The sequence below is a fragment of the Lontra canadensis genome, unplaced genomic scaffold, assembly GCF_010015895.1.
Source record: "Lontra canadensis isolate GAN:19392208 unplaced genomic scaffold, GSC_riverotter_1.0 scaffold3, whole genome shotgun sequence".
NCBI lineage: Eukaryota > Metazoa > Chordata > Mammalia > Carnivora > Mustelidae > Lontra > Lontra canadensis.
Window position 1 is genome coordinate 33,796,426 of NW_022630997.1, and position 69,723 is coordinate 33,866,148.

Below are 69,723 nucleotides of genomic sequence, written 5' to 3' on the forward strand. Positions count from 1 at the left end.
GCAGAGACAGCTGTCTTAATGCAGTATACGAATGAATCCATCACATGAGGTTTGGGGAGAAAACCAGGGATGACAGTGGTCCCATCTTTGTCACCCACCATCTGCATTCACTTCTAGAGAGTGGTTGAAAATTTGAGCTTTCAGGAGCCAATTGTGATAAATGAAGTATTAGATGGATTCTGGCTTGATAACCAGAACCACAGTGCTCAGGATAGTATTACCTGTTTGTTTCTGAGATCATTTTGTAAGAAACTGAGGGCAGGCAGTATCGGTGCTGAATAGGACAATTGGTTTAGAGTTTGCTTCGCAGACTGAAGAACCAGACAAAGGGTGAATTCTGTGATCTTAGTTAAGGGGCACAGCTTCCTCTTCATGGGTTCTTATTGAGCTTGGGATCTGGGCCATAACAGACCTATGAGCATCCAGGGGCTTTGCCACTGCTTTGCTGACCTACATCACCATGGATTACCAATAATAGGATCTGCCACTTGGAAGCTTGGGCTATACTTATTCAAAACTTGCAAGGTGATTTCTTACAGAAGAATATGGCTTCAGTTTCCCATTATTTCCTGCTAGTTCTGGTGTTTCTGGATTCACATGCAGCTCAGCCACCCTGTCTGCCAGGATGTACCTGCTCAGAGGACAGTTTCGGCAGGTGGGCTATGCTGACAAGATGCCAGGAGGTTGTAGGGGGTGGGCCTTCTTTAGAGATGAAGTGGAGTGGGAACAGACCTAGATTTGGCAGGAAATCAGCTAAATCTCTAGTTGGTGCTGAACTTTGGAGAACTGTGCACTTTTACCAAAATGGGTCTCTTTTATTTCAAGTGAATAACACCTATTTTTTCTTTAAATTCATATGCCTAATGCTAGAATAAACCTGATATCACTTGCCTGATGTTCTTCTTTCTTAAAGATATATGTACTCATTTTAGAGAGAGACAGAGAGTGAGAGAATGTGCGTGAGTTGGGGGAGGCGAAGGGGGGGAGAGAAAAAGAGAGGTAAAGTAGACTCCCCGCTGAGCTGGGAGCTCAATTCAGGGCTTGATCTCAGGACCCTGAGATCATGACCTGCATGTAACCAAGAGTCAGTCGCTTAACTGACTGAGCCACCCAGGAGACCCCCCCAATATTTACCTTAAAGCTTTTGTGGTTTCTTGTACAGGGCTCTGCAGTGCATATCTATCTCTTTAGGAAAGATCCCAAGGAACCATCCTGAACAGTTAAAGTTGTTGAGAATTGAAAATTCACCCTTATTTGAACTGCCTCGATGGTCCTTCATCAACATGAGCACGTTGGAATACCTTTGGCTTAATTTTAACAACATCTCTGTGATACACCTGGGAGCCCTAGAGCACCTGTCAGAACTGAAAGAGCTGAGACTGAAGGGGAACAAACTCCGTTCAGTACCATGGACAGCATTCCAAGCCACACCTCTCCTGAGGGTCTTGGATCTCAAACACAACAGGATTGATGTGCTCCCTGAGCTAGCCCTTCAGTTCTTGATCAACCTGACCTACCTTGACCTATCCTCCAATAGGCTTACAGTTGTATCTAAGAGTGTCTTCTTGAACTGGCTAGTCTATCAGAAACACCCGCAGCCTGGCTGTGGAGCCAAAGTTCTCTCCAGCATGGTGCTAGCACTGCACAACAACCCCTGGGTATGTGACTGTCGCTTGAGGGGACTTGTCCAGTTTGTAAAGTCCATCAGCATCCCAGTCATCCTGGTGAATTCCTACCTGATGTGCCAACACCCTCTCTCCAAGGCAGGGCAACTTTTTCATGAAACTGAGCTCAGTGCTTGCATGAAGCCACAGGTCTCAACCCCCAGTGCCAGTGTCACCATCCAGATGGGACAGAATGTGACCCTGAGATGCCAGGCACGGGCCAGCCCTTCACCAACCATTACGTGGACTTACCCCCTGAGCATGTGGAGGGAATTCAATGGTAAGCCACAGACACCCTCTCAATGTATCTGGGGGAATAGTGAGGTCTTACAGCAACCCAGGCCTCAGTAGGGATGTTCTATACTGGATCAATCGCAAAGTATGGGTGCCGGTAAGATTGGGGTGGGCCTGAATTATATCCACCACAACAGAAAGTTTCCAAGACAGTGTTCCACTACTGGCATGATTTCAAATGGTTGCATGCAGATCTCTATGGGATATATATATATATATATATGTATATATATATATATATATATAAAGTCAAATATATATATATATATATATGGACTTGACATATTGTATAAATATTATAAAATTATATATGAACAAATATGTCCTTTGAGAGTCTTCTAGATACAAAATACTATGCTGTGTATTTTTAAATCATAGAATTTCTGATTAGGACTGATTCTAGAGATTATCTATTAATTATTTCCTAAAATTTCTGGAGTAGAATCATCTGGGGTACTTGTTAGAAATAAGATTTCCAGGCCCTGCCCTGGGGATTCAGATTCCTTGTGTCTAGGGAAGGGTCTGAGGTTAATGTATATTGACTAGGGTTCCTCTTCCCCACTCCTCCTTTTCCAAGTAATTCTTACCATTGGGCAAGGTTGGGAATTCCTACATACTGGTTGAATTTTATACTTCCCACCACTGTGTTGTTCCAATCTTGTTGGTTTGAAGTTGTAATACTGGGACGCTGGGTAAGGAAATGACCCCCATGGGCCCCAACATAGGGATTCAAGCCTGCCTCTTGTGTCCTGAAACCCTATGCTCTCTTTTCATACCTCAGCTGCAATCACCTTATTGCTACCCTACAGGGTTGGGACACAGCACAAGGCCAAGGATGGCCTCTCTGATGACATCTTAATGCTGTCTAGACAACAACTAGAAATACATGAGTAAAACTTGAGAAATACAGTCAGTTACCCATATATTTGTTAAGCATAGTGACAAACTGCTGGAAGATTAAAAAATACCTAACAAAATGAACTGTTGACTTTTTCCTATCATTTTAATCACATCTTATTGGGTTAAGATTAAATACCAGTGGAGAAATGTAGGATTTAGTTTTGTAGCATCTTGAAGAACACTGAGATGCATGCACATGTCTTTTTTAGTATTCTGTAGTCAGTTTCTTTGGTACCATGTTATATGTATCCTCTCAGTAATAACACAGCTCACACTGAGCACTTACTATCAAACTTACTATCAAACTTACTATCATTTTACCAATGAGGAAATTGAGGCCAAAAGTATCTAAGCAACTGGTCCAAGACCATATACTTTGTAAGGGATAGAATCTAGGCATTTGGATCCAGACTCTAAGCCTCTCCATATCTGGGAAGTAAAAAGGCAATTCTTTTAAATATTTTTTTTAAGATTTATTTATTTATTTTTTTGGAAATAGAGAGAGCACAAGTGGGGGGGAGGGATAGAGGGAGATGGAGAGAAAGGGAGAAAAGCAGACTCCCTGATGAGCATGGAGACCAACACAGGACTCAATCTCATGACCCTGAGATCATGGCTTGAGCTGAAACTAAGAGTTGGATGCTTAACTGACAGAGCCACCCAGGTGCCCCAAAAAGGCAATTTTTGAAGCGCACAATACCACATCATTGTAAGAGATCTCCCCAAAACCATGCTGTTAGCTCAGCAACACTTCCGGTGGTTTGCTGCTGGGAACAGCTAGTGAGGTTGGAAGTGTGGTCTTTATAGGCAGAAGAACGAGGTTCCTGATCACTGCCTCTGAACATCTCTCCCTGTGGCAAGTTGCTTATTCACTCCTATCCTCAGCTTCTTATGTGTGAAACTGGGGTACTTACCTTACAGGGGGGCTGAGAGGCAAATACGCAGCACCAAACATTGCTTAATAAATGGTCACCTCCAGCTTAAAAAGAAATAACTGGCATTGCTGAACTGTCCAGCTTTTTGTCAGAGACGTGTCTATCAAGCTGCTTTGCTCTCTCTCTCCCAGTGTTGACTTCGTCTACTGCAGAAGACACTGCTCTGTCAGAACTGGTCATACCTGCTGCCCATCTGGTAGACAGAGGCAATTACACCTGTGTGGCCTCCAACTTCCTGGGTAGGAGCACCCTTGTCATCTCCCTCCACGTCCAGCCCGCCCAGGCCCTGCCTCCCTCTTTCCCTTCACAGGACAATGCCTATGTTGACCTGAGGGTCATCAAGCAGACGGTGCATGGGATTTTGCTGGAGTGGTTGGCAGTGGCAGATGCCCCCGACGAGAAATGGTTCACCCTCTACCTTACATCAGATGAAACGCTCAGGAAGGAAGTGGTGCACCTTGGCCCCGGAATCAACACGTACGCTGTGGAGGACCTCCTTCCTGGCACGAAATATGAGGCATGCCTCAGTCTGGAGGGCCAGCCCGCACACTGGGGCCGGTGTGTGGTCTTCGTGACGGGCAGAGACCACCACGAGCTGGAGGGCCGGGAGAGCCTGCTGCATGTCGCAGTGGTCCTGTGTGCTGTGCTGCTTGTGGTGCCCGTGGGTGCCTACGTCTGGGCAGCCCAGGCTCCCTGCAGCTGTGGGGAATGGACGCTGCACTGCTGTCTTCAGCGCAGGAAGGCCCCCAGGTGCCCGCGTGCGGCGCCACAGCAGTGGGACTCCTCCTGCAGAGAACCCATAGCAATCTGTGAGGATGGCCTGGGCCCTAGAGATGCTGAGGGGCATGAGGAGAAAGACAGAGAGGAAGACTGGGGCTGAACAGCTCAGGCTGGGCATGGCAGTCATGGGGGGTGGGCATTGTGGCAGGGAACGTGGGGCATTAGTCCCCAAACCCAACCTCTGTGGCAACTCAGCTTGCCTTGACCCATTTATTCAACACTATTTATTCAGCACTTACTCTGTTCCAGGCACTGAACTTGACACAATGATCAGGAAGACACAATTCTTCATGGAAGGGATGCTGGTCCAATTAATTATCTTACTATGCATGATGGCTAGAAGTCAACACATATTACTCTTTCCATAGATAGAGCCCTGTAACAATTACATAGGATATGCCGCATGTGCTATCCTGTTGGAGAAAGGTAGAATTCCACCCCTTTCTAGAGGTGAATGAACAGAAGCCCAGCAAGTTACGGTGGCTTGTGCAACCCATCTAACCAGCTGGCTGGGGCACCGCTCGAGAGGGGCTCTCATTCCATTGTTTCCCCTAAATGTCTGCTCTGCCACATTCTTGTGTCTCCTTCAGAAAGTATTCTTCTTCCTCTTACCACAAACTCCCAATGAGATCACATAAATTTGAGGCTCCAAAAAGCTCCCCTATGGGGCAATGAGAATCTGATGGGTGATGTGACTCTCTGTTTGTGGGTGTCTGTGTCCCCATGAGCAGTCCTTGGGGCTCTGGAGAGCCTGGAGCCATTAGGATGGAGGAACAGGAGACTGGTTGCAACCCAGGGCTCATGCTCCAGGGATTCTTAGAAAGTGGAGTTGAGGGGCACCTGGGTGGCTCAGTGGGTTAGGGCCTCTGCCTTTGGCTCGGGTCATGATCCCGGGGTCCTGGGATTGAGCCCCACATCAGGCTCTCTCCTTAGTGGGGAGCCTGCTTCCCCCTCTCTCTCTGTCTGCCTCTCTGTCTACTTGTGATCTCTCTCTGTCAAATAAATAAACAAAATCTAAAAAAAAAAGAAAGAAAGAAAGAAAGTAAGTAAGAAAAGAAAGTAGAGTTGAAAGGGCCATACCCAGAAGGAACAGAATCTATATAGAATCAAATGACCCTATAATCATTACAAATGGGAGGGGGGCTACAGAACCCTGATTGCCATCCAGTCTTATGCGATTCTGAGCTTCAGGCTTATTTTTCCAGCCCCATGTCCCTAGCGTCTCAGCTCTGAGGACAAGAGTTTATTACACGAATGAGGGTATAATCTCCATTCCCTTCCCCTATTAAATGTTTCAAGTTCTCCTATTAAACCCCTGAGAGGTAATTGTCTCCTCCTATCTGGGTGCACATGTAGTGTACCCGTGAACCCCAGAGAACCTCATTGTCCATCCAGGCATCCCTGCTGGTTGGTGATCTTTCGCAGGATTTAAACCCACATCTGCCTTTCTGCAGCTTCTCATGGGCCACAGGAAAATCCCCTGAAAACTGTTGATTATAAGCTGGTCTCCCTGTGACATTCCAAGAAATATTTTCTCCCTCTTTCCCGCCTTCTTCACCCATTCCTAGTCATCCTTCCAGGCCCATTTGGTGTATCATGGTCTCCCAGGCTTAAAAAAAAAACATAGCTACAGAAACATGATCACACCTAAGAACATATATTTTAAAGTCATATGTAGATATGTATAGTTATATGTATATAAACAACACATACATGCATGGAATGCGGTAGAGAATTTGTTCATGAGTAATTTCCCATGATACTGTTTGAAGAAACATGGTCAGAGCAAAGCAAGAGCTTGCATTTCTAGTGGCCTCTGTGTCTTTCCCTCCATAGAATCAGAGTCTGTCTACGGGTCACGCAGGGTACAGCAATTCTGAAGTGACCTGGGACTACCAGGAAGGCAAGAGTGGATGTTCTGGCCTCCACTTCCAGCAAAGAAAGCTTCATGGTGGGTGTGGGGCAGAAGGGACAGGATAGGGGGAAGGGCCATGGAGGACACATGTAACATAGCAGGGTCATCATCCAGGTGCTTCTACGGACATGGAAATTCAGGGAGAGGATTCAAGGTCTGGAGAAGATTCCTAATTATTTCAAGACCCTTGGATTGCCCTTAAAAAAAAAAAGTCCTTAAAAAAAAAATCTAGGGTAGAGACGCACATTCTCCAGCTCGATTAGCAATGTGATGACAGCAGGGTTAAGAACATAGGCTCTGGGTGCCTGGGTGGCTCAGTGGGCTAAGCCTCTGCCTTCAGTTCAGGTCATGATCTCAGGGTTCTGGGATTGAGCCCCACATTGGGCTCTCTGCTCAGCAGGGAGCCTGCTTCCCCGCTCTCTCTCTGCCTCCCTCTCTGCCTACTAGTGATCTCTCTCTGTGTCAAATAAATAAACAAAATCTTAAAAAAAAAAAAAAGAAAGAAAGAAAGGAAAGGAAGGAAGGAAGGAAGGAAGAAAGAAAGGAAGGAAGGAAAGAAAAAGAACATAGGCTCTGGGACCCAGGAACTCAGGAACTCCATTTCCTGGGCTTAAGTTCTAGCTTTGCTTCCTACTGACTTTGAGACTTTGGGCAAATTACTCTGTTGTTCTGTGCCTCAACTTCCTCATTCAAAAAAATGAGGATAATAATACTACCTGCTCGTAGGGTTTTCCTGACAATTAATGAGTTTTCACATGTAAAACTCTCAGAACAATATCTGGCACATAGTAAGCCTTCAATAAATGTCATCACAATACACGTTATCACCATTAAGAGTATCTCAATCTGTTGAATGGATAAAGAAGATGTGGTGTATATATACAATGGAATACTATGCAGCCATCAAAAGAAATGAAATCTTGCCATTTGCAACGACGTGGATGGAACTAGAGGGTATTATGCTTAGTAAAATAAGTCAATCGGAGAAGGACAACTGTCATATGATCTCCCTGATATGAGGAAGTGGAGATGCAATGTGGGGGGTTTGGGGGGGGTAGGAAAAGAATTAAATGAAACAAGATGGGATTGGGAGGGAGAAAAACCATAAGAAACTCTTAATGTCACAAAACAAACTGAGGGTTGCAGGGGGGAGGGGGGCTGGGGGGGTGGGGTTACGGACATTGGGGAGGGTATGTGCTACGGTGAGTGCTGTGAAGTGTGTAAACCTGGCGATTCACAGACCTGTACCCCTGGGGCTAATAATACATTATAAGTTTATAAAAAAATTAAAAAATTAAAAAAAAAAGAGTATCTCAATCTGTGTTTTCCTTGACTGTGAGTCAATATATAGATTAGGCCATTTGGAACATCAGATCTTATTAAGACTATGTGTTTGTGTATGTATAGATATATGTGTGATAATGTGGTAACTATGCCAATACCCTTCACATTCTGTTTAATTCATGTTTAAAAGCTGCTATAATTTCAGGGGCGCCTGGGTGGCTCAGTCACTTGATTTTGGCTCAGGTCGTGATCTCAGAGTCATGAGACCCAAACCTGCATCGGGTTCTGTGTTCAACAGGAAGTCTGCTTGTCTCCTTCTCCCTCTGCTCTGCCCTTTCCCCTACCCCACATAAATAAATAAATCTTATTTTTAAGAAAAGATGCTATAGTTTCAGATTCGGTTGTCATGCTCTTGGGAATCTTATCTCTTAAGAGCTTAGACCAAATGATTTTAAGGTGAGTGCCTTTGGTTCAGGAGACATTTGTAAGCAGTGCTACTTGCTTTTGGAATGAAGCCTTTGCTGGCCCCATGCGTCTGCTACTGTCAACCTGAGGGAATGATTTTGTCCTTTTTCTTTTTTCTTCCTTTCTTCTGGCTTGTTGGAGCCTGTAGACTTAACACCTGGAAGAGGGTCTGGCACAGCATGCTCAGAACATGTGTTATTAAAAAAATGACTGAGTATGTTATTTATTAATAAATAAATGACTGAACCTCATTCAGTTAAAAACATGCATTTGCACAATTTCCTAATGTCACATCCCAACATCACCAGCCTGTTGCTGCAAAATAAAGTCGCTTACTTTATGGATCAATTTATGGTGGGTTTACACCACCACCGCTTCATCCTGCAAGCTATACCAAACCTCACGATACCACCCCCCACCCCACCCACGTTATTTCTGTGACTCTTCTAAGGGACCCTCCCTGTGTCCACATGGACTGTGGCAGCCTCGGTCCTCAAATGGCATCCTCCCCATTCTCCCTGTCCTTCCCCCTGTGGCCAGGGCCCTCGAGGACCGTCAGAGGGCATCACTGCCTGCCAACAGATGACCACACCCATGCTAGATGGGCTGAGCCTGGCTTCTCTTGAAGCCACCAGTCCTCAGAGTAGCAGTGTTGCAGAAGGCCTCAGAGAAGCAAGAGGCTCCAGCTCTGCCCAGGTTTTGCCATGTTTTGCTTGTTGGCCTCTGAGGGCAGCTGCTCCGTACCGAGTCCCACAGGTTTTCTTAGGGAAAGTCTCCTCAGTTCTTAACTCCTGCAGGATGCAGGCTTCAGGGCTGCACAGGGCCAGAGCTGTGGCCTCTGCCCTGCTCTCCTCCACCTCCCTCCGAGGCCCCTTTCCTCTCCTCTCCTCTCCTCTCCTCTCCTCTCCTCTCCTCATACAGAGGAGAGGCTCCCAGGCCTCTCAGTGGGTGGCAACATCCTGGAGGTCAGCACGAGCAGAAGTCCTTGCCTCCAGGATATGGCGCTCCAGCCTGCAGACATCCTCAAACGTCCTCTCATCCACCTAAGAATAGCAACTGTCTCCTGAGTTTGTATCAGCAGATACAGAGCTGCTGCTAGGATCTTTACATAGAATAGCTCTCATCACCTTCATAGCAATGATTTTTTTTTTTTTTAACACCACGTATTAATGTGGGAAGTGAGGCCCAGGGAGACTTAGTCTCTTGCACAAAGTCACATGTAAGCAGCAGAACCAGGATTCAGACCCAGGGTTGTCAGACTGGAAAGTACCATGTTATTTCATACAATCAGAAAGTCTGACCTCAGCCGTAGGGAGAAACACACAATGCCCAGCAGGTTTCTTGGAGACACATCTGGAAACACATCTGTTAATTACCCATTCATTTTTTAGACCCCAGAAATGGGAGAGCACCCCTAAGCTGAAACCCTGTCTCCCAGCTCTTTAGTTAGAGGCTTAAAATTATGCCAGCTTAGAGGCCAGGCCCATCGCAGCATGGTTGGGCAGGCAGCCCCTGGACCCTCGCCATTCCTTCATGCAGTAGAACTTGGCCCAGCCTCACTCCCACTGGATGGGAGTCACTTGCAGCATCTCCACATTTGCCGGAACCCTAGGTTTGGCTGTACCTCTTTTTCTTTCTCAGTATGGCTCTTGCCAGCAAATGGGTACTTTCCCCATATTTCTCAGTGCAGGAAGTTGCCCCACAGGCCCAGTTTCTCAGATCACCTCTACCCTGGTTCAAGTTCTGGATTTGTCCCAGAGCTCATGCCCCTCCCAGGGCCTGGATGCTGGCCTGAGCCTCTATCCCAGAGGCTCTCATGACCACTGTCCCAGAGACTGCACAGCTGCCCAGGCTTTTGTGTCCATGTCAGGTCTCCCAATCCCTGCCTTCAATGGGCTGGGATGGGGGTTAATTAGCTCTAGTTCCAGAGTCCGTTCCCTCCCAAGCAACCCTGTTGGGGCTTGTCCTGCTCAGGAGAAAAGCCCAGTCCAGGCCCCTGAGGGGCACGACCGGATAGACAAGCCCTACAAATATTACCATTAGAGGCATATGCGTGGCCCTTTGGACAAAGGTTTGCAGCCTCCTGTGGAGTCAGATCTGGGGGCTGGGGGATGGATCCACCCGCTGAAGGAGCCAGGAGGCAGGCCGAGCCTGGCTGTCCAGGAGACTGATCCTGTGAGTCAGCTAACACACACACAAGGAGAGAGCAGGAGGTCATCTTGGCCCTTGCTTAACAGATTTTATTGACCATTTACAAAAGAGGTTCATCGCATGCAAATTGGAAGGATGTCGCATTTCCCGTGCGGGACAAACTTGGTCCAGCGCAGTCCCTTCCTGAAATACACGCTGCAAAATGCCTCCTTGTTCGGTCTGGGATCCCAGCTTGTTAGATTTCACTTCTTAATACACTCTGGGGTGGGGACTGCAGAAACCCCAGCCAGGAGCTTACACATCGATATATCTGAGTAACACCTTGAAACACAGACTTAGAGATCAAGAAAAGTGCATGTGCATATAATCGGTTTAAATAAAATCACCGACGATACTCCAGAGCAGTTATTAGTGAGGGGGGCAAGATGCAAAGAACCATTCTACTTCCCTCTTCCTGCACATGGCCAGACTCCTCATAAAGCAGGGTTCCTTGAAGTTGGGCAGAACTTCCTCTCACTAAGCATAGAGGCCTGCGTGTCTTCTCTCCTTCGGCAGGTTGTCACAAACTGACGAGGTGTGCTCAGTCAGGGGAAAACATCGAGAACACAGGACCCTCCAACCAGGTCTCTGCTACCAACCTGCTGTGAGGCCTCTAGCAATCACTCCTCCCTTGGAAACCCATTTGTCTTCTTGGCAAAACGGAGGCTTGGGCTTCATGTGCTGCTTGGATTTGGTCCTTTCTGACGGTGGCTGGCCAGGGCAGGGCAGCATGGGGGATGTGGTGGGGGAGAATGGAACTGGGGGAGCCTCAGTCAAGGCCAGTGACATCATCCAGCTCTGGCCACCATGGATCAGGGGCTGCACTCAAACCCAGCTTAGGCCCTCCTGGGGGTGCTTGGCAGAACAGCTTGAAAGGCTCCTAATACTTTCTGGAAGAGTTTACCCCAGAGAATTAGCCTGCAGAAAAATACTCTGCATTTGTGGTGCTTTGCACTTGGCTAAAGCCCTTGTTATCACATTTTCTTCAATCTTCACCTTGGCCCTGCGTGTGAGGCAGTGAGGACTGATTTACTTCATTTTACAGATGAGGAAGTGAATGTTCAGGGAATTTAAACGGCACTCCCAAGGTTACACGATGTGAGAAGGATAAAAACAGATCTCTCTAAAATTCAGCCCTGCCCTGTCTCTTTCAGGACTCGTGATGGAGCAGCGCCTTAGGAGGGGCTCCAGGCTCTTCTGGGTGTCTCTAGGACCACTGCAGGGCTCCAGCTTGGACATTTCTGGGCCCACCTGGAACAGCCCTGGCTGGGGTCATCTCATACCTCTGTCCTCTGGTCCCGTGTTGGTACAGCAGGGGCCCACAGACTCTGCCCAGACACCAACCCCCATCTTTCCAATAGCTCTGAGGATCAGCCCCATAGTCGGTGTGAGTTTTCAGTGCATCGTGGCCCTGCCCTGATGCACTCACTCTCCTACAGCCTGCAGGGGTCACTGACCACAACCTTAGCCAGGGCTGACTCTTTTTCCTGCTCCGGCTCTTAGCTGGAGGCTTCAGGATCCAGGTTCCCCTTGGCCTTGCTACATGTAGCCAGGGCCCTGGTCCTCAACTGAGGATGTTGAGGGTCCAGGAGGACTTGAGGGACTCTGTGAGGTCTGAGGTTGGTGAGCAGAAGACACTCAGAGCTGGCTCTTTGTGGATTCCCAGCCTCTGTGGAATGGGGAGCATCAGAGCTGTGCCAACAATCTGGGTGATGAGGAAGTATTTGCCAGTTGCATCCCCTAAACAGAGAAATCCCTCATCCAAGGCATATCCAGAGCCATGGATATGGGGCTTACATCATGGTCCAAAACAGAGGTGACCCTAAGGTGCAGATGGCAGGGAGCATGGTCCAAGTGTAGGACAAATGGGCTGGGGAAATGAGGGTCCACAGGACACATGCTAGAAGTAAGCCTTATTACCTACATTCTTCTTCTCAAACTTCTGCCTGAGCTCGGAGACCAGAGCTGATTGGACAGGGCTTCCCACCTTGGGTTTTGGTGACCGTTGGGGTTGCTGAGGGGTGAGTGAGCCAGAGACTGTAGGCACAGTCCAGGGGGCCACGCCCATCTTGGACGCCATTGTGGGTGGTGGAGGGGGAGCTGGGGCTTTGGGGGGCAGTGTGCTTCCTAGGCTGTTGTTGTTGCAGTTCTCATTGGAAGGATCCTCTTTGAGCACAAACTTGGCAGCAGCCTTGGTCTTTTGGAACTTGAGCCATTCGATGCGCATAGCCCGGGGCGCAGGGGTGGGCCGCTTACGGAGCACGCGCCGCACGGGAAGGACCTTGTTGGACTTCTTATTGCGCCAGAAGGTGGCAGTGGAGATGAGGACGGTTATGGCCACGATGATGGCCATGATGCCAGCCAGGACACCCACAGCCTTCATGGGGTTGTCTTTGGTCTGCATCAGGAAGGCGGCCATGGGGCTTCGGGACAGCATCTGGAAGAGAGAGCCATCCCGTTACCTTCTGTGACTCCTGCCCGGTCCCTGGAGGACAGAGCAGGGCTCATGAGCTCCCTGAAGCCTGATGGTTTAAAAAAACATCTTTCTGGGGTCAGGCATCCCTGGAAAATCTGATGAGCACCATGGGCTTTGGTCCAGAAAAAATGCACACAGAGAAAATGTGATGCATACAGCCCTCCAGAAAAACGCACAGCAAGAGAGCATAATGCAAACAACCTTTTTCAGATTAAGAACTCCCACATTAGCTGGACTCTCTTCTTGAGAGATTAGGGGATTGCTTACCTTTGATTATGGAGGGCCTCTTCTGTCCAAGTGAATCAGGACCCCTCTTAAGTGATGATTTTCTGCCAGATACTGAGCTGAGAACTATGTACCATGATTTTACCTCTGCGTTTTAACACCCATGCGAAAGAGCCATCACTATTCCCAGTTTACAGGAAAGGAAGAAGAGGCCGGGCAAAGCCCCAAATCACACTGTTAAAAGGTGTTGAAACTAGGATTTCTACTTGATTCCAAAGCCTGTGTGTCTGATGGCAGAAGCAGCCTTTGCTAGCATTGAGTGTCTTTTGGAGTAAGGCTGGAGATGGTCTTTGTTCCTCTGATGACACCGCAGCAAGGCCTGAGCTGGCCCTCTGACCCTCTCCCCGACGCAGACTTGGTACCCACCTCGGTGTCTGTGATGTCAATCTTGAGTAAGGCTGTGGTGCTGAAGGATGGGGAGCCACGGTCCTTGGCCTGCACCTCTAGGGACCATGTGAAGTCCCCGCCAGGTGTAATATTGTGCAGGGCATCGAGGGAGCGGATGGAGTTCTTAAGCCGGATCTCCCCCGTGTGCACATCGATGTCGAACACGTTGGCTGGCTCAACGTGTGTGATGGAATAGTCCACCAGATTGTTGGGCTCTTCCGCGTCCTGGTCCGTGGCCTGTGTGTGGGTTGGGGGGAGGGTCGGACAGAGCTGGGCTTCGACGACAACACTTGTGTACCCTGGCTAAACCAATAAATCATATGTGGCTTGCTGTGTTGAAGGGAAATCATCCTAGCCCTACCTGGAGTAGACTGGAGTTGGGAGAAGTATTGAATAAGCCAGGGTCTGTGCCAGGCCCCCTACGTGTATTACACCATTCCATCCTCAGAACAAGTCTGGGCGGTACGTATTGTTAAAAAAAAATAAATTTGGATGATAAGTGACAGTCTAAGGATGGATATAGAGAAGGAGGGGAGATGGGATTCAAAGTCAAGTCCCTTGGGTTTCAGAGTTCATGCTTCTTCCACGTTAGCAAGACAGTGTCGCTCAGCACTGCTCTGAAAACAGGCAGACCTACTATGTGAACAAAAGCAACCCAAACACCTAAGCTACCCAAGCCTCAATTGCTTCTTTTGTAAAGTGGCAATAATAGTTTCTCTCTTAGAGGTTATTTCTGGGTTGAGTTGGGGGTGGGATGTATAATGAACCTTAAAATCCTCTGCTCATATTGGGAAGCCACTAGTTTTATTTTAAAATAAATTCTTCTGCTATGGTGCCTCTTGGAGCAGCTAGAACAAGGCTTTTAGGGAAGCTTCGTTGCCTTCAAAGCTCACCTCAATTTTCACCGGGGTCCCCAGCACCATTGTCTTCTCCTGGATACTCTTTCCAAACTGTGGGTAGTGGTCATTGACATCCAGGAGAGTGACAAAGACCTCGGCCAGGCTGTATTTGCCCTCCATGTCCTCTGCCTTCACATAGAAGTTGTACCTGGCTGTGGCCTCAGCATCCAGGCTGGCCCAGGGCTGGGTGTAGATGATTCCAGTGGACGGGTGGATCAGGAAGCTGCCAGGCATAGGGAGCTCAGGCTTGGGTGTGCACAAGCACAGGTGCGTGCATACAGGCACGAGTGTGTGTGCGCGCGCGCACACACACACACACACACACCGGCAGGAGTGACCTACCTCTAATGCGTTATGCAGCTTCTCCAAAGTAGCTCACCTGATCCTTTCCCCAACCCTGCAGGCTGATGGAGGCAGGCCCACCCATTTACTCACCCACCTCTTAACCTTGAACTTACCCAGACTCAGACTCACAGCCCTTCCCTTTCCACCCAGAGCCTACCCCTCCCTAGCTCCAGGCCATGACAGTGACCCTTCTCTTAGATCCCTGAACCTCTGCTTCAGGGTCTCTACTGCTTTCCTTTCCCCCACTGGGCTTGTATTCATTTCTCCAACCCGGTCTAGGTCCCTCCTGCTTTCCGCCCAGATCCCCTCTGCCCCTGCCTCCCAAATCCCTTGCCCAAGGCTCTTTCCAGAATTCTGGATCTACTTACGGGTCTGCCCCGGACCCATAGATAGAGTATTTGACTTCGCCCCACCGACCTGTGTCTGGATCTACAGCCTGGAAGAGAGAAAGCTCTTAGTGGTCCGTGTCCTTTGTTGGGACATGTTGGCAGCTCATGTGTCTGAGGGCTGCTTTCCCTGGCAACACAAGGGGATTTGGGGTTGACCCAACTGGGCAGAAACTGATCTGAAGGCCTGCTCCAGAGCCCTAGCTTTCTACCCAGGAGGGCTCAACTGTTGGAAGAACCAAAAGGTTTAGATCTAGAAGGCATATATCCCTCCTTTGTAAAAGAGAAAGGGAAAGGAGATGGGTCCTATGCCCTGGCTTCGGGGGTTTTGCCTATGTCCTCCTTAGAGTCCTGAGAGGTATTGTTATCCCCATTGTACAGAAGAAGAAACTGAGCCTCAGAGAGGTCAGGTAGCTTGTCCAAGGACACAGTTAATGCGTTTGGGCTTTGTGGTTCAAACTGGAGCCCAGGTCTCTCTGATTTCATCAAGCCTCCTTCAGTAGGGGCTCCTAACCACAGCTCCAGTCCCTGGGCTAGTCCTCAACCCACTGTGACAGCCACCACGTTGGAGCCTCCTGGAGAATTCTCAGGGATTCTGGCAATGTAGTAGTGGGAGGTGAACTTGGGGACATTGTCATTGGTGTCCAGGAGCTGGATCACAACATCTGCTGTAGAGCTGAACTTCTCTGGAGTGTTCACTTCAATGGCCAGTAGCTGAGGAAGGAAAGAAAATAAGGACTTGTCTGGGCAGTGGTCACCAGGCAGAAAGCCTTCCCATTTGCTGTCCCAGCAGGGTCGGGCGCACACCTGCCCTGTACAGCTTCAGTCTCCACCACCAGCCTGTGATGCCTGCCGCCACCTGCGGGGGGCACCTCTAAGGCCCACTGTCTTGAAAGGCCTGCGTATAGTTGTATTTGGGCCAATTTCTTTTGTCCCATTGATTTGCTTACTCCTTTTCAGTTTCAATTTCAAAAATTATTTTGTTATATAATATAATTTAATATTTGTTAGGGAAGTTCTTGCCTCATATTCTTTCTTTCTGTTTTCTTGACTATTCTTATAAGTTTATTTCTCCAGATAAAAATCAGTGTAATGTCAATCCCCCTTCCCGTCCCCAAAGGAAATTCCACATAAGACTTAATTGAAATGATATTGGATTCTTTATTCATTTGATGAGACTTTGCATTTTTTTAAAACAAAGTAAGCCTTTATACTTCTTGCTTTCTTTATATCCCTTTCTTAAATTCTTGTGCTTTTTTGTTATTTAGATGCTGTATATTTCTTATTATCCTAATAACTAGGAATTTTATCTTTTAGTTGTTATTATAAAAGAGGATCTTCTATTCCATTATTCTCTTTGCTATTTTTCTTATGTGGGAATACTCAAATTTTGTGTATTAAGTTTGTAATCAATCATGTTAGCAACTTTGCTGTGTTTGTTTTTCCAACATTTCTTAGGTTTGTCTAAGCAAACAAAAACACCACCTACAAACAATGATAATTTTGTCCCTTCCTTTCTAACATTCATACTTCTTATTTCCTTTCTTTACGCAGGAATAACATTACCCCAGGAATAGTGTTAAATAACAGTGGTGAGAGCAGGCCCCCACAATTTGTTTCTGACTTCATAGGAAGCTTTTAGATTCTCACTTCTAAGCATGACACTTGCTGTAGTGGCATATGTACGTATAATTATAAATAATTGTAACAGTTTAAATAATATTAGTGAAGTACGTTTTTACTTTTTATTACTATATAGTATTTATGTTTATATCTAATATTCATTATTTACATATGTTCATAATTTTAAAAAATCAGATACAAAGGAGTATTTTTTTAACTTCTACTAAAGTTTTTATCAGAATCAATGATAGATGTCAAACACCTATGAGAAATACGTTTATCTTGATAATCAAATAGTTTTTTTGTCTCAGTCTATTAACATGGCACCTTGAATGCCAGTGCTTTCCTGGGACAATGATAATTTAGGAACAGGGGCTCAGTGAGGCTGTGTGAGCAGGGGGAGCAGGCTCTTTTTACCCTCCCCTTCCTCCCTCCCTGCCCCCATTCCTGCTCCCCCAGTCAGCAGGAGGGGCAGAGGAACTGAGAGGAAAAAAGGAGGGCCAGAAGGGGCAGAAGGTGACAGGGCCCCCTCAGGAATAAATCCAGAAGCTGCTATGAGCTCCTAGGAACCCCGCCTCCCCCATTCAGGGCAGTGCAAAGCATCACCTACCTTAAAGGTTAGCACTTTGAACTTTTCAAAGTCAATGGCGGCTGAGTTCTCCACAATGATGGTGACTTGGGCTTCATTCAGGACTGTCAGTGGAACCACTCGGAAGATGCCCCCAGGTCCCACCAGCCGCAGGTTGAATTTGGCATTGGCTCCCTGGACCACAGAGATTGGAGGGAGGCAACGGGGAAGATGAGTGAGAAAAGAAACTCATTAGATGGTCATGCTAAGCGAGGAGCCTTCCTTATGCCCTTAACCCTGGCAGGTGAGTATTATTACTTCTTTCTGTCAGCCAGGCCACGGAGAATCAGAAAGACTTAGCAGGCTATGGAGACTAAGTCAGGTAACAAACGCTCACAGACAAGCCGTCGGCCGGGCAGAGGAGGTGATGGGAAGTGGTCACAAAAACTCCCCGGAGATCTAATACAGAGGGGCTTCTGTTTGGCTGGCTATACTTTTTAACTGATTGTGAATGTCCGTAGACTAAGCAGAGAGTCTGTGGTTAGCTCCTCTCCCCCATCTCTCTCTTGGTTACACCTTCTTATTTCATTCATTTTGTGACCTGCCAGGCCCTTGGGACATAAGCGGTGAAGGCTGGTGAGCTCTCAGCTCAAGTCTCTTGGAAGACAAGGCGGAAGGCAGGACCACACACCTGGTCTGAGTCGTTGACGGTGATCTTGAGGCCCCGCAGGATCTCCCCCTGAGGTGGGTGCTCGTACATGGACAGCTCAAATCTGTTCTGGGGTCCACTCTCACCATAGAACGTAGGCGGATGGTTGTTGAGGTCCACGATCCTGATGGTGACTGGGACCATGGCCTGGGCGGCTGGGATCCCGGCAGAGCTGACCTCAGTCACCTGGGGTGGGGGCAGGTGGCTATTGCTGTGTGGCAGGAGACTCCAAGATGGCCCCATGGATCCCCGCCTCCACGTGTTCATCCTCTTGTATAATCCCCTCTAAGCGTGGCCTGCCCTACAACTAACTTCAGATAGCACATGGCAATGGTGATGGCATATACTTGGTGATTAGACCATGAAGATTGTAACGTCTGTTTTCTAGCAGACTGTCTCTCTTGCTGGCTCTGATGAGACGAGTAGCTATGTTGGAGAGGTGCATGTCTCAAGGAGCTAATGGTGATCTCTATCCTACAGGACACTAGGAACTAAATTCTGGCCATAATAATGTGATCCTGGAAGCTGATCCTTCCACAGTCAAGAGAACCCAGGCTGACAATCTGATGGCAGCTACATGAGAGACCTCGCATCTGTGGACCCGGCTAACCTGGAATCCTGGCCCACAGAAACTGCGAGATACAAATGTGAGCTGTTTCAAGACCCTAAGTTTGCGGAAACGTTACAACAGCCACAGGCAACGATATGGTGCTAGTACTGATCCCATTTCTCAGATGAGGCACAGAGGGGTGAAGTAGTCACCTGGGGTCACACAGCTAGTGAGGGGCAGAGCTGGAACAGGAAGAACTCAGGTGTGTCTGATTCCTTAACCAGCGCTCTCTCCATCTCCCCACACTGGCCCCTCTTTGCATCTAGAGACATATGGGATCAAATCCCAGCTCTGTCACATTCTGTCCTGGTGTCCATTTGGCCAAAGGGAGGCTGTAGGGAGGGGAGGTGCGGCGACACAGCAACAGATAACTAACATGGCGGCAAAGCCAAGGCTGAGAATCCACAGGCTCCATGTGAACCACTCCCTGTGACAGATACTATCAAGGACCTCCCTGCCTTTGTTCTTTAAGCATGCTCTGTCTTACCTATCCTGAAACTCTGCTCCTGGGAACCACTCTGTCACACCCTAGCTGCTATCCTGGATCCCTTCTCAGAAGCCTACACCTCCATTTCCTAATTCCTCCTCCACTCTCAGCCCATCCCCTACAGAGATCCTTCACACCAATTTCCATGCTGCATGCAGCACTGTCACCTCCTTTGCTTTCCTGAGTGTCCTCTGCTAATGTGACTCTGCTCTCCGCAGGCTCCTCTCTACCTCTCCGATCGCTCCTGGGTTTCCCTCACCTGCCTCCCCATTCCCCACAATCCTCACTCAGCCTCCAGTGCCCCCACAGCTGCATTCTCAGCCAGTGCTCCTCTGTCCCCACGGCCACTCTCTGGGCAATCCCATTCCCCAAAACCATCCTTCCATAGCTGCCTGTATGCTGACACTGTCTCCCCAGGTTCCGAACCTGTATATCCAAGTTGTGTGTTCAACCTGAATGTTCCTGAGACAGAGAAGCTTTCCATGCCTGTCCTCCCTAACCACCTCCTCTCCTGTGCTCCCAATGGCATGGCACCACTCCAGACACCCCATCCCTGTCCCTTCCCTTACCCCTCACAGCCACATTCTGTGGAGTCGGCCTCCTTCATATTTTGCAATTTGTCTATTTCTGTTATTCCACCTCCCTCCATCCCCAAGGGCCTTCTTAACTAATGACTTTGCCTCCCTGCCTCTCATCCAGTTTCCTCCAAACTCAAGGTGGGACCAGTGTTCTCAAATCTTAGGCTGGAACTGGTGCCAGAGTCACTTGAGAGATTAGAACATGCAGAGTCCTGGGTTTCTTCCAGACACACAAACTTCCTGTTGCCAGGACTAGGTCCTGGAAATCCTTGTTTGCCAAACTCTGAATCTGAACCCCGCCATCCCCCTGCCCCTCCACCCCTGGTCTAAAGCAGACAGATGAGCTTTTTAGCAAGACTCTAATCATGCTCAAAACCCTTCAATGTCTCTTTACTCCTCTTGGGGAGAACCAGCTGCATAATTTGCAGACCCAGTGAAAAATGAAAATATTTTCTAACAAAAATTTTCTTAAAAATTGTTTTAAAATCTTGTTAAAAAATTATTAAGGATTTCAAGACAGCAAGAGCAGATCATTATGCCCAGCATGGGACCCTTCCGATGGTGATCCCTGTGTAATTACATAGACCACACGCCCACAAAGCTGGCCCTGTTCCAGGATAAAAACTGTATCTCATATTCAGGGCTTTAACTCCGCCCCAGCCTGAATCCAACTGTTTCTCTGTCTACATGCTGCCCATGAACTCCAGTTCTAGTCATGGCTCTCGCTCACGACTCCTTGCTGCTTCCCTAGTCCGTCATGTGCTCTCACCTCCAGCCTTGCCTCACGTGGCTCTCCTAGCCCACGGTGCCTCCAGCCCACCCTCACCCCCACCCGTGATGCCTCTCACCGATCTCCACCTGCTGCGTCCTCCCATGTTCAAGATCTTGCCGCTTCAGTCCTACCTCCTTGTGAATTCACGTCTCCCCTTGCCAGGGGCTTTGTGTGTCTGCTGCAACATTCACCCAGGCTATGTGATGTAGGTGCTCTTTGGAGCAGCAGCTAGCTCCTTCCCTGGGTGGAAGGTGGGGTGCTGGAGGTGGGCTGTGTCTCATCAACTTTGGCATCTCCCAGGGCCGGAGGGTAGGAGGAGGGGCCGAGCAAGAGGGAGGGTACCTGTACGTGCAGCTCATACACCTCTCTCCTGAGCTGGGCAGGGCTCTGCATGACTGAGATGACTCCAGACGTCTCATTAATTTCAAAGGCTCCATCACTCCCTGTCAAGGGGGAAAGACGTGCCCTACAGTTCCACACACGGCCATGGGAGGCGCAGGGGGGCCAGGCCAGGCAGGCTGCCCCACGCTCCTCAGGTGTTCGTTCCCTCATTGAGGTCTGTATAAAATGTAATTCTGTCAGCTGGATCTTGCCAATGAGGAAACTGAGTTTCAGAAGGGCTAAGTCATTTGTCCAAGATTTCACAGCACGTGTAGAGTTGGGACTTAAACTCACTTCTGAGTCTGGCTTTCAGGTTTCATAGAACTGGCTTCTCTTACTGCCGTGTGTATGCATGTGAGTGTGTGCGCACATGCGTGTGTGTGTGACAGCAACAGAAAAGGAACAGACACAGAGATAAGGAGACAAGGAGGGAGAGAGAGAGGAGACAAAGGAAAGGAGGGAAGAAAGAGGCCAGAGGCTGCAAGAGAAGAACAGAGGAGGGAGAGGAGAGAAGAGATGGGGATGGTAGGTGCTGGGTAATTGTGGGAAGGCTGCAGAGGTGGAGGGCAGGGACGGGGAGCAATGGGGTGGGGGTGGGGTCTGGGAGGGGGGTGTCTGTGTGCCTGAGGAAAGGAGCCCGCAAGTGATGGGGGCACATTCACACATACGTGAGCTGTTGGAGGGAGAGTATGTACCAGGCATATCCCAGGGATAGGGTCAGGGAGGGGAAGGGTCTGAGTGAGAGGACAGAGACATGTGCACATCTGTGATCAGACACCAAGCGTGACCGTCCCACTGAGGGGACTGGGCCTGTGGGGACTGGCTACTGAGGGCCACAGAACCCACCCACCCGGGGCACCATGACCCGCTCAGTTGCTGCTCAGTTATGCAAAGAAGAGTCTTGGAGACAGAAGACTTAGGTTCAAATCAAATGGGAATGTGGGATGCCCCTTTAGCTTCTCTGAGCCTCAGTTTTCTTGTCCATATATAGAGCTAACGGTAGGAAATGTCCTATCATCGTTGCATTTAATTCTCTTAATTCAACTATATGCTCTAGGCCAGAAATGTGAAAAAATGAGAGGGGTAACTGGGTGGCTTGGTCAGTTAAGCATCTGCCTCTTGGTTTTGGCTCAGGTCGTGATCTTAGGGTCATAGGATCAAGGCCCATGTCAGGCTCTGTGCTGGGAGTAGAGCCTGCTTAGGATTCTCTCTCCCTCTGCTCCTTCCCCTTCTAAAAAAAAAAAAAAAAGAATGAGGGGGAAAAAAAACCAGTAATTTTAAAAAGTGTAAGAAATGTGGCCACTCCTCTTGTTAATCAGCGTGTGCCCAGGGTGAAGGGACATGAGTTGGAGCCACCCACATTGTTTTTGATGCCCCCCCCCATGCTTCTCTCCCTGTTGCTGGACATAGTGACAAACAGGAGCACATGCCCAAGAGACTTGTCACCTCCTGGAGGGACCCAGACCCCCCACCCAATACATCTTGTACTTCTGACTTTACAAATGAGGAAACTGGGACCCAGAGAGATCTGGGTAGGTCACTCTGGTCACCCAGGAAGTAGGAGCTGTAGTCCAGCGATGGGCCTGTCCTCAAAGTTGCCCAGACTTACCATTCAAGAGGCTGTAGACAATTTGGTTGGGTTTGCCTCGATCTCCATCCATGGCAACCACCATCAGTACCTCTGAGCCCTTTGGGGGAACAGAAGCAGCTGCCTGAGGCCAACCGGTATGGCTGGGGCTCCCCCCCCATATACTTGCCCCTGTCAGAGGGGAGGTGCTCCTGCCACCCAAGAAAAGGGCCAGGCCTCTGTGGGGCCCCACACCAGTTCTACAGGGAGATCGGAGCACCCACTGGCTCCCAGGGCTAGAGGGACAGCCTGAGCCCTGCTTCTCCTCACCACATAGGTTAGCACATGGCCACCCAGCGACATTCAGGCCCCCCAAGTAGGCCTCTTCCTAACAACCCTCCTTTCCTACACATTCAGCTCTGGCCTCTACTATCCAGCTCTCAGGCCTCACCCTTGCTGCCTCATCCACCTTTTGCCTTTGGAGGTAGATAGAGGGAGAGTCAGAGACAGGTGAGAGAGGGGCTGGCCACAGTAGGGTCCGATGAAAAGTCCAGGTACTAGGATGTTTTGCTGGGGCCCCGGTTGGGGTGCTATTCAAAGGGTTTGGTCAGGGATGGCACAACTAACAAGCCTGCTCCACCTCAGCCTGCCGCCCCCTTCTAAGCCCTCTGCTCAGGCCCTTCTCCTCTGCCTGTCCACACTCATGGCTGCCTCTTGACTGTCCCCATGCTGCCTGCTCTCCCTCAGCAATGCTTTCTACCCTTAGCTCCTGGCAGGACAGCTGGCCTCCCTCGGCCCTGCCTTTGGCCCCCACCAGAGGAACCCGCCATTTCTCCCTAACTCTGCACTCATCTTTACCACTCAGCTGCCAGCTTCTGGACAAGTGGTACCTTAGCTTGGGCCCAGCATGTGAGCGGTCCTCAGAAAGTGCTTTCATTATCTCCTCAAGTCTACAATCATCAGACCAGCAAAAGGAAAAGTGACAACGCGGTTCGGTTCTACAGAATCTTTGGGAAGTTTGGTTTCAGCCTGGTCTCTGCCTCCAGGGAGCTCTCAGTCTGTCTGAGGTGAGGACATGTAAATACATGGATGTATCCCAAGGTGGGATGGGGAGAGTGTGGGAGCAGAGAAGAGAGCTCCCATCTCAGCCGAAGATGTCAAGGAAAACAGTGCCTGGGGTGACCTGAGAAGGGCAAGGAGCCTCAGGCCCAGGGGCACATTTTAGGCAGAGGCTAAAGGCACAGCAGGGAGATTGGCTGGGTGCTTGGAGGCTGAGGACTCAGGGGTAGAGGGGAGGCCGGCCCTTAGATGCCAGGGTTGGGGGCAGGACATTCCCTGAGAGGCCTGAAGACAAGCATAGTCACCAAAACATCAGGGACAAAGACTGCACTGAGGGGTCGGAAGCTGAGGCTGGCCTTGCAACTGGGCCTTCAGGACAACCACTGGTCTGAGCGACCCCAGGCTATGAGGCTTGGAGCTAGGGAGGCATAAAGGAATCTCACCCGCCTTGCCAGCACATGGTGTAGAAAAGGCCCCACCCAAACCAAGGCAATGGGCCACCTGCCAGCCCCTCTTCTCAGCCCTTTTGAGGGGTAGAACATCAGCAGCTGGATTAGAGTAAGTTTGAATGAGGGAAGAAATGCCTGTCACAGTCTTGGCACCCAGCAGACGCTCCACACACCAGCACCTGCTTCCTCTCCCTTCCACTCCCACTGGCAAAAGGACATGCACCTGGGCTGAGCCTGGGCCCGTCCAGAGCCAGCCATGTGAGCCAAGCCACAGGGGATCCTCGGGCAGTGCTGTCTGGAGGGGACACTGGGCTGAGGGGCCAGCCACCCACCGGAAGGGTGTCCTCATACACATAGCCATAGTAGGGTGTGCCCACGAAGACAGGGGGCATGTCCTGCACGTCCTCCACATTGACTGTGACTGTAGTGGTGGTGGAGAATACCACGTTGGCCCCTCGCAGCCTCCCTCCGCCATCCTGGGAGAGAACCAGAGAGTGAAAAGAAGTTGGGCCCTGGATGGCCCCCGGTGGCATCTGGCTTCTGCCACTTCCTGGCCTCAAGACCAGCTTCCCTCTCTGATTTCTGTCTGCTCCTGTGTCACCTGGAGATCAATTCCTCCTCGAAGAGGTTACTGAAATGAGCTGATGCATGGAGGTCTTTAGTCAGCGCCTGGTAGGCCCTAGGCACTCAAGTGTTCCTTTGGGAAAAAGAGTGAGTTCATTCTCCTGGGAAATTATGTTGGACAAATGGCAGAGGAGGAGGGGTCAGGGCCAAACTCCCCTTCCTGCCAGGAGCCAAGCCTCCAACTCCTGAGAACCTATTAAGAGCACAACAGGGGCCCATATGATGTAGGTGTGTGCCCAGGAAGCCCAGCCCTCGAGGAGCTTTGGGCAGCTGCTACGGGCTGCAGAGGGATGGCCTGCAGCCATACGTGACCAGCAAGAGCCTTCCTGTTCCTGGAAGAGACATTGTTGAGCCCAGAGGGACAGCTGGGCCTTCCCCCACTCAGGGGACAGAGCGCCACCTTGGCAGAGCACCCGCTGACTTGCGGCTCCTGCTCCCTGCCCTTTAGAAATCTGAGGAACTGCTTAGCCTCAGGGGTGGGCAGATAAGAAACCCGAGGTGCAGAGAGGGTCATTGATCACCCAGAGAGGGTGAGGTGAGCAAGCCCAGGCAGAGAGAGGGAAGCTCCTAGAGACCAGGCTGTGGGGGGATGGAGGGGGCCCGGGTCTCTAAGCCATGGCCACCTGGTCCTCAGGAGGGGAACCTGGCCTGTCACGGGATGTACACCATCTTCAAGAACAGAATATACCCTCTCCAGCCCCCACACTCCAGCCTCCCTGGAGACTATGTCCATGTCCAGGCAGGGTCCACATCAACAGAGGTTCTGAGCAGCCACACCCCCCGACCCCTGCTGCCATCATACCTTCAGCCCTCCAAAACGCCTCCACTCCCTTGCAGAACCGAACTCTGTTCCAGTCCCCGGGCTGCTTCCCTTGATAAAGGCTGAAGAAAGACCAGAGGCTCCCAGTGCCTCCCTCTCTGTTACCTTGGCAACCACGGTGACAAAATGGGCCCGGGCCTTCTCGTAGTCCAGGGTGGCCCCAGCCTGGAGGCGCAGCACGCCGCTGTGGTGGTCCAGGGCGAATTTGGTGGCGTGCACATTCTGTAAGAATGAGGGGCACGCTAGTCCTCGGAGGGGCACCCAGGCTGGCCCAGGAATAGCTGCTTTGCTTCTGACGGGGTCTTCACTGTCCTCTGTCACAGGAACGCTGGCCTTGCTGGCCCTGAAGGTCCCCCTCCCGTCCCTCAACATGCTCCCGGCAGGGCCCTAGCCTTCTCGATGCCCAGCTTCCAGCTCAGCTCTGGCCTGGACTTTCCAGCAGGTAGACATGGCAGCAGAGTGCTCTAACCTAGAGAGTGTCAGGGCTCAGAAGCCACAGTGGTGGAGACAAGCTTCAGGATCATGAACCTCAACAAGGAAGGGCCTAGGGGCCAGTCACAGGCAGCCTGGGGGATGGTGGAGGATGGGTGGGGACAGGAGGTGATCCTCAAGCTGGAAAAGGGCTACTGTGTGTCACGAGCTGTTATTGGAGCTGCATGTGTATTTAATCCCCACAAGAACCTGTGAGGATGGGCTTGTGCCTTTCGGGTTCTGCACATGAGGAGGGAGAGCTGGGAGAGCTAGATGAGGGGGTGAAGGCCCCCCCAGGAGGGGGCGGCATCTTTTCCAGGGGATTTCTCCAGGAGCCTTGTTGTCAGCCACCGGGCTGTACCGCCCTGACAGTTGTGAGAGCCAGGGACTAACCCTGGGGGGAGCTGAGGAGCGGCCCCAGGAACAGCAGCTGTGAGAGGTGTGGCTGGTTCCTGCGGAGCCCAGGGAGGAGGACAGGGAGGAGGACGAGGTGCGGGAAGGGGTCTTTGCCTTTGACAGGGTTGGGGGAATGGAAAGGTGTGGGGTGGGGGTGTCATCACTCTGTTCCTCCTGACAGATCCCCTTTTCGCCCTTTTTCCTCTCCTCAGTTCTAGGCCAGGCAGGTTTTTTTTTTTTTTCCCCACCCTGTGTGGGTGTAATGTGCCCAGACCTCTCCTGGGGAAGGGGTTGTGGGTAGAGAGCTGAGGGTCCTGGGGATCCAGGGAGAGGGTGGCAGGGAACGCAGACGGAGCCAGGATGGGCCGGTTAGGGGAAGACGGCTTCCACCCACACTCCTCTCATCTCCCCACCAGCCCAGCCCAGCCCTGGGAAGCTGATGTGACATTTCTGACAATCTTTGGGAAGAGTGGAGGTGCTGACTAAGAGCCTTGCCAATGGAGGTGGTGGCGGCCATCCAGGTGTCCCTTCTAGCCCGGGCCTCTGGTAATGAACAGTGTGCCCTCCTTACCTGCAAGAAGTAGGTGACACTCCCTCCAGAGCCTGTGTCCTTGTCCACCGCATGCACCTTCATGATACTGCTCCCAGTAGGTAAGTCCTGAGGGGTCACAGCCATGGGGGTGGGGGAGGGGTCAGTCCCAGGGCAGTGACAGAATGCTCAGGGGACTGGGGGGAAAGGAGCCATAGAAAGATGGAGTCAGGGAGTGAAGGACTAAATAGAGGTGAAGAGGGGAGGATTACCCAGGGAACCCCGCTGGGGAAGAGGAAGCCAAAGTCAGAGTAGGTGAGTGGGTGCAGGGATGAAGGAAGGGGAAAGAAAGGTGGGAACAGACATCCTCTCAAAATAAGACTCCAGTTAGACAAAGAGTTTAAACATGAAGTGCGGAAATGGTTAATAGACATTCCACATTACCAGGGATCGCGTACATACCATTTAGAGCCCAAATGAAGTATCTTCCTCTTACTGAATTAGCAAATATTAAAAAAACCGAGAATCCCCAGTGTTGGGGAGGGATGGGGAGACACACCTGAGGGGAGAGAGCCAGCACGCGCTGCTCTGGTAACTCACGCTTTCAACCTCGGCATTTCACATCTTGGACCATTTCTTAAGGAAATGATTCTAATTAGCTATTTGGAAGTTTTATGTTGATGTTTGACGTCCAGAATTTGATCTTTCTTATGACAGCAAAAATCTAAAGCATCTTAAACATCCAGATGTAAAGGACTCATCTAGTCAATGATGGACTATGCACTAAGTGGAAACGATTAAGACGACAGTTACCTAAACTTCACAATTACTGAGGAAATGCTTATGTTGTGAAATTAAGTGAAAAATAGCATACAGAAAGCATATGTTTAGTATTGTCACAGTTATGTAAATAAAACAAACAAAATAAATCCAGTAATCCCAAAATGACTAGAGAGAACAACACCAAAATTTGACAATATTGTCTCAGGCTGGAGAAATTTGTTTTTTTCTACTTTTCTATATATTCAAATTTCCACAATAAACATATATTATAACAGAAAACGGGAAATGGACATTCCTGTGGATAAAAACGAATGTGTGAGGGGATGACAACAGAGGTGAGGGGAGGACATGAAGTGGGGGTTCTCCGGAGGGTGGAGGGCAGTTAGGATGAGGAGGTGTTCATCACTCTGGGGCTGGTCCCCTGGGGGCAGGTCACAGGGCAGCCCAGAGGGAAGGCTGGGCTGAGTCTGGGGATGGAGCGCATCGGCTCTGCCTAGAGGCCTCTTGCTCACCTCAGGAACCTGGACAACATAGGGCTCCTCAATGAAACTGGGGGCCTCATCATTGGCATCGGTCACCAGGATCGTGACTTTTTCTTTCACCTGAGAAGGGGCAAAGGGAACAGGAGTTGGGGCAGTGAGACTTTCTGGGCAATAAAGGGACAGTGGCCTCTAATAGCCCAGGTGTATGTCTCTGCCCCAACTCCCTCTCTTCCTTCCTTCCTTCCTTCCTTCCTTCCTTCCTTCCTTCCTTCCTTCTTTCCTTCCTTCCTTCCTTCCTTTCTTCTTTTCTTCATTCATGCAACAAATACTACGAAGCAACCACTAGGTACGAACACTGCCCTCCATCCCAGAGACAGAAGGCACAGTCTGATGGTGCGTGTTTTACAGAATGGGACAGCAGGGCAAGATCCCCGTATAAAAGAAAGGTGGTGATCTCACTCAGGGTGCTAACAGGGTCATGCCAGGCACTGTGGGCAGCCCCCTGTGCTATCTGACTCTGGGGGCACGATGGCCCAGGTAAATGCTCCCCTTGGGTTTGTGGGCACATGGTCTAAGAGGCTGTCTCCAGAGGCCCCGAGAAGAGGCATCTAGTCCAGCCAGTGGTGGGGACAGCAGGGAGGCTTCACAGAGGAGTGAGATTTAAGCTCCTCAGCAGGTGAGAGGGAAAGAGGTGGAAAGATATGCCCGGAAGAAGGAACAGCATGTGCAAAGGCAAGAGGAGTGGCATGTATGATGAGTTCAGAGAACATAAGCAGATTTGGGGCTAGATGTTCGGGAGGGTGAACGTGAGAGGGAAGGTGGGTGAGGCAGATAGTGCTGGATGGGGAGGCTCTGAGGGCTAGACTGGGGCGTGGACCACATCCTGAGGGCAGTGGGGACTTGCTGTGAGTGCTTCTGCAGCCAAGCTGTGGCCAGGCCTAAAGTTTCATGGTGATGGCTCTGGCTGAACTTCAGAGATGGACTGGGGTCAGGTAGCCTGGAAGCTGGGGAACCCCTGCGATCACCCCGGCAAGCACTGATGAGGGCTGGATGGGAGTGCTGTCTGTGGGGGAGGCGGTGAAGGAGCAGCTAGGTCTGGGGCCCCAGGCATTCATCTTGGGTGGCTGGGCAGGAGCTGGTTGGAGGAGGCAGATGGGAAAACATCCTCACTGGCCTCCCCTGGTGCAGCCCTGTCCTGTGGGCACGTTGGAGGGCCTCAGCTTGGATTTACTAGAGAGCCCCTAGGAGGGAGGAGAAGCTGTGGGCAAGTCTAGGGAGCAGGTGCCGCCAGGAGGCTGGCTCAGGGGCACACTTACCAGATTCACGCCATCGGAAATGCTGATGATGGCTTCAATCTCATCCTCCCTCTGTAAAGTATAAGGCTCCAGTGAGTGGGAGTCTGATGTACCTGGGGATCCTGAGGTGGGGGAGGACTCTCCCTGCCCCCACTGAGCCCACCAGAGCAGACCTGGGCATGTCAAGGGAGCCCTGGTGCAAGGCAGGTGACCAAAATCTGTCTCTGGCCATGTTTGAGACCTTGTTTTGGGTCTTGGCACATCAGGGGTTCTCATAAACCCACAGTAGTACTGAGGCACCGAGAGAGAATGTTCCCCTGCTAGAATGAGGACATATGCTAACCCAGTATGCTGGACATCCCAGCGAGCTGGACTTTTCCCCTTTTTTCTTCTTTCCCCTCTCTTCCTCCCCATCCTCCCCATCTCTCCCACACCTCTCTGTGTTCCATGGTCCAGGTCTGCAGTGTCTCAAGCACTCCCTAGCCCATGGTGGGACCCCAGCGAGGAAGGGTATTGAGGTCAGCAGGCCCCCAGGGGTGCAGGGGAGAGGTGCATGGTGATAACTTCCCCCTCATGGTCCCTACAGAAGCCTCTGAGACCCAACTTTCTTTTCTCCACCGTGGCCTGCAGCAGGGTAAGTCGGCTGTCTGACCAGAGCTGGCAGTAAGCCCATGGTGTAGGTCCAGTTATGGGGTCCATGAGGCCCAACATCCTGGTGTGGGGCTCAAAAAAGAAATGTAGCTCAGGCCCCAGCACCCCTAGGTTCAGAAAGGTGCAGAGGGATAGAGGGGGTGGAGGTTTACCAAACTCAGACCCACTCTCTAAAACCACTCCTTCCCAGGCTGCCTCAGTCAGTAGAACATGCGACTCCTGATCCGGGGGTTATAAGTTCGGGTCCCGTGTTGGGCATAGAGGTTACATATTAAAAAAAAAAAAAAAAAGGTACTCTTTCCAGTCCTGATCTGCTGTCAGTTTTCTGTGGCTTACAGGACCTCTCCAGGGACGACCTCCAGGGAAACTTCCAGCCCACAGAGGTTTGTCTGCACACCTGAGAGATAGTACGTCTCACACCTCTCCATACCTCTCTGTCCAGCTCTTCAACCAAGGTGATGTTTCCAAAATTGGGATCAACAGAAAAGACACTTCTAGCACTGGGGTCAAAGCTGATGTGGTAGGAGACAGGGTATCCCTCGGGATCTGTCCCATTTAGAGTATAAACATGAGAACCTGGAAGGAGATACAGAAGGGGAGACTAGAATCTGGGACCCAAAATTCCTAAAAGTGGCATCTATTCAGACGAAGGATTCGGCTGTTTCTAAGGCAGGTATTCAATCCAGTGCTAAAGGTCCTGAGCCGAAGCGGGCCTTGGCTACTGGCTCACCCCCACAGGCTGCTTCCTACCCCCCACCTTTATTCTTTACAACTGTCAGGGAGATGTTAGTGTCAGTCCCTGTACAGACTGTAAGCCATAATACAGGATGACAGAGGAGCTTCAGGGCTGCTGTACCTAACCCCAGGGCTTCTTCCAGTCCCAGGAGCCAAGACTGGGGTTCCCTGGTATGGGGGATGGGAGAAAAGGGAAGAGCCATTAAGATAGGAGGGGTGCCCCAGGGTGCAGCGTTATGCTTCCATGTCTGAATTAGTTCTTTGGGGATTTCTAAGTAGATGCATTTCTTACACTGCTATCCTTCTGCTCAGTGTTCCCAACCCAGACAGAGGGAAAGGGAAGAAGGGAGAACCTCTTCTTTCCTCCTTCCCCCTTTCTTATGCATATCCCAGCAAGTTGGACTTTCTTGGGTCTGTTTAAAGCCTAAAGATCCCGAGCTCTGAAGCTCCAGGAGGTAAGTATATTTGCTCAAGGTCACAACAGTGAGTAAGGGGCGGTGCTGTGGCAAAGCTTTGGGGTTCTCATCAAGCTGCCACCTGCTGTCTGCTGTCTAGGGTGGCCCTGTCTCGGCCCTGCAGCCGCAGCTGGGTCTCCAGGACTGGCCTGGCTTAGGTCTCCATGACAGCCGTGACCTCCTTTCCTGCAACTGCCCTGGGGAACTCAGAGCACAAACAGGGCACCCCAGAGGGCCCACAGCCTGGCACTGGGTGTCTCCATAGGCTCAGAGGAGTCACGGGTTCAGTCCTTGTGTCCAGGGGAATGAGGGCCACCCTCCGAGAAACCAATAGAGGGCGGGTGCCAGGGGTACTCACCTACAGGGGTGTCCTCCGGAAGGCTGAACAGGGCCATGTTTCCGTTGGTGCTGCCCACCCCGTTGTCGAAGAAGTGAGGGGCAAAATTGGCCTGGGCTAGGAAGAGAACAGGCAGGAGAACAGACACAGGGAGGGACAGCTTCACACCTGCGTGGTCCCAGTCTGGCCAGGCTGGGAGTCCCCTCCCCAACCCCCTGCACACCGTCAGACTGGGCTGGGAGCTGCGAAGGGGTCCCTCCACCACCACCTCCTGCAGGCCCAGACTCCGCTCAGGCTTGTCAGGGACGCGCACCATCTGGGGCACTTAGAACCCAGGCAGTGGCCAATCTCAACCCACCAATGGACAGACCTGGAACCCCGCGCCCAGAGAGGGACAGTGCCCTGGCCAAGGTCACACTGGGAGTTGGGGCACCCTCCTCTGCCCCAGCAGCCTTCAAAGCAATCACCACACCTCCCTTCTGAAGAAGACAAGGGCAGCAGATGATCCTGGCTCCAAATCGGGGTGTCTCCAGGGTAGCCACCGAGCCCGGCAGGTGGAAGGATAGCCCCACCCTGCCGCGCGTCCCGTCTCCCCGCCCGAGTCCCACCGTGGAAATGAGCGGCCAGGGCTCTCCCTCGGCGCCCACTCGGGCAGTGCCCGCACCCGCGCTTAGCTCGGACCCCGCGCTCGGGGGCCCGCGGCCACTCACCCAGGCAGAGGCGCAGCAGCCCCAGGGCGAGGGCGGCCCCCGGGCTGCGCCTCATGTCTCCGCGGGCGGACAGAGTGGTTCGCCGCAGCCGGGCCGGGCGCAGGAGAGCGGAGCATGCCCCGGGCAGCGCGGAGTGCAGAGCCGAGAGTGAGAGCGGCGGCGGCGGGAGGGGCGCGGGGCGGGGGCACTGGGTGGCGCGAGGGCGCTAAGCGGATGACACCGCTCGGATCCGCGCCGCTGGAGCGCTCCCGCTGGCTGTCAGAAGAGACCAATTAGTGAGCGCGGAGGTGAGGGGACCGGCTCCCAGCAGCGGGCGGAGCCGGGAGGGGTGGTGGCGAACTCCTCTCCCTACCACGCCCCCTTCGCCCAGGTCTGGAGCGCAGGCGCTGAGGGGTCCCCAGCTCCGCAGCGGGGAGGAGCGGGGAACAAGGGGGGACGGAGACGGTGTCTTCCCCTAGATGGCCCTGAGCAGGACACTGGAAAATCGGCGCTTCTTGGGGCTCCGCTGGAGGTTTCCCTTTTTATGAACTTCCACTGTGACTTTGAGGGAATTTGGCACTCTGAGCCTGATCATTCCGGGCTGTAAAAGGGCGGTAGGCAGGAAACAGACCTGCCTGAGACTGGAGGGGTCCCTCCCGGGAGGAAGAATGCGCAGAAGCGGGTGGATTGGCCGGGCCGGAGTGGCGCGTGCCCTCCAGGGCAAACAGATTCCAGGGATAGTGCCTCTGGCTTGGAGTGGGGGCTGAGATCAAAAGACAAAGAGGAGGGTTAGGAGAGGAGCAAATGGGGAGGGGTATCAGGCCCACCTCACTGGGATCCCCACTCTTTCCTGTCCTAACCTCCAGGCCCTGGATAGCTAATGTGGTCACTAGTGAGGGTCCACATATGTGGTGGGCATCAGGGAGGGTGTTCAAGTCACCGCTAAGGTGGGAGGTGAAAGTTACCAGGTAGCACACTGGCCTCACTCCCTATCCCCAGGGTCCAGTGGGTGCTGATGGAGAAGTAGCAGACCCACTCAAGCCTTGTAAGGAAGGATGAATGGCTTGAAGGCAGAATCAAGCCCCTCCCTGGGACCCACTTGCCAACAGAGCTGGCCAGCACAGGTATGGACTGCCCCGAGATGGGTGAGCTCCCCATCCCCGAGGGCATTTAGTCAAAGCAAGGTGCTGCTATGGGGGCCCCCGGACACTGAAAAGAAGGAGAAGCAGGTAAGCTCAGGAACCTTCCTGGTTGGTGGTAGCTTTTCCCTGGGCTGGGCACTCATTCTCTCACTCTGATATTGGAGTTTGGTTGGAGAAGCGGCCTGGTCTCTTCTACTCAGAGGAGGCACAGGGAGGTCACTTTAGGCCCAAACCTGGCCACTTCCCAGGATGGTCTTGGAAGGGTGTGTCCGCAGACAGAGGAAACACCTTTGGGTGCTTCCTGAAGAGGCCTCCACTGCTGGGGTCTTGGTATTCCTCCCCAGGGCCCTTCATCAGAGTAGAACATCACCCATCCCCCTGGGCCAACCCTCCTTGATCTACTGTTGGCAAGAGTTAGGGATTCAGAACAAGGAGATGAATCAGTAATCCCAGAGTGTTGGGCAATTTTCAGGCCCAGTTAACCAGAACCCTTCTTGAATCTCCATGGGTTTGGCCCTTTGGCTGGAAAATGCACTGTATTTTTTTTAACAATTTTTAAAAAATGCACTGTATTTTATTTATTTGAGAGAGAGTGTGCATGTGTAAGTGAGCTGGGGGAGAAAAAGAGAGAGGGAGAGGAGCAAACTCCCCACTGAGCATGGAGCTACTATGTGAGATCATGACTCGAGCTTAAACCAAGAGTCAGATGCTTAACCAATAGAGCCACCCACATGACCCTGGAAAATGCACTTTAAATTGCACAGACATTTCTGCATCTTTTGGTCACAAAATACTGGGACAAGGCCAAGGCAAGCTTTCACAAGTCTGCATAGAGATGAGGAGATTGGGGCTTTCTCTCAGTGACCCAGTGGGCCAGAGGCAGAGCAAGTGTGCCTGGGGCCAACATCTTGCCCATGTGCTGAGCAAAGCAGCTTTCTCTGTGGCCTGTCTGCCTCCTTCATCATCACTTGTTTCTGGTGCCTTGACTTCTCTGGCCTCAGTTCACTCAGTCAGCAGACTTGCACTAGAGAGGGATAGCAAAGGCACAGTCCCATGCTCTGTGTGAGTGTGTGTGTGTGTGTGTGTGTGTGTGTGTGGTCACCCATATTATCTCCTGTAACCAGTATGACCTCTTCTGATGCAATTGTCCCTGCTTTGGAAAGGAAGAAGTAAAGCACAGAGAGGGTAAGTCACTTGCCCAGTTTCACACCGCCGGTGAGGGACAGAGCCTAGAATCACATCCAGTTTGGGCCGGCTCCAAAAATAGTTGAAACTTTCCATGATAGAGGGAGATGACCCTGAAGCTACTGAAGCTTCAGCTCTGGGGCCCCCGGTTCACACATCTCTTCCATAGTCTACCTCTACTTGTGGTTTGCATCTATTTTTTTTCCTTAAAGAGGCCACCTCCCCTTTCAATTGTATAGGCTCAGATCTGCGAGAAGGACTAGCTGTCCTGGTTTGCCTGGGACTGAGGGGGTTTCCAGGGATGTGGGACATTCAGTGCTCAAATTAGGAAGGTCTGGGGTAAACCGGCACAAGCTGGTCTCTACAGATCGATCCCTGTCCACAGAACATTTGAGAACCTGGGAGAATAGCAGTAATTCATGGAGATTCTCATCATGGACCCTGGTCTTGACCTTTAGTGCAGAGGAGTGAGAGGCTCTGTGGAGGACTCAGTGTGTCATAGCTGGGAAGGGCTTGCCTGCTGTGAGACACACGGCTTGGCTCTCACCTGCCGATCCTGGGCAGCCTTGGACACGTTACCTTGTCCTCCACGTGTCTATTACCCTGGCAGGGTGCTGAGCTCCCTCTCTACAGGGCCTACTAGCTAAGGCAGCAAATCAATTTCACCTCTTGGTCCTGTCCTGACAGCATTTCCTCAGGTAGATTTACAATAGCTGGTCCAGCTGTCAGTAAGTGGGAATTCAAGTGTTAGTTGCCAGCCTGGGCATGGGAGTGTGTGCTTCCTCTAGCTGCCAACACACCAACCCAGGCTCTTACAGCCTCTTTGCCCCCATATGACCTACCTGAATGTGCTAAACCATGGAGCCTTGCTCCCTTGTGCCCACACTCGGACAGCTGCCCAACTTGTCCCAGCCCAGGTGAGGTCCTGACAACTGTCCTCTGTGGTTGTGGATCAGGGTGTACCCACCTGGCTGGAAGATGGTAATCTTTTGCCATAGCAGTGGGCTCTGGGGTTAGTAGCTGAGGGGTCTGAGAGCCTGGGACATCATCTACTCAGAAATGTGGCCTTCCCTGTCCCCTTGCTCTGTCCAGGCCAGGTGTAGGGTGGTTGTCTCCATTTTCTCTAGCATGTAGATGGGATTCTTCCCCTAACTGTCTAAGGTGCTGCCTGCCCCCCTAACTGAGGTACTAGGCAGGAGTCTGGGGCTGCCACCTGTTCCCCAGTACCCATCTCATTGGTACTAGTACCCACTGGTTCGGACTCCTGGGTTGTAATGCTGGCTCTTGGTCACTGACACTCACACACATGGGCAGAAGCTCCATCCTGATGTCACCTGTCTTCACGCCACATTACTCTCCTCTGCCATCCAGCCTGCCTCCTGGTTAAGTCTAGGTAGGGACACAGCAAAGAATGTCTTCTCCTCTAGAAGAGTTTTTCCCTCTGGCATCTTCTGCCCCCAAGAGGAATTGGTCCCTACTTGGGACATTGACAGGGTCTTTAAAAAAACTTTAGTGTTGTAATCTGTCTGCTTTGTTATCTCCCACGGAGTGCTGTGAACCAGTTAGAGCAGAGACGGTGTCATGCGTAGGTTTCTTCAGCATCTGCACAGTTTGTCACATAGTAGGTCCTCAGTGGGTAGTTGTTGACCAGCTGAAGGAGTGACTGAGTAATGAATGCATGACAAGGTCCCTGATGACGTCATAACTCTTGCTTCTTGATCCTAGTCAGTAGCTAATCGTCTGCATGCCATTGACATGCTCCTTCCCCCTCCATCCATCCTTAAGTGGGTAGACTGCAGTAGGCACGGTAGGCACGAGCATCCACTGAATGCCTCCTGAGCCAGGCAGGAGGCTAGTGTGTGAAGAGGCTGAGGGACAGGCAGCAGAGAGTGCTGGAGACTGCCGCACAGGGATACGTGCTCACACCCACAGTGTCTCTGAACACTGAGTTGACGGGGCCCCTGGGTGGCTCAGCTGCTTGAGTGTCTGCCCTCGGCTCAGGTCACGATCCCAGAGCCCTGTGTCTGGTTGCTTGCTCAACAGGGAACCTGCTTCTTCCTCTCCATCTGTCACTCCCTCTGCTGCTCCCCCTGCTTTGTGCTCTCTTATTCTTGCTCTCTGTCAAATAAATAAACAAATAAATAAAATCTTTAAAAATAATAATAAACACTGAATTGAACAAGTGACATGGCTGCCTTTTGATGTTTAGAAGAACCTATTTTTCTGTTCTGCTTTCCCACCTTCTGGTTCACACTTTGCAACTCCTCAGGGGCAGTGCGGTTTGACAGATTAAACAACAGATGAGCCGAAGATCTTTTCCAGAGGCAGAGCTGTTGATAACAAGTCTGCCAGTTGCCTCTGGACCTGTCCACATGGTACAAAGCTGCTAGTCAACAGGCAAGGTCCAGCCACTGCTTGGGACAGCAGACTAGAAGCTTGGACACATTCCCACCCTAGAAGTTTTATGATGCTGTGGAGTCAGTCAGGGAAGTCACGTGGGGGGTCCCTCGTGACCATTAGCCAGTCGGGGTGTGGCCTCTGCCGTGCTCCAGAAGGTGGTCTGCCTTGCACAGTTTGCCCCCAAATCAGCTCGGAGCCGAGTCAGCAGAGCGGGTGAGCATGGAGGGCTGTGAAGGGCATGCGGTGAGCCAGGGAAGAGATCGGTCCAGGAGGACCCTATCCTGAATGGCGGTGGGGACGGGGCCGAGAGCTGGATTCTTGTAGTTTGGTGGAAGCAGGTCTGTGACCACCATTCAGCTTTTCTATTTCAGAGCCAGGCACTTCTTGTTTTCTTAGTCTCCCCAGCAGCCCTGTGTGACAGGGGGTCAGCTTCATTTTACAGGTGGGGAATCTGGGGCTCCAAGAGGACACCTGACCTGATGTCACCCAGTCGGCACCTGACAGGACCCTCATTTGAACCCACATCTGTGAAGCCTGTGCTCTGTCACCTATGTCATGTGTCCTCCGCAGCCAGGGGGTTGCCATGGGGACTGCACACTTTCCCTAGTGACACTAGTGCCAGCAGCCACTCTGTCTAGGTTCTTCAGGGAGTCAATTAAGGGCAAAATAAGAATTCGAGTTTTACAAATTCGAGTCACTTCTGGATGTTTGGAGTACTCATGGGATCCCCAGCAGTCTTTTTTTCTTTTTTAAGATTTTATTTATTTATCTGACAGATAGATCACAAGTAGTTAGAGCAGCAGGCAGAGAGAGGGGGAAGCAGGCTCTCCACCGAGCGGAGAACCCAACGCGGGGCTCGATTCCAGGACCCTGAGATCATGACCCGAGCTGAAGGCAGAGGCCCAACCCACTGAGCCCAGGCACCCCAGGATCTCCAGTAGTCTCAAATAACCTTATTCATCAGACGTTCCCCATAGACTCGATCTACCCTTCGAGAGTGACGTTCTTCATGGTGCAACTTCTGGAGGTGACATCCCACAGGGGAGAGAGTGGGAAGGAAAGGTTTTGGCCTTTGGCCAGCCTCCAGGTCTGCATGGGAATCTCTGCTTGGGAGAGGGTCTTACACTTTCCCTCACTTCCCAGAGGAAGAAGAGATGGGGAGTTGGAGGGCGGCAGGCAGGAGCAGGGCCCTCAGCTCCCTTTTGTGCCTCCCACTTTTGGCCTGGGCTGCTCTGAGGGGCTGGTGTCCCTGAAGGTCCTTGCCCATCCTACCTGGGGCTGGTCTCCCTGTAAGCCGGGGGCTCAGAGCTGCAGGTGCTGCATTCCTGCCCCACAGACACCCTCCTCCTTTCCCCAGTGGCTGGCTGTGTCCTCTTTTTATTTGTGTACACTAAGAAACTGGTCTTTCCTGCCGACAAGGACGCTGAGGCTCCTGGGGCTTGTGCTTTCTTGAGCATAAGGTTAGACTTCGCTCAGTGGTGGACACACAGCCTCTGAATTGTTCTTCCTGGCTGACTCTCAAGCACACATGTCTAGTTAGGTGTGAGTGTTTTCCTTACCTGTGTCTTGCACAGTGGGGGTGGGGTTGGTGGTGATGGAGAGGAGAGGGGAAGGACTGGGGACAAGGATGTGGAATAGTCAGCTGTCTCCCTGCTGGTAGCTGCGTGGTGACCCTTGTCAAGGGGGTTCCTGGTGAGGGTCTGTCCCAGCACAGGAATGTGCACCATGGGCCTGTGTCCACAGCCCACCCAGCTACCAAGTCTGTAAGGCCACTCCGCTGGTACGCAGAACCCTTTAATTCCTCTCCTCTGTGCCTTGCCGATGGCCCTGCCTTGGTTCTAGCTCATTCCATCTCCTCCTAATGGCCCTTTCTCTCTGCATTCCCTCCTGCTTGCAAATACGTCGGGCTCTTCATCGTCCTTAGGTTAAACTTCCAGCATCTAATGACAGTCTGGACGCCCCAGATGGAATTCTCTGCTTTCCCTTTGTCCCCTGATCCTGCTGTCCAGTTGCTGGGAATTCTCCTCACTCAAGTCTTCTGCCTGGCCTTGACTGCTCCCTTCTTCACCCTCTGCCCCACACAGGCACACGTACACACACACACACACACACACGCACACATGCACACATCTACACATGCTTGTACTTATGCACACACATCCCTTCTCCAGCTGGAACTCTCCCCTAACTCAACTCAAGCGTCAGGTCATCTTTTCCCTCCCTCTCTGGGCATGTCCCTCTGTTTCTGCCCCAGTGCTCACACCACAGTGCCTCTTAGCCCGCAAGGACCACATTGGTTCATGTCTGAGCCTCAGAACCTAGTGCTGTCTGACCATTGCCTACTGCGGGGATAGGTGAGTGGAATGAACCAGCCCATGGATGCAGCCTCCGAAATGGAAGTGAAAGGTTTGGCCGACGGCAAAGTAAGGGTTATGGCTGGCCCTGGGACTGCTGTCCCCAGAGCTCCGTGCCAGAGAACCTCTGCCCACCAGCCTTGCTCCTGGTGGGCCTGGCACTCACAGACTTGGCTATGGGGGAGGCATGGGGAGGGGTTTCTCACCTTGCCAGGAGAATCAGATAAGAAGGAAGCTTTACAGAGAGATAAGCCTCTTAGACCTGGGCCATCTGTTCCGTCTGAGTCACAGCTCCAGAGCCGGGGCTCATTGTGGGCAGAAGCTCAGCCCTGGGGGAGGGCAGGGAAGGCAGGGACTTCCTGAAGCTAGTCCTGTGTGCCAGCCCCTTTGTGGGCCCTTTACATTCATTTGTATGCGGGAGCCTCCTGTCAGCCCTCCAAATGGGTCCTGGGCTCTGCAGTTTACAGAAAAAGGAACTGACTTGCCCAGGTCACACAGAAAATCCTGGACAGGACTGGGATTTGAGTCCTGTTGTGTCAGACCAAGACCTTTGCCATTGTTAGTAGTGCCACTCCCCCTTTTCAGAGTTAGATTTTGCTGTGATGAAGGGGTGGCCTGCAGGAGAGGTTTCGGGGGACGGGTCTCCTCTAGCAGAAAGCTGTGGCTCAGGCCCCATTGTTGACTTTCTCAAACTGGGATGTGCCATGGGTTTTATGCATTTATTTATTATTTGTGAGCTTTGGTGTTCTTTCCAGCAGACTCACATCAGGAAGTTAGGAAGGGTTTCCTCCAGGGGCCATCGGGTGTGGGATGGATAAAGGCTATGCATATCTCAGGACGTCGGAGCCTCTGCAGACTTGGCCTCTGCTCTTGCGGGCCTGTTACCCTGCACCCTAGCAGGCTCTAAATTGTCTGGATCTGCAGCTGCTCCACGTCACAGTGGAATCTTGACCGTCCACACTGGAGGGGCCAGGTGGGGACTCAGACCAGGTGGGCTGGACCTGAATAGCTCTTAAAGTTGGTGGCACAACTGGGACTGGCCTCTGGGAATTCCAGAACTTTCTCAGGGCCCTTCCTGCCCAAGGTGAATCCCTCCAACTCCCAGCTCACTGCTATGAAGGTTGAAAAGGGTAGTGAAACCCACTGATGCCGGTGACTGAAGGGTCTTCCCTGGAGGGTTTTTTTTCTCTCTGAACTTTACAAGCCAGCATGAACCTAGAGAAGCTAACTTACTTGTTCAAGGTCCCACAGCAAGACAGGCATTCCAGAGTTTTGACCTTAGTATTCATGTTGTGGTTTTCAGAAAATTCTGGTTTAGGTTTTTCTAAAAGGCATTATGAGTACAGTCTAACACGGCAGGCAAGAAATGTTGTGTCTTTAAGAGAAGAGGTTCGTGGTTCATGGGCAGAAACTTCCATGGGCCAAAGCTCTTGACATTTTTGCCATCAGCCCCAGCTTCAAAAGGAGCATCCTGGGAGAACCCGAGACTTCTGGATGTCTCGGGCACTGGGCATGAGGGTCTCAGCAGCATGCAGCCTTGTCTGGGGAGCATTACACTTGCGGAAGAGCCCCAGGTACCACCCAAAGCCGGGACTCTGGCTTGAAGTTACACAGTCTGCAGATCCTCACACGGCGACCTGGGAAGGTGGTGGTGCAGACAAGATAAGAGCCAGAGAGGCAGGCAGAATTGGGGTGGAGAAAGGAGACAACACAAGCAAGGTTCATTTCTAGGCACAAAGAGTTTTTAAAAATCAAGGCAAGAAGGTTATCTCCTTCCCGGAGGCCCAGAAGGGATCTTTCATGGCAAATATGACTGGTTCAGTTTATTTTAGTAGCATCAGCAAGAAATCTGATTTACCGGCAGAAGATGGAGAGAAGGCGGCTTATGAGCTAAACTGGCTCCGTCAAGAGCACAGTCCACTGAAGCTGACGGGTCTGGGAGGCGTGGTTCTGATGGCCGCGGTAGGAGGGTGCACCTACATGTCCTCGCAGGCCCTCGGAGCCCTCGGGCTCTCTCCTCCCAGAGAGCATGTTGCAGGCAACGTGTGTCTCAAAGCTATGTTTGCATCTTGACAGACCCGTTCCACTTATGGGAGGAATAATGCACAAGAAAAAACCCCTCAGGCATCAAACTGTTCTTTATAGTTTGGTTTTGAATACCAGAAAAAAATTTCTGAAAGCAAGCTGAATATTGTGTGGTGGAGAAATAGTATGTTAGTATTGGTATCTTACAATGGCACATGGCTAGTGGTGATAAAACCCTGTGATTATGAAGACTAGGTAGCAACAGGAAGAAAAATGCTCATGATGTAATGTTCATTTTAACATGAAAAAAATGAGATACAATAAAAATGAAACATGGTTGCATTAAGATAAAAACAAAAGAAACAAATGAGAAGAGTTACTAAATTGCTGTGATGGGATTATTCTTTTTTTTTTTTCTCCTTCAGTTTCCAGATTGTTACCATGTGCAAAGTGGTGTGAGAGTTGAAAACAGAATCTGGAACCAGAGGGTTTGGTTTCAAAGCCCTAGCTTTACCACCTGCTTACTAGCTGGGTGACCAACCTCTCTATGCTTTGGCCCCTCATCTGTAAAAGTGGGGACAGTAATAGCATCTAACTCTTAAAATTATTGTGAGTTAGCAGATGTAAATGCTATACAATAATTGCTATATAGCTACTGACTATAAAAAATAAATTTAATTATCATAAATTATGCATGGCCTCATATCTTAACCATAAATCTGTGCTAGTATTGGTGTGGTTTTCTTTGTATTTTTTTTTCCTTATTTGAAAGTGCTTTCATCTTCCAAATGTGATTGTCACAGTACTATACAGTGTGAAATTATCTTTTCTATTAATATCATGTTGCGAGGATTTTTCACTAGCATTTCTGATGGAGGACCATGATTCCCGAACCCTATTTCCACCCCCTGTCCACCTCCTTCAGATCCCCAAGACTCTCTTCTCTGGTTCCTACAATAAATACAGTGGTTGACTTATTGCAAATATAGTTGCAATTCTCCACCCTGTTTTGACAGGGTGTCAAAGGTGACAGTTGTACCTTCTCCACCAAGATATGGAATCTATTTCTCTGCTCCTTCAAGCTGGGCTGCCCTGGTGACTTGCTTTGACCAAATGAATGCAGCAGAGATAAAGCTGGGCCAGTTTTGAGGCCTCAAGAAGCCTGGGGTGCCCTCATTCACATAGGTGGAACCCTGCAGCTTCTGTGAACAAGTTGGAGCTAGCCTGTTGGAGGAGAGACCATGTGGAACAGGGTCCAGGTGCCGGACTGAGACCATCCCACATTTGCAGATCACCAACCCCCAAACATGTAAGAGGGCCCAGCCAACATCACCATAGCTGAAGAACTGCTCAGCTGACCTGTAGATTCGTGGAAAATACGAAATACATGTTGCTTTGGGCCACTGAAGTTGGGAATTTTTTTTAAAGATTTTATTTATTTAAGAGAGAGATAGGGAGAGAGAGGATAAGCAGGGGATGGGGCAGAGGGAGAGGGAGAAGCAGACTCCTCACTGAGCAGGGAACCCGATGCAGTACTCGATCTCAAGACCCTGAGATCATGACCTGAGCTTGCCCCGGGAGTGTTTTGTTATGTAGCTATGGCTCATAAGTATAACCCCAAGGAAGCAGGCTACTGCTATGAGAGCTTCTGATCGACTGACCCACTGGACAGGACAGACAGGGCACCCTCTTCACCTCCTCCCTTCCAGGGTCCATGGTACTGGCCCTGTGTCCACCCAGGTGTCACCCAAAGTCGCCAAAACCCTCAAGTCATCACACTCGTGGTCCTCAGTGGGTAATCTTAGTCTCTGCAGTTTGGGCCCCTTCCCAAAGATAAGGACAACCCCATAGTAGGGGAGAATTTCTCTGGGCCCATCCCACCCTGTCTCCTTACTGTGGGTCAAGTAATTTTGCTTGTCTTCAAAACAGGGAAGGTGGAATGGAACTCTTGGGTTCCAGGCCGTCTGTGGGAGGGGCAGGTACATGCTCATGCTCCAGGGGTCTTCCAGAAAGACTTCCTAGCCTTCCCCCCAGAGCTTTCTCATCAACAGCCTCAGAACACCTGGATGGAAAGTGACCTAATAGAGGCCCCAGGTGGGGCCTAAACTGCTGTCATTCTGCCCCTGCCTCACCTTGATGTCCCTCAAACTCCAAGAGAGTTCACAAATTGAACACTCCATCAAAAAAAAAAAAAAAATGCTGCCATGATATGCTGCCATACAGATTTATACAAAACTTTTCAACTACTTTGAAAGAGCTTTTTTTTTTCTTTTTTGGCAAACTGGTAAATGCAGTAAATTTAGCAAATTGGTCATTCATTCAGCCCATCGATTTTGGGTGTTGGTTTTGTGGAACTGACCCAGAGTCCTGTGCCTGCCACTTTCAGTAATGCCCACAGGCCTAGCACTGCACTTGCATATGAAGCAAGGCCCTGGAAAGATGTTTGAAGAGTGGTGTGTATCGTAGCTGGTGGTGTCAGCTCAGGGACATCCTCTAGGCACACTCAGTTATTTTCTCCTCGGACAGACAGGTGTACAGACACTCATATGTCAGGGAAGAGGAGTAGAGAGGCCAAATTCCCCGAGCTTGGCTCCCCCAGTCCCTCTGCTGTTGACTGGGCAGTATTGTGTAAGCACCAGGGTCGGGCCTGGAAAATGGCGGGTGGGACCACCTTAGGCTTTGGTTTTCAGTGTGGAAATCTCTGGCCTCCTTCAGGTGCCCTGGCAAGGCTCCGACTTCCTCCACAGCAACAGTAGGATGTGTTGATGGGGTACTCGGTGACAGGCTAACACCTGCCTTTATAGTCACGACCTCACTGACTCCTTACCCGAGCCTGGCATGGTAAATTCTAGTATCATACCCTTTCACAGGTGAGGAGACTGAGGCTTATCAGAGCTGGGTGACATGTTCAAGAGCACGCAGCTAGCAGGTGGTGGAGCTGGGATTCCAGCCCAGAAGGTGCTCTGCTTTGGGGCAATCTGAGGTCTTGGGCATGGGCATTTCTTCTGGAGCTCACTGCAGGAAAGCTGCTCTCTATGGAGGAGGCAATTTGTTGCAGTGGAAAGAGGTGGATAGACACGGGTTCCTGGCTCTGCCTCAGATTCTTTCTGAGTCTCAGTTTCCCAATCTGTAAAAGGAGGACAATGCTTCCCTGGGGTGGTTCTGAGGATTTAAATGAGATTATATAATAGGGACCTGTACGCTCTTTATGTTCGAAGTTGTTTGCAAGTTTCTGCAATTGAATTAAAAAATATATTTTTAAATTAAAAATATATAATTTTATATGTGTGTGTGTGTGTATATATATATACACACACACAGAGAGAGAGAGAGAGAACTCCAGAGTCAACATGGAAGTTATGCACCTAGATTATTCTAAAGTGTTGAGTCACTAACAAAACAGCTGCCCTTGTACTGTGCTCAAGGAGTTAACCTAGCTGTTTCTCCTAGGAACTGTGTGTTTGTGCGTGTGCACGTTTGCGTGTCCGTGTGTGTGTGTGCGTGTGCGTGTGTGCACATCCTTAACTTCTTTTTACAGCCTGTGAGTACATCCTGGGGAGGGGTTTGGGGATGAGCTCACTCAGCAGGGAAGGACTCTACCTCTCTCTTCCCTAGGGTTTTGCCTTATTTATTTCGTGGAAACACTCCTCCCCCTCCTCCTCCTCTTCCTCCTCCTCCTCTTCCTCCACCACCACCACCACCACCACCACCACCACCACTGGCTGGGGCCTCAGCAGGGAGCGGAGCCACAGTCTGTCAGTTAGTGACTTACTCTCACCTCTCCTGGGCGGGTACTTCACACTTGGGTCCAGTGTGTGAGTACTGGTTATTTTTATCCCACCCCAAATTCATGTGATGCCAGTTTGGAAGGAGGGGCTGTCAGCTTCTCCAGAGAAGTGGCCTGATACTAAGCTATCCTGTCTCCCTCCCTTCTTCTCCTTCACACCCAAGCTCCCCTGGCACAGGACTCTCAGTAGTTGGCTGTGGGTGGGTTGGAGGCTCTAACTCCGGTCATGGGCTCCGTGGGCCATGCCCCCGGGGGAGCCAGCATGAATGGGGCCTGCTCAGACCCCTGGGAGGGACTTTAGGCTACAGAGAGTAGGGGGCAGGAGCCCTGGATTAGTGTCAGGTCTGTGGCTCAAGGCTCTGCTGCTTTCCCCTGTGTACTCTGCCTGCTCCGGGCCATGGGGCCCTTCTACTGAAGGCCAGTGGAAGTCTAGTGGTGCTAACTGCACACTGGGACCAGGCAACCGCCATGCATGCACCAGCAGGCACCCAGCCTAGGCCAGTGCTGGAAACTGGGGGTCTGCAGGCCCCCTTGGGCTTGTCTCCTTCAGCATCCAGTGCCCCCCTGCCAGGCCTTATGGGAGAGGGCAGTCTTGTTCCTCAAGACCTCACCCTGGCATGGAACCCAGCTCTGCACGTCCAGCTTGTACCCTGGGACTCTCTGAACCTGTGAATCCCATTCCCCTACTGATCACCTTTTTTCAGTCAAATGCTCTTCCCCTGAGCTATACCCCCTCTTGATCACCTTTTTTCATGTGCCAACTCATGAGGTCAGCCTTGCCTTGGGTGGTAGCTTCTGTGGACACCCCCTGACTCACCAGCCTCTCTTCTGTCTTCCATGGCCCCTTCTTGCCCATCTCAGGCCCCCATGCCTGCTGCTACCTCTGCCTGAACACTCCCCTCCACATTCCTCCTTCAGACTCCTTGCCTTTCTTCAGGTCTCAAATGTGGCCTCTTCTGATGTCACCCACCCAGGGTAGGGGTTGTTCCTGGTATCATTTCAAATCGCATTCTGTTCTTTCTCTTGACAGAAGGTATTTGGTTCAAAATGATTACTTCTTTGACTTTTATTGGCAGGGAGGGTATGGTTCTCTGCATTAGACAGGAAGTTCCATGAGGCCAGGGTCACATCTGCTGTGGCCCCTCCATGTCAGGCACAGCTGGGGGCTGACCCACATGTACCACCTGTCCCATGGCCTCCCCAGAAGCTTTTCTTAACCATCTGGACAGGGCGCTGTGCTTACCTTTCCGGGTCGTCAGGGCAGGGTTAGGAACTCGGGAACAGCACAGTCTGCGTTTCCAGGGCCTGCTGAGATGACTAGAATTTTTTCTCCCTGAGGGTGGACACAGAGGGGCAGAGACCCTTCCTTAGGAGACACCATGGGATTGGGATCTGTGAAGGAATGACTTGAATATGTCTTCACTCCCAAGGTGCAGGGGTCAGGAGTATTTATTCAAGGAAAATCAGGATGGGCCAGGCTATGGGAGGGCCGAGGGGGGAAGGGTAGGCCTGGGGGTGATTATTATTATTTTTTTTCCAGAAAGAACAAAATCTGTGTGGGCAGCTACCGTCTTCCTCACGTTCCTGTCCAAAAAACAACACCATCGCTCAAAGTGTCTATGCCCGTTAACTCAGTATTCTCCCTTTGGCCATCTAGCCTAAGAAAATAATCTTAAATACAAGACATGTTTGATATTACAGATATGCTTTTTACCACATGCGTAAAACAGTGCAACGTTGTGAACCATCTAAATGTCGAAGCATGAAATTCATCGTAACACATTCACTGGATGGCATGTTATACCTCCAAATATTACTTAAATAACACATGTTGGAGCCTATGCCAGCAATGCTCCTAAATGGACCAGAGACTTTATGGGGAAAGGTATTTATCTTCAACGAGCTGTCATTGAGGTAACAGTGGCAGCCTCTCACATGGCCCCAAATCCGAGGTCTGGTAGACTGCATTGCTTTGGACTGTGCCGACGAGCAATTCTAATCACTGTTTCCCATATTACATATGCAGCAACGTTCATGGCAAAAACTTTAGAAAACCGATACTTCTTATGATCGTAAAGCTCAGAGACTATGGCTGTTGATATTCTGGTGTAAATGCTTCCAGAATAATTTCAATCATAAGTATCTTTGGTGATTATAATAATACAGTGATAACAAAAGAGATACAGCATTGAACATATAGAGATATATCAATTTCAAGAAAGAAAATGCTTGCCTGCAATATTAAAAAGAAATAAAAGGTTGAACATGGTATTCTTGAGTCATGAAGGTATGGGTGTGTTTTGCCCCATCTCTATACATGTCTGTATCCCCAACTCCAATAAATGTTAAAATAACCATAATTGCTAATAATAATAATAATGATAATCATAGTAATAGGCATGGTCTAGTGGAGGCAAGAGAGAGGCAAGAGAAAAAGCTCAAAATAGTTACTTGAAACAAGAAAGGCAGGAGACTAAAATATGCATATCCACAGAGGTGCGAGGAATATCTCCCCTACTTGCAAACACACAAAACATGTCCCCTCACCGCACCCCATGCATCCGCTCTGCTGCGTCTGCTGCACATGGTTGCTGTGCATGAGATCTGACGATGTTCAGACTCCGACAGTCCACTCTTCCAACTTCCTGTCCTGAAAGCATGATATGCGTACAGCAGAGTGGCTCCAGCATTTCTAGCTAGGTAGGATTCAGGTGCAAGAATCAGTCTTGCCGGGAAGTTGTGTGCTTGTAGTAATCACATCACTTTCTATATAGCTTGTGTGTGTGTGTGTGTGTGTGTGTGTGTGTGTGTGTGTGTTAGGGGAGCTGGGGTTATGGATGTAGATCGGGTGGTGCTGCCACTGTGGAGAGAGGTGCCACAGATTTCGGAGGGTGAGCCTGTCTTTCCAGCCCCAGGCCTGCCTCCTGGGGGCCTTGCCCTCGGGAGTTACCTGATTCCAACCTCCCCAGGCCCTGCCTTCCGCTCAGGAGCCGGCACCCCAGGAGAGGGCCCTACCTTCTGTGGAGAAGATGGAGAAGCAGAGGAGCAAGATGCAGAGCAGCCTGGAGACAACTAGAAGCCTCATGGCGGGGTGGCCAGAACCTCACGTCCCGGGGAGAGAGCTGTGCTGCAGAGGTCCTCCTGGGGCCGCCTCAGACTTTTATAGGGTGACACAGTAAGGTGTTTCCCAATGGGCAGGGCACCACAGGCAGCCCTGGAATTCTCATAAAGGGTAGAGTCAGCCGCTCCCAAGAGGAAAAAACCAGCTTTTCAAGAATGTGAGAGTATTTAGTGAACTGTAACACGCAGAGCTATAAATGCCCAGCCCTGGGAGCTCCCAGCACCGGCCTCAGTGGTCAGAGTGGGAAACTCCCACCAGGGAAGGGCCACTTTCTAGTGTTGAACGTTAACTTTTACTGTCAGTAATTATCCCATCAAACACATATCTTCCTGATCATTCCTAAGATGAGGCTGGGAGGGCCATAAAACCCTTTGCGAAGCCTCAGGGAAGAGTGTCAAGATATCTGTGAAATGTAGGGAGCAGAGAGCCTGGAATCAGATGACCTGGGTTTGAGTTCTTTGCCATCTAACAGCACTGCGACCTTGCACTTGCCATGAAATGCCTCTGAGTCTGCTTCCCATTGGTGAGATGGACACAAGCCTGAATGAGCACGCGTGTGTGAGGGGCCATGAATGACACGGTGAAGAGCCATGAAGGAGGTGGGGCTGCAGCTGGACCTTGACAGATGCTTAGGATGAAATGAAAAGGCGCTTCGGGTACAGAGTTAGCCTGAGCAAATGTACGGAGGAAGGAAACATCTTACAAGGGCAGGTGTAAGGAAGAGTCCGCCATCAACACCTACTAACTGGACATATTCTGTGGGCTAGGATGTGCACAGGGGATGCTGAAGGCTCTGCGCCTGGCCTCAGGGAGCCTCTGTTGGTGGAGACAGCCGTGCAGATACACAGAATTGTGTTTGCCCTTGTGGTAATGTCCTAATGTCCTTCTAACCATCTCTCTGGTTTCCAGCTTCCAAGGGCACATGGGAAGAAGCCAGTATCCGGTTCCATTACCAGGGATCTTGCTGGTTCCTGACAGCCAATGCACACATTCCCTGCTGTCAGAGCCTGGCCAGTGGGGAGCTTCACTGGCCCTCCTCTCTGGCTAGAGATTAGATATACGATTTAAACCCCATGCTCAGATAGCTTGGTGAGCAAATTGGTAGCTGGGGATGTTTTTGAAAGTCAACTCTTAACACATTTGCAGAAACTGTAAAAGCAATCCACACAAAGCAACTGGCTGGGCCACTGGGCTTAAGGACCATATATCTTATCATGGGAGTCACCTGTCCAGCCCCTGCCCGATTCCCTGTCCAGGCTGTGTTCTGAGCAGGCAGTGGCCGTGGAGGAGGGTGTGGTCGGGAAGACGCCCCAGAGCCGACCAGGGACAACTCCGGAGCTGGAGCCTGGGAGAGACTTCCAAGCAGCCCATGTTGGAAAGAGGGCTGGGAGCAGTGTGGGTTGGATCCTGAGGCTGCACTTGCCAGCCAGCACCCTGTTCTCACTTAGATTGAACATTACAGACCCATAAGCTCCACACAGTTTCCTAAAGACGTTTCCTGACATTAGAATTGCATCCGTGGTCCACATCAAGGACGAGCACCACTATTTTATTTATTTTGATGTGAGGTCATTTGGGGGGGCCCCACTGAGTTCTCTGCACAACCACACACCTTTGGGCTGCCATTCCCCCATTATCTGTGGTTGTAACAGGTACTTTTTGCTTTTGGCAGACTATCATCGGAGCAGAAAAGAGCAACTTCCTGCCGAAGGGGGGCAGGGATTAGGCCAGAACTTAAAACTAACTCCAGTTGCTAAGCAGTGGTGCAGAAACTAGACTCTCAGGCTAGTAAAGGGGGAGATGTGTCTGGACCCAGTGGACTTGGGTAATTTTCCCAGGCCCCTCAGCCCCGCAGCTGTGGAGCCAGAAACAGATGTTAGGTTCTCAACACGTTTTTTTTCTCACCACAGATTACAGATCAGGGCCAGAGCTGGCTATCTCCAGGGTTCTTCTGTTCCTTATCCACTCACACGTACAATTCACAGATTTGCAGGTGTTCCGGGAAACGATATGTTTAAACAGAAGAATAGATTCAGATGTCAGAATTCCACCGTGCTTCGTAAATGCTTATGAGAACTTACTGAAGCAAGCTAGGCCCGCACGAATTTAAATAACACAGGGTATAGAGTTTCGGTTCCACCCAGGTCCCCCACAGGTCCCCCCACCCCCTTACCCAGAGACACTGTTCACAAATTCTCACCTGCTTTTTTTAACATTTCAAAGATAGCTATCAACTTATTACTTTAAAAAAGGAAGAAACACCTTGGGCTCTTTAGAATATTTGAAATCTCATGTTGAGTTGAGGGAGGTGAAAATGAGAAGCGTTTTAACAGGAACACCTACCTGTTAGTTTTTAAGCTTATGCCGTTTGGGTACAAAAATAATATTTGAGTCTTTGAATTATTTCTAAAGATGATTTTGAACACTTGCAAGCCTTCCTGAGAAAACTCAGAAACACACCTAACGCGAAGGGGAATTTATAAGGAAGGAAGTATTTTTAAGTCAAACTTGTGATTTCTATAGTCAATTAGGAAAATGCCTGAAGCGTCCCCACCTTTTACAGGTAGAGCATTTTTGGCCGGAGTACCCACACTTTACTCTTCACCTGTGTGATGCTTTCTTCCAAAGATGTTTTATGAACCTGCAGTTGATCAGAAATGACTCTCCTGCCTTTATTTGCTTAGTAAACTGCAGACCAGTTTTTATAGTAGGAGGGGCCAGACACTGGAGCGATCCTATTTAACAACCCCCGCACCCCCCACCAAGCTCAAGGATACAGATCTTGTATTTCCAGCTTGCAACAGGGGAAAATGAGGTTTTCTTTCATCTCACAAAAAGACTTGTGGTAACTTCTTATCTGGAACCAGGTCTGCCTGACTCCAAAGCTGAGTTTCTTTTCTAACATTGACTCTATGAGAGCTCACAAGTAGTTGAAAATGTTCATCTTACATGCCACCCCCAAACTGTACAATAAACCAATAGCTTCCTCCATGTTTTACAGTTGATCCGAACTTCCTCAAAAGCCTCCAGCTCCCTGGGTCTTCCCTGCCTCCTGCTCCTGGAATAAGATGGTAAATCCAGGATCTGTCCCTTTTACTCCTGCCATCACTGGTTCCCTGGGTTCTCACAGATGCCATGTACCCTCCCTCTGTCCCCTCCCCTGTGGTGTGGACTGTTTACCCCTAGCCATGGCTGTGGGCTACCCCGCCTCACCACAGTGCGTGCCAGTAGGCCCGGGGCTCCTCCATGGAAATCATGCTGGAAGGTCACCTTTTCCATACCACCAAGGCACCTGGGGACACTAGCAGGCACTGTCTTTTTTTTTTTATCCTGCAGCCACTTATGTTGGTAGTGGAGTACTTCTGAAGCCACTGACAGGAATACTCCCTTGGCTGCTTTCCTATCTCTGTCTCTTGTCTCTGCAGCTCCTGACCCTTTGCCCCCATCACCTCACCCTCACCCCGTGGTTTCAGCCTGCAGTGGGGGGACCAAGGACCCCTGTCTGCAGTTTCTGTCTTCCTCCCTCCCCCTACCCCCTAGAGTCACAGGGTCCAGGCTCTAACCAGAGCTTTGCCACGTTTTAGCTTGTGTGACCCTGGCCAAATGACTCAGCCTCTTTCTCAGTAAGAGAGTAGCTGAAGCTCGAGAGAAACATCTTTCTGAGAGGGTAACGCTGAAGTGTCGTGCTATATGAAAACAACTATTAGACTAGGTGGTCCACTGCCAGGAGAGGGGGGCAGAGTTTCCTTCCCTTTGTCAACAGCATCCTATCTCCAAAACATACCTTCCACTTGTGTTCAAGGATGTATGATGCTTCTTTAATGCAGAACAATGGTTGTCTTTTGTTGCATTTCATAGCAGATTTTTATTTATTTTTTTAAAAAATTTTTTTAATTTATTTGACAGACAGAGATCATAAGTAGGCAGAGAGGCAGGCAGAGAGAGAGAGGAGGAAGCAGGCTCCTCGCGGAGCAGAGAGCCCGATGCCGGACTCGATCCCAGGACCCTGAGATCACGACCTGAGCCGAAGGCAGAGGCTTAACCCACTGAGCCACCCAGGCACCCTCATAGCAGATTTTTAAAAAGCACACTGAAATTCAGGTCTAAATGACTTAAGAGCAGGCCCATTTATAAACGTGAAGCTGGACTAAGAGGGTAAGGGCCAGGAGAGCAATTGCCAGAGACTTGGGCAGCGAGGGCACGAGGAATGCCAAAGTCGGTCACTTTTGCCAGCACTTGCGGCTGGGAAGCTGCAGGTGGAGTTGGACGGGTCCTGTTTGCCAGCATCTGCTCTGTGCTTTGCAGGTTTAGCAGCAGGCTTCCCAGAAGAGAGGTGTCTCCTTCCCAGATTCTCACCCCCACACCCAGCACCACCAGGTCAGCGTGGATGAGCAAGGTGCTGCTGGAGCGCTGCGTCCTGAGGGAAACTTCAGGCCTGTTGTTGCAGACACAGCATGGGCAGGGCTAAGGGGACCTTGAAGGCTCTGAGTCTGGTTCGTCTGAGCAGAGATGTGCCAAAGGCCACAGAGTAGAGAGATGTTCTGCGTTCTGGGTCTTTCCACTAAGTTCCTAAAACCTGAAAAACTTCTTTAAAGTGTTCCAATGTTCTTTCCATTAAAAAAAAAAAAAATTGCTTAGGGGCAGCTGTAATACATTGACGAAGATACAGAACACCCGTTTTCTATCAAATACCCATTTTTTTCTGCTGCTCAGAACTAACAGTGAAAATCTTGGCATAGTTTCCAACTTCTTTGTAGATGACTCCTCTACTGAAATGCAGTAGTGAGCGATCTCCCTCGTTTCTGAGGCACCCAGTACAGTCAGGGAGACCATTTGTGAGCACACACAGTCACAAACACATTTGGTTTGCAAGCAGAGAAGGCTGAGGTCTCAGCAAAGCCACGCAGGATTCCTCCTGATGCTGCACACAGGGGCTCCCCAAGCACTCCCCCTTCTCACAGAGGTGAGGAGCCCCCTCCAGCCCTCAGCCCTGTGCTGGGAGTGGACACCTACATTCCTGTGGGCACTCACACAACTGCCCCCTTTCTCCGAACTCCCGGAGCAATTAGCCTGGATATGTTTTTGTAGTTTCTAGAAAATGACTTCACAATTACCTTGGGTCATTATTTGCTATTTCTCATATTTTAACTACATGGTACCTAATAGAGGGCTCAATAAGCATTTGTTGACTTGATTGCTTAGTAACAGTGACTTGTGTGCTGCCTGGGTGGCTCAGTGGGTTAAAGCCTCTGCCTTTGGCTCAGGTCATGATTTCGGGGTCCTGGGATGGAGCCCCGTGTTGGGCTCTCTCCTCAGCGGGGAGCCTGCTTCCCTCTCTCTCTGCCTGCTATGATCTCTGTCAAATGGAGAAATAAAATCTTAAAAAAAAAAAAAAAAAAGTGACTTGTATTTGGGCCCTAAGTTCCCCCACCTGCAGTTAAGGGCTTCCGCCTGCAGCATTCACTGCCCAAAGGCCAGCAGGGCTTGCAACCTTTGCTCACCGTCAATCCCTCCCGGCTGCCACACACTGCCTCTGTCCATCAAAGGCTGTTTTATAGACTTTCAAGCCCAGCTATGATGTCGGGGAAGAAACTTCCTCATTCATCCTTGTTTCTCCCCACAGTTGGTGCTGAGTTAATTCCTCCTGAGTACCAAACTGAACAAACCTGTACAATCCCTTGCTCGCTTTATGAACAGTCAGATCACATCAAACCACCAATGCTTTCCCTCTCAACTTCTACTGATTTCTCCTGTTTGGAATCTTCTGCATTGCTGGGAAATCAGTCCCTTTAACCTCCAAGGTGCACATAACTGGGTGGGGCTAGGTTTGTACTGTCTTGTAAAGGATTCCCCTATGAATCATCAGTAAAAGTTCCTACAATTAGGGCGCCTGGGTGGCTCAGTCCGTTGGCCGTCTGCCTTTGGATCAGGACATGATCCCAGGGACCTCGATTGAGTCCCACATACAGTTCCCTGCTCTGTGGGAAATCTGCTTCTCCCTCTGCCCTGCTTTCCATTCGGTTCTCTCCATCTCTCTCTCTCAAATAAATAAAAATCTTTTAAAATAAAAAGTTCCTACAACTATGGAAAGATAACCCTTCAGATATCTGTTCTTACAGGACAATTATTAGAAAGGAATAAGCCAACCACTGAAAAATAACATTTTAAATCCTAAAACTTCACTGATTTTAAGGTAGTTTTGCAAAAAAACACACACAAACACACAAAAACCCACACAAACAAAAAAACACCTAGTTTTAGTATCTGAAGAATGGTAATCATGAAGTTAAACACACATTAAACACCCATGAAATTAAACACACATTTCAGAAATGAAGTGTGAAAAATACAGCATCTTGGAATTGAGGTAACATGACTAATGAGCAAGTAAGTTAAGAAATATAACACCCTTCCTGTGAAATCATCATATGAGCCTTGTTCCACCACGCTCTGTGACGCTATGTAAAACCACTCTGGGGCATATATGTGAATAGTCCAGGTGGACAGGTAATCAGGCAACTTTTACAAAGTGCTCATGGAAAGTAGGTCTTATTTTCAAAAGTTGTTCCTCAAATTGTGCGCTCATCTTTGAGTATGAATGTCAATGTGGTCTTGCTAAAAAGTATCAATTCTCTATTTCTAGATCCAGGGAGGTTGCCATACCCTTCCCCCAACCGACCTATGAGACTCTGGCCCCGTAGGAGGATAGCAAGCTATGAGCGAGGCAGAATGAAATGCTAAGTTCAGACAGGATGAGATTGTGCAGCACCTGCCCTCATGCTAACTGGCCAGAAGAGCCCGTATAATCCCTCCTCCCCCATCAGACCTCTAATTAATTTCACCTTTGCTTCTGGCACAATATGCTCCTTTTGTAGTTTTCAAGTGTCAGTACTGGGGGAATTTTCTCCAGCTTCCTGAACAGCTTCTTTACAAAAGGCCAAGTCTTCAAGGTCATAGCTTCATCTTTTCCTGAAAAATGGCTTCCATTCTGACTGCTAGCTAAATTGAGTACATTTAGGGAGCACTCCATCTTACTCATTACACTGACCTTAAAAAAACCATTTGATTTGTAGCAAGAGATGACCTCAGCAATTGAGAAAAGGAGTTTCTGGTACTATATATAAGAAGTAGGATCTGGGGAAGTGAAACACGATTACCACTTATTCTTAAGATACTAAGGTCAATCGCCCCCCCCCCCAACAAAGATTTTATTTTGAGAGAGAGAGAGTGCAGAAGTGGGGTGAGGGGCAGAGGGAGAAGCAGACTTTTCACTGAGCAGGGAGCCAGATTCGGGGCTCGATTCTGGGACTCCAGGATCATGACTTAAGCCAAAGGCAGACACTTCACCAACTGAGCCACCCAGGTGCCCCTTTTGATAAACATTAAAATTCTAATGCTCTAAGTACTTTTAGCAAAGTCTCAATCTATTTAATTTGTACAGTGCTTTTGATCTTCAAATAGGATTTCAGCTCTGTGGTACCAGTCAAACTTTCCAAGCATAACTGGCTAAGACATTCAACTCTACCACTTCTTCCCAACCCTAAGACCTTATGCAAATACTGAACTTGTGGGCTTCAGCTTAGTCCTTGGCAAGATGGGACTAAGAACCTAGTTCAAAGTAATGTTATGATTTATACAAGACTTAGCACACATTATGCAAATAACTGAATCATTAGCAATTAACAGGGTATCTGGACCCTCCTACCATACTGGAAGGACAAAAATCTCAGGAGTCATTCAGTTTCAAGAACTTGAACATGGATATACATACCCTCTATGTAGACGAACAATTTTAAGGGAAATGTGCCTGCCTTCCCCTCCCGCCCCCCACATACTAACACTTTAAAGTGCACAGAACATATATGTGTTGTGAGCAGAAATCAGGCTTCAAGGGACTGGTATTTCTTGCCATCCTTCCCTGCTTTCTGGCCCTTCCTCCATCACATTCTGGCTGTGAGAAAACACCCTCACTGCCTTTATTATGTGCTGTAACTCTTGCTTAGTCTTGGAAGACTTCCTCCTGGCACACTTTGGAAACTCACTGCTGTGCTCTTAGGACACTTGCCCTAATGAACCCTGGTTGTCTCCCCTGGGTTTCGGTGGCATGGTGCCTGCCACACTCATTTTCTGACTGCATGTTCACAAGAGCATTCTAGGCAAACCAAAAGGGCCTTTATTTTTTGTGTGATTATTTTTAAACACACATCTCAGTTATTCTGTAAAGCTTCAGGCGATGCTTCAGAAAATGAGAAGTAGGTTTTTGTTTTTTGCCTAAAGCCTATGAATGTGTAGGTCTTCACTCTTCCCTGTGAGTGATGTGAAGAAAAACCCTCAGCAGCATGTTAACAGAGCCTAGGAACCAGGGATTTTTTCATCACCACTTTATATGTTATAATATTTTATTTTGTAGTATTCACATTTTATATAATTCACTTTATATATCGAAGTCTTGTCTTAGCAAAGTCAGAAAAAGTGATGTAAAAATATACCAAGTCATTAAATTAACCACCTTGTTTTTCTAAATAAGCTTTTGCCTAATACCTATTGTTGAAATTCTATCATTCTGTTTTGTGTGATACCATCCAAACACAGGGATATAAATTTTGGGTTCTAAAATGACTGAAGACAAAAGGACCTTCAAGATCACATTGACATTGTAGTGACTAAAGTAGAGAAGGGAAAAAAATAGAAGTTTGGCGCTTGGATTTTTCTTAAGACAGCTCTCCCCACCGCCCAGCCCCCCACAAACCAGCAATAGCAGCTAAAACTTACATAGTGCTAAATGTCCACACATTTCACCCCAATCCTATGATGCTGGTTCTGTTACCATCTCCATTTTATGGATAAGAAAATGGGCACAGAGAGGTGAAGTAATTTGCCCAAGGTCACCTAAGAAATAGGTGGAAAAGGTGGGCTCAAATAAAGGTAGTCTGGCGGTAAGTACCATGGTCATAATCACACTATATTCTCCGTACTAGGTCAGGAAGAGAAAACAAATGAAACAAATCCTCTATTCAAACAGTGTGCACATGGTTCAGCTGAAAAAATTACAGACCAATCACCATCTGGATGAAACCTTTATTATTTCAGAAAGAAGCAGACTATGTAATTTGAGGTGGTAAGAATAATTACTTCTGGATTACTGTAATAAATATTTGTCAAAAATACCAGTCATTTCGATAATCATACATACTTAGTTCATTCATTAAGAACTTCCAAAAATAACTCTTCTGTATCAAAACACAAATGTCACAAGAGAGTCAAGTAATAGTCTATGGAGGTGAAGGAAAAGTCTGCTGTGGGAAACTCTAACAAAGCATTTTGCCTATTACAGTTTTGACTGACACAGTTCATGAAGAAAGACTAGCTATGTCCTCCTTTTTTTTTTTTTTTTTTTTAGTGCTTAGTCTGAGAGGAACAGAAGAAACCAAGTCCTGGGAGCTGGGAGAAAAACTGCTTTCATAATCTTATGTGTGAGCCACAAACAGGCTTTTCTGATGCCTGAAGTGAGATGGGAAACGCAAGCATGTATTCTATTAATAGTATCTCAATAATATCTCAATAAATATGCACAAAAATTCAGCAATTAGGAACACAGTGTTTGTATATTTGAAAATGCAAGAGTTTTCACGCTTTGAATGCTTTATCCTGAGAAGAATTTTAAGGATATTTTGTTCTATAAGGTTCAAAAATAAAACTTACACATACATAACACGTATCAGGAATTCTCCATACGATTAACATTCTGGACTGTCCTAGCAATGTCCAACAATGAGAAGCCAAACAAAATTATACGTATGTTGTAAAGATAGCACTGAGAAAGAAAGGAACATCAGGAGAATGAATCACTTGTATTTTTGTTTTATGCTCAATGCTTTTGAAAAGTTCAACAGATCAATGTAAAAACAACTATGATTTGTTTTTAAATAGCCAAACCCCTCTCAGTAGCTCGGCACCAAGTACACAAGAGCTACGTATTCAAAGAATGACTGCAGGTGACTCTTTGCTTCTCTCTGGTCCCTTTACCAAACCTCTACATCACCTATGAGATTACTTGTAATATTTCTGCATTTCAAAAGATATGCAGCAAAACAGAGTTGTCTAGTTTTCAGTCAAATTAATTTTAAAATAGAACAGTTAAATTCTCACAACACAAACTTTAGTTTTCACATTCACTGAAACATTTAAGAATTACTCAAACGTGAGCACTAGAAATGTGTGTGCTTATTTGGAAGAGAAATGAATTTATTCTGCAGAAGAAAAAGGAGACCGGAAGCATCACATCACCGGAACTGAAACATGCTGACAAGTCTTATCTTCTAAACTTCAGTGAAAGCTGCTTGTACGACTATTTAATGAATACCTGTCCCTATTAAACAAGCAAGATATCTGATGTATAAAGAAGTCAGAAGCTGAGGCATGTCATTTCTTTCTGTTGCTTCCAGTTGCTAGAATACTGGCAACTCGCATAAATATATTTAATGTATCCATGTAGATTCCCAGCATCCTGGAAAAGCAAATTATGGCCAGTTATAGAGGATGTAATTCTAATAACAATGATAAAAACTATTTCTTAATCTAGACAAGCTATTTCTTAATACTGATTACTTGTCATAGGTATATGAAATGGAAATTAAAAAAGAAAAGATGTCAACTAAGGAAGCCGTGGACCAAAGTCAAGGTTTTCTGGCAGATTAATCTTTGAAATGTTAAAAGGCAATTTAGAAAATCGTTATTCTATCCTCTGACATGTTCTTATGAGTGTAGTATCTTGCAAAAAAAATCCCCTGGGTGATAGACAATGAAATAATCAAGCCAAAACCAAAGAAACACCTTCATAAAAATGTGTTAGATAGAAGTCTGGCATTTTTAAATATAATATATCTCTTCAAGGCAACCCCTCTTCCCACCGCCAACCAAAGAAAAGTGTTACAATCTGTGTTAAAGCAGCATTTAAAAAAAAAAAACAACATTACACTGAATTTCAGTTTCAAGGAAAAAAAAATTACTTCAAAAAATGTGACAGACAACATGAAACTCAAGAAAGCTAAAACAACCTATTTTGGTGAGGAGTCCAAGAAAAGGGAAAAGCATTATTGTGTTACAGTTGCACCATAAAGCCAATCAACAAAAACAGGTAAATACTGCCTTAACTGAATACCTAAATATTACTTAGTCATGATCTAATCAAATGTTCTGTGGATACTCAGCTTACTAACGAGATAAAAAACAGACCAAACAGCAACAGAAATAAATATGATACAATTTGACAAACCTACTGCTGTGGGTTGAATTCAAAAGATACACTGACATCCTAATCCCTCTACCTGTAAAGGTGACCTTATTTGGAAATATGATGTCTGCAAATGTAATCAAGATGTGCGTTAAGATGAGGTTAATATGGGGCGCCTGGGTGGCTCAGTGGGTTAAAGCCTCTGCCTTCGGCTCAGGTCATGATCTCAGGGTCCTGGGATCGAGCCCCACATCAGGCTCTCTGCTCAGCAGGGAGCTTGCTTCCCCCTCTCTCTGCCTGCCTCTCTGCCTACGTGTGATCTCCGCCTGTCAAATAAAATTAATAAAATCTTAAAAAAAAAAAAAAGATGAGGTTAATACTGCAGTAGGGTGGGCCTCAATCCCAAATGACTGGAGACAGACACACAGGAAGAGTGCTGTGAAGACAGAGGCAGAGACTGGGGTAATGTGTCTACAGGCCAAGGAATACCCAGAGCTGCTGGCCAAAATAAGCAGCTAGAAGAGAGGCATGAACAGAGTCTCTCAGAGACCTCAGAAGGTATCAATCCTGGTCACACCTTGATTTGACTCCTGAACTGCCAGAGTGTCAATCTCCCTTGTTTTGCCACTCAGTCTGTAGTCTGTTACAGTAACCCTAGGAAACTAAAATAGCCAGAAAATAAAATAGACCATAATACCACAAACGTACTATGTAACAAAGGAAAGACGTTAAAGACTACTTACGAATTGATGGGATCATATTTTTGAATTCCATATGCTGGTATTATTTCTGCACGCTTGATTACTTTCTGTGTATCATACAGAAGAAACATACTGAAGAGAACTAATCCACCATAAATTGCCACTGAGTACAAAGTGGCACCAGCTACAGTGGTAGGTGGAAGAAACATAGATCCTGGAAGGGGGGAAAAAAAAACTAGCCTCATTTCTGTAATTGATCTATGATGAATGTTACTTAAGACAAAAACAAGCAACCTTCTTTTGATGTACTTCACAGATAAGAAAAGGACTGACTATATAATTTTATACATATTCAATTCCAAATCCATTACACTCATTCCTGCAGCAGGTCACTTGCTCACATTACAGCAAGGCTCTTGATCAAGAGTAATTTTCATGTTCTTCAGACCAACTTTTCCATTTTAGATGTATTTGGTAAAACAAAAAATAATAGTTTACCATGTTGCCAAACAGGAAAATACACTCTGATCAGTGTTTCCCTTTTAAACTTTTAAAAGTGACTCTTAATAAACTCCCTCCATTAGGATAACTGAGTACCAACAATGATTTTAGGATACCAAGAGTCTCAAAACACAGACGCTTACCCAGTGAGGATACGAAGACGAGACCCAGGCCCACTCCCAGGGGTGCTCCCATGTTCAGAAACTTCTCACTGGGTGCGCACATGGCCACAGTGGAGAGGCCTCCCACAATGCCTGCTGTATACCACGCAGCTCTGATGAGAAGAGGCCCCCCTAATATCGTCAGTGGAGCCACCACTGCACCCATTATACCTGGAGAAACAGCAAGCAGTTTTTACTAAATGACAACCAAAAAAAAAGCCACTTCTAAGTGAATATCGTATACCTTACTGTTAAACAACAGGACTACGAAGTCTCTCCCTTATTTAGGTCATACCCCTGAATCCCATAACCCAAACTTGCAGCTATCCAAATTTGAAATCACAACAATAACACTATTCTTTTTTTTTTTTTTTTCCCCTTAAGGATTTTACTTATTTGGGAAAGAGAGAATGAGAGAGAGAGAGCACAAGAGGAGAGAGGTCAGTGGGAGAAACAGACTCCCTGTCGAGCAGGGAGACCGATGTGGGACTCAATCCCAGGACTCCAGGATCATGACCTGAGCTGAAGGCAGTAGCCCAACCAGCCAAGGCACCCAGGTGCCCCAATAACACTATTCTTAAACTGTCTCAACTCAGAGTACAAACACTAGATTTTTAAGTTAACTTTATCAAATTTTTCGTACGTCATTACCTGGATGTGAGCCTACCGTTATTCTATGCAACAACAATCATATGTATGAGAATTGAGATTAAAAGCCTTGATAGGAATAACTGAAGGTCTTGGCTCCTGCCAAGAGGGAGCAAGGTAAAGCGAGAGAATGTTACAGGATGCTAATCCTAAAACGCAGGAACTTCAAGGACAGGTACTGCTGTTTCCTTGTGGAATAGGGACTATCATCTCAGCTTCTGAATAGTAATTATAGTTGTCAGATATTTACAAACAAGTTCAGAAAAATTACAGCAACAGGTATCAATAATTAGCAAACAGAACTCCTTAATTAAAAAAAATTAATATTAGACAAGGCATTATTTCAGTGGTAAGTAGAGCAAGTTATGTATTTTTTTAAAGATTTTATTTGACAGAGAGAGGGAGGGAGATCACAAGTAGGCAGAGAGGCAGGTAGAGAGAGAGGGGGAAGCAGGCTCCCTGCTGAGCAGTGAGCCTGATGTGGAGCTCGATCCCACAACCCTGAGATCATGACCTGAGCTGAAGGCAGAGGCTTAACCCACTGAGCCAACCAGGTGCCCCCAAAATGTATTTTTTTGCAGAAGCCAAGAAAAACCTTTATTCTCCATCAGGCTCCCAACTTTACTTACCCCAGGAAACTCCCTGTCCTAAAATTTGGATTAAGCCACAGGAAGAGGATGAAAGAATGTCCTTCTTCCTCCTCTCTCTATACTGATGTGCCAGCTAATTTCTCCAGCTTCCCTTGACCCTGTTAGCCACCAATGGCCGGGGGTAGGACACAGAGCTGGTACCAGGGAGCAAGGATGAGTGAGGCCCTGTTTTCCTCATGGCCCTTTCATAGCATCCCCTCCCACCCCATGGCACCTGGTCCTCTCCTGGCTCTCCAGGGTCTAGCTTGGTGGTCCTGTTTTCCATGGTCTGTCCCTCCAGTGGTCCTCTCCTGTGTAGGCTGACCCTGTTGAACAGTTTCCCAGTTGGCCTTGACAACCATGGTACAATCCTCTTTCCGTTCTTGATGGCTAGGTTCACTGGAGATTCTATCTCTGGAGCTTTTATCACTGGGGGTCTGGCCCTTGGGTGGCTTAATCTTCCAAAGATCCTGGCCACCATGCTCTGCTAAGGTCTCATCCTAGATGCCACAGTCCTCTGAGAGGTCCAACTCTCGTGGCCTAACCCTTTGGCAATCAGGCTCTGTGTGTTCTGGCCCTCTGGAAGACCTGTCCTCACAGAACGTGGGCACCTGAGTCCTGGCCTTTTCACAACGGTAGCCTCTGAGTTAGAGGCCTTTGCGGGGGGTGGTCTGGTCCTCCAGGACTTTCTTGTCAGCTGCAGGAAGGTCCCTCCAAAGGTCTGTTCCACACCATCTGGCTCTTTGGTGAGCCTGTTCTCTAAGGCCTAGTTTTCTGATGGTGTAGGCAGCTGTAGTCCAGCCGTCCTGCACCTTTAGCAAAACTTTTAAGGAGGCTGTCAGAGATCTTTCAATGATATTTTCTCATAAAAATCTTAAATGGTAATAGAGGTTTGCTACTTAAGGACCTATCAATTATAGAACAAGGATAGCTCAAGATTATTGTGAATCAAACTGGCGTTCATCCAACTGGTACAGCCAGTATGGAAAAGTATGGAGGTGCCTTAAAAAATTAAAACTGTAACTACCATATCATTCAACAATCCCACTTCTGGGTTTTTAACCAAAAGAAGTGAAATCAGGATGTCACAGAGGTGACTGTGTCCCCATGTTCACTGCAGCACTGTTCACAATCTCCAAGATACAAAGATCAAATTGACCTTTAATGGGTGAATGGATAAAGATGATGTGGCATATATATAAAGCGGAATAATATTCAGCTATAAAAAAAATAAATTCTTGCCATTTTTGACAACATGAATGGACCCTGAAGGCATTACACTAAGTGAAATATGAGAAAGAGGGGCGCCTGGGTGGCTCAGAGGGTTAAAGACTCTGTCTTCGGCTCAGGTCATGATCTCAGGGTCCTGGGATCGAGCCCCGCGTCGGGCTCTCTGCTCAGTGGGGAGGCTGCTTCCTCTCTCTGCCTACTTCTGATCTCTCTGTCAAATAAATAAATAAATAATCTAAAAAAAAAAAAAAAAGAAATATGAGAAAGACAAACATCACATGATCTCAATTGTATTAGGAAACCTAAAAGAAGTCAAATTCAGAGAAACAGAGAAGAGTGGTGGTTACCAGGGGTAGAGGTGTGGGGGAAATGAGGAGATACTGGTCAAAGGGTATAAATTTCCAATTATAAGATGAACAAATTTGAAGCCCTAACATACATCATGGTGATTACAGCTAATCCTGTATCATATACTTGAATGTTGCTAACAGAATACATTTTAAATGTTCTCACCACAAAAAAGTAATAGTAAATGTGGAATGGAGTGCTAGCTAATGCTATGGTGGTAATCATTTTGCAATATATAAATGTATTAAATCAACCAGTTACACATCTTAAAATTTATATGGTGTTATGTGTCAATTATATCCTAATAAAGCCGGGAGGAAAAACACAATTAGAATAGTTTTTCCAACGATCATTTTAGTAATTCCTACATAGTATCACTTAATCCTGAGTAAGACCACAGCTGTGTTAACACAATGCTAAACATCTGGGTGAAAAATGAAAATGGAATGCACTGGAAGTTAATACTCATCAAAAGCCAACTCTGATGTCCCTTTAATACTGTGAGGGACTGCCCTTGGGTCATCCAAACTCCCTGCAAGTCTCATCTCAATCATACCAGTGAAAGAAAGAGTAGAGGAGAGAGGGCTGGACTTAGAAGAAGTAAGTGTGTCAGTTTTGACTGTGGCACCTGCCAGTGTGACCTCACATAGCCTCTATTTCCTCATCCATGAAATGGAAATGCGAATGCCTGCCTGCATGGCTTAAGATACAGATGAAATGTAAAGTAAAAACTGGCATTCATGCTGTACAGGGAAAGGTCACCATAGCAGGCCTAAGGTCATCTTTAAGAAGACTTGCTTGCAGGGCTGGTCCTTGGCTACTTAAGAACTTGGCCCATGAAGCATTCTGTACCTGGCGGGGTTAGACTACTTGTGGAAACAATGTGAGTCATGCTGAAAGCCTGCTTTCCTTCTGGAAATCTGTATCTTGGTAGTTACTAGGAAGATACTTCTATGATTAGCCCTTAATAAAAACCCTCAGCCTTCAGGTATCAAGTCTCTGATGGGCTTCCATCTCACTGTACTTTTCACTTCCTTGCTATGTCCCCTCAAAGGAAGCAGGGAGTACTGGAAGCCTGTGGATGAATTTCTCCAGACTCTACCCGTATTTTTTCCCCTTGCAGATGCTACCATGTGTCCTTTTATTGTAATAAACTTTAGCCCTGAGTACAAGTATATGCTTCTTCTAAAAACAAACAAACAAACAAACAAAAAAAAACCCTAAATGAATAAATGGGTGGTCTTGGGGGCCCCCCCCAACACATAAAATACTTTGAGCCCAGTAATTTACAGCACATTAAAGGAGTTTTCTAAGCAACCCAGATAGCCCTTATTCTAAACTCAAACTATATAGCTATTTTAATTTAATTCAATAAGCCACTAAGTATTTAATACTTATCAGAGATAAAAACACTGAACTTGTCCTCTCAAGGAAAACAGTGTCTAAAATGGGAAATAGGTGCAGAACTCCATTCTCTGGGTAAGATACTAATGCTAAACTCAGATGGTGAGGATTTTGGTGTTTTCATGCAAGAATACATATACCTAAGAGAAAAATGTTTTGTACACTACTATGGTATGTAGTTGTTCTAAAGCAAAATAATCCTTAAATATTTACAGATAGTACTCAGATATTACATTTCATAGAAGTACATGTATCTTGAGTAATTTTTTTTTCTTAAAAGCAGGTTATTGGTACTAGAAGACAATGGACCACCTCCCTCTATCACAAGGATTTTATCTGGTAAAGCTCCCTGGAGAGTACCTACAGTTGAATAACCTCAGACCTAACAGAAGAGACTTGCAAAACTGAGGTTGTCAAGTCATGCTGTCTCATATTTACCAAAATAAAGACAGCACGGGAAGAATGTAAATGACACAGTTCATGCCAGAAATTTTTCATACTGGATGCCAAATACCTAATTTCCATTTACTGACCCAGGTTAGAAACATTTCACAGTCTGTTTCCCTGGAAGTTTCAGGAAAATGCTTATAAAATTTGTCTTGTTTTATTTAAGTGAATAAACGAATAAAAAGCAGAAACAGATCCATAAAGACAGAGAGCAAACTGATGGCTGCCCGAGGGGAGGTGGCAGGGTATGCAAAATTGGTGAAGGGGAGTGGGAGATACAAGCTTCCAGTTATGCAATGAAGTCACAGGAGCAAAAGGCACAGTGCAGGGAACACAATCAGTGATACTGCAATAGTGCTGTGTGGTGACAGATGGTAGCTACTTGTGGGGAGTATAGCAAAACATATAGAGAAACTGAATCACTATGTTGTATACCTGCAGCTACTGTAACATTGTGTCAGCTATACTGAAAAAAAAAAAAACTGGAAAAAAACAAAATATGTCTTGTTTTGTGGTACAGAACATGTATCTAAGTACTTTTGTTTCTGGGTCTAGCTGCCTCTCTGTTCAACCCACAGACTCTCCTGGGATACCGGAGAAGGAAAACACTAAAGTATTTGTGTCTCCACAATTAAGGGAGGTATCACAACATACACCTACAAAAGGATATTAAAACTGTCCTACAATACCAAAGGTGGGGAGCCTTTGCCCTGTCCACAGTAACTTTGTGCTAAACCTATCTAAATAATGACTGAGCTAACCATATCAGACACAAACGTGCATTTCCAAAGATCTTTTTTACTTGGTTCTTTCTTCCAATGCTCCACTGCAAAATCCTCTACTCCTATTCTTTCATGTTTCTTACCTCCTCCTTTTCTTCTCCACCCTCATTTAAAAATTTTTCTAAAAATACATAAGAACAATTCTCAGGTAATGTGTACCAGGTTTGAAACCCTCCCAGAAGCAGACAAAATACATAAAGGAAATCCCTGCATATATACTAGACTGCCACAGGAGGCCAAATGTAATACTGGGGATGCCCATGGTCTAAGCAGCAGAATCATTAACTTTTCAGAGAAGATGTCTGGCAATGAACCACCACTAGTAAATATAAAAGAACTACTAAGTGTTTTCTAAACACAAGGTTTTATTAAATTATACACAAGTCATTTACAATTGTGAAGAGCCACCAAAAAAAAAAAAAAAAAGTAATGAAAGTTTTTAAGTAAAAATTTAAAATTAGAACATACCAGAATGTAGTAACCAAGCAAGATGCTTTGGGCCTGGGCTCTGGTCATATGGTATTGATTGTACCATCATTCCAGCTCCAATCATGGCTGCAAAGGTTGCACCAATCGTCTAAAAGACACATTATTACTGAGAAAAATCAATCCTTATACAACAACCAAGTAGAAGCCTACAAGTTCCAAGTTCAGCTAGTCCCTCCAAAACACCCCACTTAAAGGATAGTGAACGGATCCTAGCAGGAAGCAAGAGTGCCCCCTACTGTCACACAAAGTTTTGCAGACACCTTCAAGTGAGTTGAGCTTTGACTTCTACCATCTTTATTATTTTTGCTAGACAGAGAGGTCTAACAAAACTTCTTTAAGGATCCCAAAATAGAGGTGCCTGGGTGGCTCAGTTGGTTAAGCATCTGACTCTTGGTTTTGGCTCAGGTCATGATCTCAGGGTCATGAGATGGAGCCCCATGTCTAGCTCTGAGCTCAGCATGGAGTCAGCTTTGGATTCTCTCTGCCCCAGCTACCCCACTACTCCCAGCAACACCCCCCCCCCCCCGCCTCCTCAGGCACACATGCTCCATCACACTTATTCTCTCAATAAATAAATCTTGAGAGTGCCTGAGTGGCTCAGCTGATTAAGCATCTGGCTTCAGCTCAGGTCATGATTTCACGTCCTGGGATTGAGTCCCACATCTTGCTCTCTGCTCAGCAGTGAGTCTGCTTGTCCCTTTGTCCCCCACCCCCAACACTCATTCTCTCTCAAATAAAATCTTTAAATAAATAAATCTTAAAAAGTAAGAATTCCAAAATAATTTTTATTTTTGTATAGCACAGACAGCATTTTAAAAAATTAATCATGATACACTAATTAGAACATATACATAATAGTACATTGTCTTGAACTCCATAATATGCTAAATAAAAACCTAAAAAACTGAAGCACATGGAAAATAGAGGAGAGAGTTAAGATTTTACTTATCTATCCTCTTAGTTTTCTGGCTGACTTGGTCTTCCATCCCTTTTCTTTGCCTTAGATTGCCATATTAGTTTTAACACAAATATTCCTTGTGCATATAAAAAAGAAATGCACATAATAGAAAAATACGATACTGAACCTTTAAGAAACATGAAGCAGGAACTGCACACCTGCAGCTCTTGGATAAAATGGCAGATATTTTGTAGCCCAACTATTCCAAGATCAATTTATTTCCTCTGCATTACCTGTCTGACCCATGGCATGAGAATGTTCAACCACTGACTGATGTAAAGTACAGCTGCTTTTTCTCCATTAATATAAATAAGCACACTGGGTTCTACTTAACCATTTTTTAATGGAGAAATAATTACTAAAAACAACTTCATACATTTCTTCATACTTCATTCAAATGTAAGGCATTTTCAGGATATTTACCACAATTATATTTTTTTCTTTAAGGCCCTTCACGTTCATGACCCAACTGCATTTTTTGCTTTTTACCTTTCCATACTCTACACACTCCAGCAAACACAAGATGCAAACACACCCCCTTCTCATTCCTCTTTAATTCTATATATTTTGCCTAAGAAATCCTCTTTTCTATCTGGCTGACTTATCCAAGGGTTACCTTCTCGCATGGGAAGTTTTTCTGGGAGGGACACTGACTGCCACAAGCCTCTTCTCTGTTCCAAAATCACTTGGTACTAACTTTGACCTTATTTGTATGTCCGTCACCCCTCAAAAGCTTCATCTTCATCTCTGTAGCAGCTGCCTGGCTTTCCAAACTATTTTATTTAAATAGCCCTAACAGCAGGTGAGAGTCATCTTCTGCCCACAGGAAGCTGAGAATATGGCACAAGCACAAAACTTCTTTGAAGTCTTACTTCAGGGGCTGAACTCTTCTGTATATTTTAATTTTTCTCTTGCAGCCATGGTGTTTTGTTAAACAGCCCTGTTTTATATTATCTACCTGATAAAAACTTACATTCCTGGTGAGAATGCACCATGCTTATTCTGTGCCCTCATGAACTGGGTTAAGAGATTCATAACACCCATCTGAATTATACTGAGTATCCAAATGGCCATGCTATCCTAAATGGTACTCCTTTGGAAAGTGCAGTGGAAATATTATGGTTTTGGAAGATGGATGGAAGTTAGTTAGATCTGGTTAGCGATGGGAAATCTGTATGATACAAACTCTCCCATCCCCCATTCCCTTCTAGTCTCAAATTCATAGTTCACATTCTTACAATTCTTCATTTCACAGATTTTACAAAGCCGTGGTTGGTATACTTGCTTCTCGTGTCTTCCATTTGAGTTCTTAAATTAAAAATTTTTTTTTGCTGTCTCAGTATTTGCCATGGCCTCTGACTACTTGGGTCCTCTCCTCAGTGTGGCAATTGAACATTGTCTTCCTAATTGTGTCTTCTTCACACTCTAGACCTCAAATACTCCAACTTCACTCTTGACACTATTGTGAAGCCAGTTTTACCTCAAAGTCTTTTTTTTTTTTTTTTAAGGTTTTATTTATTTGAGAGAGAGTGAGCAAGTGAGACAGCGAGCAAGCAAGAAACAGACTTCCCACTGAGCAGGGAGGTCAATGCGGGGCTGAATCCCAGGACCCTCAGATCATGTGTGAAGCCGGTTTTAATGACTACCCCTTCTCCTCTGCTCAAGCTGTTCTGCAAACCTTGACCACCTTTGTCCTCTCCTGCAATAAAAAATGCCAGCCTCCAACAGTTCTGATGCAATAATGTCTCTTGCATAGAACTTCACTACTAGTCTAAGACAAAAACAGTCTCAACTTGTTTTACATTTTCTAATTCCTATTGTACATCCTTTACCACTTATTCAAGCTCATTTCTTCAACCAGACAATAGAAAAATAGCTATCACTTTTGAATTTTTTTTTATCT

General features: G+C 48.2%; 4 protein-coding genes across 4 annotated transcripts in view; 1 reads left to right on the plus strand and 3 right to left on the minus strand.

Annotated features, from left to right (window-relative positions):
* Window positions 1-545: 545 nt before the first annotated feature.
* On the plus strand, window positions 546-4,673 carry LRIT2 (leucine rich repeat, Ig-like and transmembrane domains 2). Its single transcript, XM_032843054.1, has 3 exons — window positions 546-655; window positions 1,163-1,944; window positions 3,925-4,673. Exons 1-3 carry the CDS (start codon window positions 546-548, stop codon window positions 4,671-4,673), a joined length of 1,641 nt encoding a protein of 546 aa, XP_032698945.1.
* Window positions 4,674-11,623: 6,950 nt separating this feature from the next.
* Window positions 11,624-32,437, minus strand: CDHR1 (cadherin related family member 1). Its single transcript, XM_032838586.1, has 17 exons — window positions 32,297-32,437; window positions 31,608-31,703; window positions 30,490-30,635; window positions 29,430-29,480; window positions 28,144-28,233; window positions 26,891-26,977; window positions 25,558-25,674; window positions 24,341-24,484; window positions 22,543-22,621; window positions 20,895-20,995; window positions 18,088-18,291; window positions 17,439-17,591; window positions 15,755-15,919; window positions 15,188-15,255; window positions 14,469-14,697; window positions 13,555-13,812; window positions 11,624-12,864 (listed from the first exon to the last, which is right to left on the minus strand). The coding sequence occupies exons 1-17, from the start codon at window positions 32,349-32,351 to the stop codon at window positions 12,328-12,330; spliced, it is 2,580 nt and encodes an 859-aa protein (XP_032694477.1). The 5' UTR covers window positions 32,352-32,437; the 3' UTR covers window positions 11,624-12,327.
* Window positions 32,438-40,632: 8,195 nt separating this feature from the next.
* CUNH10orf99 (chromosome unknown C10orf99 homolog) lies at window positions 40,633-48,489 on the minus strand. The gene is made up of 3 exons (XM_032877952.1): window positions 48,184-48,489; window positions 46,412-46,501; window positions 40,633-40,993 (listed from the first exon to the last, which is right to left on the minus strand). The coding sequence occupies exons 1-3, from the start codon at window positions 48,251-48,253 to the stop codon at window positions 40,908-40,910; spliced, it is 246 nt and encodes an 81-aa protein (XP_032733843.1). The 5' UTR covers window positions 48,254-48,489; the 3' UTR covers window positions 40,633-40,907.
* An 8,862-nt stretch (window positions 48,490-57,351) lies between these two features.
* GHITM (growth hormone inducible transmembrane protein) overlaps window positions 57,352-69,723 on the minus strand; it is a 17,523-nt gene continuing 5,151 nt past the window's right edge. The window contains exons 6-9 of the mRNA XM_032838600.1: window positions 66,842-66,950; window positions 60,868-61,056; window positions 60,266-60,437; window positions 57,352-58,796 (exon numbers count right to left, since the gene is read on the minus strand). Coding sequence (XP_032694491.1) covers window positions 58,712-58,796; window positions 60,266-60,437; window positions 60,868-61,056; window positions 66,842-66,950 — 555 coding nt within the window. The 3' untranslated portion in view covers window positions 57,352-58,711. The remainder of the gene's footprint in view (window positions 58,797-60,265; window positions 60,438-60,867; window positions 61,057-66,841; window positions 66,951-69,723) is intronic.

What these genes read in the sequence shown, in the direction of transcription:
- CUNH10orf99 (XM_032877952.1), bottom strand. Translation starts at nt 48,253, where the DNA reads ATGAGGCTTCTAGTTGTCTCCAGGCTGCTCTGCATCTTGCTCCTCTGC. An exon ending in CTCCATCTTCTCCACAGAAG is followed by an intron (nt 46,502 to 48,183) that starts GTAGGGCCCTCT and finishes GTCCACCCTCAG; the next exon opens with GGAGAAAAAATTCTAGTCAT. An exon ending in TGCCCTGACGACCCGGAAAG is followed by an intron (nt 40,994 to 46,411) that starts GTAAGCACAGCG and finishes CCACCTTCCCAG; the next exon opens with GTCGCCGTGTGAGGATCTGC.
- CDHR1 (XM_032838586.1), bottom strand. Translation starts at nt 32,351, where the DNA reads ATGAGGCGCAGCCCGGGGGCCGCCCTCGCCCTGGGGCTGCTGCGCCTC. An exon ending in TTTCCGATGGCGTGAATCTG is followed by an intron (nt 28,234 to 29,429) that starts GTAAGTGTGCCC and finishes GCCCCTTCTCAG; the next exon opens with GTGAAAGAAAAAGTCACGAT. An exon ending in TCAAAGTGCTAACCTTTAAG is followed by an intron (nt 15,920 to 17,438) that starts GTAGGTGATGCT and finishes TTCCTTCCTCAG; the next exon opens with CTACTGGCCATTGAAGTGAA.
- LRIT2 (XM_032843054.1), top strand. Translation starts at nt 546, where the DNA reads ATGGCTTCAGTTTCCCATTATTTCCTGCTAGTTCTGGTGTTTCTGGAT. An exon ending in TCAGAGGACAGTTTCGGCAG is followed by an intron (nt 656 to 1,162) that starts GTGGGCTATGCT and finishes TTTCTTGTACAG; the next exon opens with GGCTCTGCAGTGCATATCTA. An exon ending in CATGTGGAGGGAATTCAATG is followed by an intron (nt 1,945 to 3,924) that starts GTAAGCCACAGA and finishes TCTCTCTCCCAG; the next exon opens with TGTTGACTTCGTCTACTGCA.